Here is a 72,089-nt window from a genome sequence, read left to right on the forward strand (position 1 = left end):
ATTGGGGCACAATTCTAATAACCCTTAATAAATACTTGACCAAAATCTAACTCCATTTTTTTGTTAGTAGCTGCTCTTTTGTTAGTAGAAAAATCAAGTTCAGAAATTCTTTGTGCATCAGGAGGGAAGACTAAGCAAACTAAGCATGAGCAGTAACTTTTTCTTCTCGGTAGTATTTAAATACCCGATACTTCTTGGGATTTTTATTTATTAATTAGTCTAGTTCTCCAGGTAACATGAATAGGTGATATGATATGATATGATATGATATGATATGATGATATGATTGATATGATATTTATTATTACTGTGACTGTGTTCACAATATAATCTGTCTGATACTATGGTTACACAACAACTCACATATAAGTATCTGAAGTGCAACTTGAGTGTGGTAACTGGTAAATCAGTCTTGCACAACAAGATGAAAGACTGAGAACAGCAAGAAGTAGTAAACTTTTTGCCTTTGATGATGACAAAAAAAAAAATTAAAACTTCCATTCTTAATGTTTTAAAATATTCCCCAGCATATTTAATAACCACTTAGAAAATTTTCCACGATTTAAAGCTTTTTCAGTTAAGATCTGTTGATATAGAGGTTTGTTTCTAATGAAAAATACTTCAGAGAAATTTTGCTAAAAGAACAATGATCTGATATAATTGTCTTCTTAAGTTAAACAGTATCAATCCTTTTTTAAGGTTAGAGGCCTACTTACAAAGTTTCAGAATTACTGCGAATCCTAGCATTTCTGTGCAAAATATACACCAAATAATTGGCATTTATTACAGAATGAAGAAGCTTACCAACATAGCCATATAGGAAGTCGTATTTGTTCTCACCAGAGCAGGAACTGAAGTTCCATTGCTCAACATTTTCCCCATCCTCATCAGACACCCAAGGTCTGTGGAACAGCCTTGCTCCTGTGCCTGTCTTAGTGCCCAGGAAGGAGCTCAGTGCCTGCAAGGGCAGATTTGTGACAATCAGGGATGAGTGGTGAGTGCGCAGGGGAGAGGGGAGGCTGCTCTGTGCACCATGAGGTGTCTGGTTACTCTGGGTAGACATTTGAAGCAGAGCTTGTCCAGCACTGAAAATGAAGCAAACGCTCCAAAGGGTTTCTTTGCAGTTAATTTCTTCCAGGTGCAAAAAGCAAAGGAAACGCTGCTTTTCCCTTTTCAACAAAATCAACCTCTCGGATGCCTCCTTTCCAGTTCCTGTGTTTGTTAAGTACTGATACAAGTGGGTCCTCCCTCCAGGGGAGACCTGCTGACAGACTAGCAGCTACATTTAAAGGCTTTCTTCCACTCACCTGAATATTAAAGATTTCTCTACAAGTGCTGGCTTCAAGCCTGTCTGGTACCTCAGCTTTCCTGTCTCCTCCAGCTCATGAGGCCTTACACTTCTGTTTATTCACCTTCCTCCTTCTGAAGATAAAGTAGTTAATAAAGACTCCATAGTTCCTTCCTATTTTCAGTTCCCTCCACAAGTCCAGCACATAAGCCCAGCACTCTGAATTTATAGCAAAACTATGAAGCAGGCTCTTTCTCTGTTTTGATTTCCTCTGCCCATGTCACCTCCCTCCGTTCTAAGCACAGCAGTGACCCCATTAACTAGATCATCATCTTTTTATCAGTCCCACAGAGAGTACTTTCAGGTGATGAAAAAGTTGGATGTTGGTACCTGGTGACTCAATAAACTGTGGCATCTTTTAATTAAATCACGAGTCATTGTGACAGGAGGGTTGTCGAAATAATTTAGTATTTCTACCTAAATGCAAACAAAAAAGTAATGAGAAAGCACTTACTGCTTACCATAAAACACACAGGACCCATTCTCCCTTACTCAAAATATGAGACTTTTTTTGCTGTTGCCTCCTGTGCTGCGTCTGAGGAAGCTAAAAAGCTGTCATTGACCTAGAAGTAAGCAATCCTATGTGAAAGGGGAAAGCAGGGAATCCTTCCTGATTGCAGTGCACTAGTGGCTTGCTCAGAGCAGCATGAACTCTAGATGCCTTAAAATTAACAGATTGCTATTATATGGTGAGCTGTATATAAATCTCATGGCCTACCTATTTAATCTGTTTGGTTTTTTAAGTGGATCTTCATTACGGAGATGTTGAAATCTTGGTCACATCTGAAAATAATAGTACACTTTACATTGGAATAGATGGAGACAGAAGTTTAGCAGAACAATACATAGATGCCAACACCAGAAGACAGGCTTACCTGTAGCATTACAGTTTGCTGGCACTAGTAATGGATTACTGTCAGCAGAAATGTTAATTTGAGATAACCTGACAGCAAAACTGTTTATTGCAAAGAGGTAACACAGCAGGCAATCCAGCCTTCCCATCAGTTTTCCCTGCTAAAACCTTCTGCCTGGAGTACTTTTATTACTTTTTGAAAAAATCTGTTAAAAGAGCTATTGAGCATTCAGTGCTGGAACATTCCAGTACTATTTGTATTACATTTCACCAAGCACTAGCTGAGAAAAATAAGTAAAAGCCACCAGCATGGAAGATGCAAGGATCTAGGAGCCATCTGAGCCAGAGCTTTTCTACCTTTGCAATTTTTCATTGCTGAGGATGGCGTGGGCCAGATAAACCCAAAACATCAAGTGTTCAAACTGACTGTGGTTAAGGAAGGGCCAACGTAACAACAAGGCTCATTTATTTAATGCCTCCTGAAGACAGAAGCAGTTACTATGGCTTCTGCATCTCTCAGTACCAAAACTGAAATGCTGAACAGTGTTGGATGCTTTGAACACCCGAGGGGCAAACAAGGTCGGTCAGTGATTTAAATACAACTGTTTCTGACAAACTAACAGCACTGGTTTGTTGAGGAGTTGAAAAGAATAATTAAAAAAAACATAATCCTACCCTTACCAAACGGTTCAGACTGACTCATTTCTGACTGAGAAAGCATAGTCACTAATTATTGCAGGGGAATGTGCGTATGCACCTTCCAAAAATTGATATGGCTGCTGAATTTCACATCCTACTCATCATCTCCCAGCAGATTTCTCAGTACTTGCTTAAAAAAGAACATGAGTTGCATCTGAATGATGTAAGTGTTGTGTTAAGACAACTGAATATTTAAAACCAGAATGAGATTTAATTTAGCTGTCCTTTTTAAGGATGTCAAGAATTTTTGTGACCACCCTTAACAAGGCAGACAGACAAGAAAAAGTAGCTGTGGCTTAATAAGACTACACAGTAATTCATGCAGTCTGGAAATAATTTTGTTATCCTTCATATAGTAATGATCATCCTTTTTTCCCCCTATACTTCTTTCCATCTGGTTAGGGAAGGAAGGTTTTTTAAATAAGACCTTTGTGAGAGTCTAGATGCTTGGACCCCTGACCCCTCCCCTGCGTCTCCCAGCATTGTGTCCTAAACATTTAAGATAGTATTTTCAGAAACTTTTTTTTTTTAATATTTTGAGGAATATCAGAGATTTTATTTGTTCCAGAGCCTACACATCTCAAACAAATTATAGACTTCAGATGCTGTCTTATTGTTTCTCCCACATCTTGCTGTTCTTTCCCACTAATCCACTGGTGAATGGGGTTCTTTACTCTCTCCTCTCTTTCTTTTGGTACCAATTTCTCCTCCTTTTTAATGCTATTTCATTTTCATACTTAATTAAGTACCCTATCTCACCTTGGTAATGAGCACAGTAGTAGCACCATATATATAATTACACCTTTCTTGTTTTTTTTTTATCTTTCCTTTTTTAATACAGAGAAGATTCTTTTATTCATCTTATACCTTTCTTCAATTTGTTTAAATTGCATGTGTCTTAGTTTATAATTTCAAAGTTACAAAGGAAATGACCTGCCAAGTCTGGCAGGTGACCCTGTTCCGTGAGTCCTGACAAGGTGATACAATAGGAGGTGACACACTGAGATAGAAACATCTATTGAGAGCAAGCCATAAACTTCAAGCTAGATTCCCTGTGATTTAATCCAAAGCCCTTCACAGGTCCCAGAAGTGACTTTTAAGACTAAAATATGTATTGTAAGACATACCAGTTCCTTGGGAATGCTTCAGCCCTGCCATCTTTTCCAGTACATGTACTCAAAGCTATTTAAAGTGCATCTATGTGAACCACCTGTGCTGTGTGTGGAAACTGCCTGTGTGCCTGAGAATTTGAGAAGTCACCTCAGGTTCTGGCACTGCAGGAATAAAAACTGTATCCAGATAACACAGGGAAAAGCAGCCTGGCTGAAAATGGATCTGTGTGAACACAACACACAGGAGTTGCAGAAATCTGTATGGATATTCTCCTCCAGGAAGCTCTCCATGCATTTGACTTCTAGTACTTCAGCTCCTCTCTCAATTCTTGGAATTTTCACACACAAGTTGACAGCACATTAAAAATGAACACAGCTTTATTTGCTAGATTTAGATCTTATTAAATGTGCATATTAAATGTTAGCAGAATGTTTTAAAAAATTGTATTTATTCCAACATTAGTGTATCATACATATATATATATATATATATATCAGCAACATACTTAGCAGACAAAAAAATGCCACTCAGATTACAAGACAGTACAAGTCAAACAAGTGGTACATGTAGAACAGTTAGAAACTCCATCTATTTTCACTCCATTCTGTTGCCTCAAACTGACAGCATTACATTAAAAAGTAAAAGCATAGTAAAAAAAAACTTCCTAGAAAAAACAGCATAGTGTCTCATAGTAGCATTCTTCTTTTGCAGTCCTTTGCTTAGAACATACCACACTAAACCTTCCCAAGGTAAAAAAATCCCTAAATTTCAATTGAAAAAAAGAAATTAAAAAAAAAAATCCCTGATTGTATTACACCTGAAAGGTCAATTTTGTTGTGTGTAACGACTTCTAATGAGGCAATCTATTGTATCTTAAATTACAATAATTGCAACACAGAACTTAATTCACTTCGGTTAAAGGACACCTTTAGATACTGGATCACATAAAAATGAAATATTTCAACAGTAAGAATCAGCACATCTCCAGACTGACCAGACCTTCCTTACTTTTCAAGAACACTTCAGGAAACTTATGTGAATCATTATAAACCCAACCATACTGATATCTTCAGTTAAAATACTGCTTAATGGCAAGTAAACTATTATGTAAAAAGGTGTCAAGACTAATTTTTTTCTGTGATATTAGCTTTCAGTATAATAACAGATGCTCTTTTCAACAGTTTCTGTATGCAAAGAAGTAATGCTATGAAGTGCAATGACTTATTTTTAAGATGCATATATTTCTAAATAAGCAGATCCCGGGATTTTTTCCACTTTCTATTGTATGATACAACATATACAAAACATCAGTTTGTACTGCATTAAATAGCAAGTGATCTTAAAAAATAAGTTTGTATGAAGCACAAAGTAGGAGTTGAAACATCAATTTAAATTCAAAGTTCTGCATATCGATGCTGTTGTTTGTCCCAAACAAAAGTATTTCCTTATTTTCCTCCGTCTCGCTTTTAAATAGCATTTTTCATTCACAACACACCTACTCTGCTGATATCTTTTCAAGGGCAGCATATTAGGACACTTCATTACTTGAAGAAACTGATCTTCCATAAGTAGAAATAGTGCATCTAATGCTGAATTTCCAAATCTGTTTTCAGCTTCAGTCAGGTTGTACATTTTGCACAGAACCTTTTGTAACTCATTGTCTTTCTGTTTGAAGCATCTGTTTGCATTACAAACAGTAACAAACCCACAACATCTAAATTAAGCAGTTTAATTAACAGTATATGTGCAAGATGCAGCACAGTGCTTTCATTGTGCAAATTGTGGTGGTTTGATGTGTGATTACGACTGATGGCTGATACTCTTCTTTGGCTTACACATTAAGCAGCAGAGCTAATTTATTTACACATGCATACCTCCAACAGATCCATAACTTCAAATATATCTGAATATTCAAGAACATTATCAGTTCATCATGAACAGAAATTGCCAACATGCTTGATTGATCAAGCAACTTTAGAGAATGAAGGTGAATAACTTACAGTAATGAGAAATGTACATTGGCATCAGCTCCTTGACTGGCAGCCAAACTGTGTGATGTGTGCTCGAGGTAGGCACTTAATATTAATTCTTTTGCTAATAACAACAGCTCCACTCAGGACACTGAATTAAAACTGTTACAACATTAAGGTTACTCGCCTAGTACCCCAAGACACAGGCAGGGTTTGCTAAAATATAACACCCTAAGTTGTGGTACTAGTAAACAGTACATCACTCAGCTGATACAGAATACAAATCTCAATTCTTTTTATGTATACTTGCGAGGAAGTATAACTTTCAAAGTGCAAACAGAGCAAAATTTTCTAATCTTGTCTACCTTGTATATTCAGCATGAGAGAACTCAATAATCTGGTGTAAGAACTATCTGCAGTCTAGGCATGAACTGCTCTCCAACAGTCCACATGGCACTGAAAAAGAAGTGTGCCAAGGCAGGCATGGTTTGGTAACACTGAACAGTTCTGTCTGCAGGTTCACAGTATCCCAATGCACTCTTCTGGAAACAGGCACTGCCCTGCAGAGATCATTTTCACACCTCTTACCAAATTCAAAGAAACAAGGCACTAAGCATGGAAGCATTGATATGTTTTAAATATACAGCCATATTATAAAAAAGGCCTACCTGCTTTAAACTAGAAAATGAGGGCACATTCTTGAACAGCTGGAAGCTACTTTGCATAAACAGTTATATATTTATAAACTCAGTAACTTTGTAGAAAAGTCACCTAACAAAAAAAGAAAAAAAATCCTTCCCAAAGATTCAAAAGGGACAAAAAAAAAAACAAAAACAAAAAACAACCCAGAACAACCCCCAAGCCTAAGGATACTATGTATAAAGACAATAACAGCACTAACATAGATTATTCGGCATGCTTAAAATCTTTTGGATAAAAATCCAAGACCAAACCATTCGGTTAAATTGACTGGTATAGTGGTCCAGCTCCCAAACCACTGCCACGGAGTGCAGGCACACTCCCTAGTATGCATCAAGGACAGACACACAGCTTTAGCCCTTTGCTGGCATTCATTGAGAATCCAAACAAAGAAATAAATGAATGAGCAGCATGGCCAAAAACAATGTCAAGCAATCTTCCAATGATAGTTTTTAAGAAAGAGAAATTAAATAACTGTTATTCTCCAAATTGCACACATCTTTTCAAAACCCACTACAATTAGTTGATTCCACAATGTCTGCATTTAAAGAGTAAACTCTTCCATAAATTCTATCTTTAAGAACATAAATTATGGCTTTTTTTCCCTTCATTAAGCATGTATTAACTGAATTTTGTGCCTATAAATAATTCCCAGTGGAATTAAGCCAATATATCTTTAAAAATAAATTCCTTCTACAAAACATATAGAAGTTCAAACCAATGTTCCATAAGACATAGTGACTATAAAAAAAGCCCCAAACTTTACCATTTGTATCAGGAGTGTTCCATTTAAATTATCACATAATAAAAATAATAATTCTCAGCGTTTTCCACAGCAGAGGTCCTCTGTGGTATCCTTTTCAATCAGCTGGGATACAGCCTGGAATGTTGCAATTAGCAACAGAGTAAATGGTGGTAAATGACATAATCATGTCCTGTGAGCCCTTTGAGGTTAACAGTCCCTATACCAGGAGTCCGAATTCTAGGATTACAAGATTACATTTACTATTCCAAGTAATGTGTAAATAAAAACCAGTGTTGAAATCATACAGTTAAATAGATTTCCTAAACCTTGAAAGCTCAGTAAAACTTTTAAAGAAAATTCTGGAATCTTTGGACTGAAAGAGAAGGGTTGAACTCTCTTACAGCTTTCAACATGATGCATACTGAGCAAACCACAGATAAAAAAAGCTAAAACAAGCTAAATCCCAAACAGTTGGGTTTTTTGGCTACATTGCTCTGGATAGCTCCATTCTTCCTTCCGTGGCGATGAACTCTTTTTCTGTGGCTCCTTTATCACCTTGGCACAGTCTCTCCTTCAGTTTTTCAAGTTCATACTCATGCAGGATTTTTTGTGTTAAATATTTCTCACGTTTTATTTTGGCTTTCACATCTGCAGGAACATCAGGGATCATCCATGCTACAAAGAATTTTACGATGAATACAACATGCTAAAAAAAAAAAAAAAAGTAACAACTCATTACTAAATGAAACACCTCTGGTTTTCTCTGACACCAAATAGGCCACTTTTTGCTCACAGTAAAATACATTTCATTTGGCTGTCCTGGAACAATATGCACCAAATTAATGTGTATCTATGATATGCATGAAGATTAAAACGCTTCTTCTTATGCATAAATTTTAGTTCCAAACCATTAATGACTTAGCAAGCCCAAGAGGAAAGTGTCAGAGCCTGAACCCCAACCATCACTTTTTAACTCCTCTCTGTGGTTTGTTACCAAGTTCATACAGCTGTGCTGACACTTGGCTGTTGAGAGCTGATGAAACACAGCAGGAAAAGTGATGAGATGAGCACTTGAACTACTTACTCCCTTTTCTCTTCATAACTTGCAAAGCAGTGGCTTAAAACTGAAGTGCCAGTTATCCAAACTATAGATTTAGCTGTTTTTAACCAATATACATCACTGCAAAATGCTGCCTGGATTTTGAACACAGTCATGTCAGACACAGCTCTTTAATGAAAGCAAGAGGAGTGGAAGTGCTAGTCCTGGTGGTGTTCACCTCTGGCATTGGCATAAAGGCATTTTTATTTTGCTGATTATTCTGATCAACATTTGCAGTCTACTCAGCCATTTTCACTGTTCATACTCTGATGTCAGCTCACTTAAGTTAAAAAGGCACAGTAACAATAATCATTTAGGACATGAGTACTTGGTATTACCTAGGGAACAAATTATTTTATACTCCCAGCAATTCTATTTCCTGTAACATTAGTAACTATCTAGAGAAATCATAAGGTACCAATGTCAGAAGGAAATTTTGTAAGGAACATACCTCCATAATAATTATAAAGGCCAGTTTTGCAGCAAGAATGTGCCAGAACTGCATAGTGTGTAAGTATTTCCTCTCATGCTCTGGAGGATATCGATAGTCTCTGTACCTGTTGGAATGACAGACATGCAAAGGTGAAACGTCACATTCAGCCTGGCACAGACAACAAGCTTGGTGACACTTACAAGCAAGTACAACTGTCACTTAAGGAACCTTTTCTTGTTTTAAATGGTCTGTTTCCTTTCGCAGAAAAAGGTTGCCTCTCAATTTGTTTCCATCTTTGTATTTCCTTAAACACCCTCACACACACAGCAACAGAGCAGAGATGAGGATGCGTGATGTGAAATTTGGTACACAGGTTACCTGTTTTTTCAGGCAATGATCAAATAATACAGGTCAGGGTGATGGGTGATAATACAGGACAGGATGTGATACATCTGTATCACAGGGTAATGGACTCTGACTGAATAAATGTGACAGACATGAGTAGATCATGGACTGGATCTAAAGTAGATCATGGACTAGATCAAGGACTGTAGAGTAGATCATGGACTGGACAGATGCAGGATTTCCTGAAGGGACAGACTTGAATTCATGTTCTCCACCACCAAACAAATGTAGCTGGTTCTGAAAGTGCTGGGGTGGTCGGTTTGGGGGGGGGGGGGTTTGTTTGCTTTGACATTTTTTTCATTCAATCAATACTTTTATTTTACCATTTCCAAAGTGCTTTTGCAATTATTCTAGAATCTCCAATGCTCCTGCTAGCAAGAAATGACCACTTTTTAACTGAAAGCACGATAGGCCTGATTTTCCGTCCAATCAAGCAAAGTAAGGATTGATCTTAAATACCATATCTCATTTTCAGCTTTGAGGTTTAAATATCTCCTTCATTCTGCTTTCTTGTCCACTTATTCAGCCTAAAAATCTTTGAAAATATAGGCTTAAGTTTGCAAATTTAGGGATATAAATTTTCTTTCTTGCTCAAAAAATCAATAGTGTAATTAAGTAAACAAAAAATCCAATGAAGAAAAAGCAAAATGCAAGTTAGCAATGAGACTCTTAGTGGTGATTTTTTTTTTGATGTGACTGTTTTTGTTATTGGCTTGTTCTCTTAGCACCTCAAGCATTACCTTATCAATAGACTGAATATTACCTCTCACACTTTAGAATTACAAGAATGACATAATTTTTTTTCTAATGGACTACTTAGATCTGCATAGAATTTTTTAAGCTGTGTTCTATACAAAGTGATAAAATACTATTTCACCAACCTGCATATGACAAAGTTCTCTGGATTCTCTTTGGGTTCATTTCTCTCAGGAAAATCTGAGATCTGAAACACTGACAAACTGTTGTTTATATATCCAGACATTGGCGAGTCTTCATTTTCAGAATAAGCATAGTAGTAAACTAAACGAGGGATCATATCTGATGTGAATGCAACAATAAAAGCCTGAAAAGAAATTGGGAAAAGAAATAAGGAAAGTGGCACACAAAATCTGTGAGCAGATCTATAAAGGGGTAGTGGTTCTGTGACTCTGGCATTACTCAGAATCTTTTAAGAAGAGGTGAGAAGCAGGATTAGGGCACTTCACCTTGGTGAAAGATGCTAACTGCAGCCTCAGCATATTTTGCTTGGAAGCCTGAGATACTTAAGATGCTGAGATATTGTGCTAATTTGGCAGCGCCTGCAAGTGGGTTTGTTGCCTGAGACACATTAAAAAGAGGCATCTCTTGTGCTCAGTAGTCTGCTTTACAGTATGCTTCCACTGAAATACTGGCATAGCATTTAGCTACCTGTTTATAAGAAACACTTGGAGCCACTGCTCCCACAGGGGCATCCAGTAGCAGAGCACAGTTCTCACAGAACAGGCCTTACAGTGACAAGGACAGAAATGCATCTGACCCATAGAGTTCATCCACCCTCCCCTACAGCTCCTTCTGAGCAATCAGTGTGCTTCATAAGACTAAGCTTCATACTGGCTTATGCCCTTCCAAAGGGCTGAAAAACAAAGGAAACTGAATGAAAGGTTATGGCCAATAAAGTGTGGATTGGGAGCTGCACACTGTCAACATATGGACAAGCCAAACCACTTATTAAATGGTATCTTTGTAGGTTAACATGATACAGTGTTGATGAAGGAGAAAAAGCATCAGCTGGCTTTTAATTCTTCACATTTTAAATACATGGAAGAATCAGTGTTGATGTGGCACAGTGAACAAACATACTTACATTAGTGACAACAGACAGGATGGCCATTCCATTGAGGATTTCCTGCCACACCCCTATGCTATGTGCTTTTGCAGCCACAGGTCTTCTATACTGAGTGGTTAATTTCCAGGAGTCTACACGAATCTCCAGGATATTATTCATCAGAGCAAGAAGAGGAGCCAGGGGAAAGGATGCCACAAAGAGAGTAATGAAGCCAAACTGAATGACTGCAAGACAGAAAAACAAGTGTCAAAATCTGCCCTACTAGAAGTATCCTCAGAGTGAGGGGTCTACCACTAGCAGACAAATGGCAAACTTCTGCCAGGCTGCACAAGTCATCTTCAGCCCTGGCCTGAGCTAAGTGACAATCAGCCCCAGTCCCAAGACTGCTCCAGTCCCTTCAGGCTGCCATTCAGCAGCACACATAAGAATGGGCATTTGGGTCCTGCAAAATGATGCTGCCAGCAGTGCTGGATCCTTTCATGGTGCTGTAGCTCTCATATGAATGGTGGATAAATATAGGAACTATAGGAAACTAAACTATAGGGCAATTGAGATGTATTCATCCATCAAATTTCTCAAGTGTTATCAGGTCAATTTTGTTCTCTTCCAGTTTGTACCACCTTGTTCTTCTTTTACTTACCGACTTGCATGCCTCACAACCTTACCTCCACCTATTGTTACTGATTGTTACTGATTTAATCAGAACATTCTTAACAATTCTAGATGCAATAGTTCCACTGGGGAGTCCTGACACTAGTTTAAGAATTGCAAATAAAATATACCAACGATCCTTTCAGTGGTTACCAAATTTAAGTATCTGAGAATGCTATAATCTCAGTACAGAATGGGATAATCCTCAGAACACAGCCAACACTGCCACTGTATTTCAAATAAAGGGAACAGAACATTTTGTCTGGTTTAGGTAGGAGATAAAAATAAATTCTCATATACCAGTCATTCCTAATTTCAGGAATACACCAGTTCATCTTCCATGATTTCAGTGGTAAGATCTTCACCTCAGACAAGCAACAAAATTCCTACTACCTTAGCAGCCCTGGGACAAGGCTGGAGAATAGTTCTGATTCTGGAAGTGCAAGGACATGGCTGGCAACAGTGACTGTTCTGAGTGTATTAGCTTCACAAGACCACAGCCCTGTATCAAATTAAAGTGATAATAACACTACACATCTCTAGAACACATAAAACTGTTTCTGCAGAAATAAAACAATACAAAGGTTCACTTTTCAACAAAATGTATCCTTGTAATAGCCAAATATTAACGCCTTTAAAGTGTCCTTTAGATTTAGCTTGGCTTCAGTTTTAGTTTCAGTTTCTCAGGTTTTTTGAAGTACTGTTATATGCTGACATGGTCACGTTGCCTTTGAAGACTCATATCCCTTGCCCACACTCCCTCTGCTGGTCTAATGGACTGAAGTGAATCACTGATCAGTGCAAGACTAAAGCTGAAGGGATTCTCCTCTAGCCAAATTGTAGATCTCATGTCTGCAGTATCCATCCTTACAGTACATTTGGCATTCATCCCAAACTTAAAATTTCCACTGACATCAGCTAAGAACATGCTTTGGAACAAGAAAAGAACAGACACGGAGGCAGCTGGTTGCACGGAGAATATTGTTCCCCATTCAAATGAGGAAAACAGAAAGTCTTTGCAGTGCTTCTGTGAAATTCCCAGCAGTTCAAGATGCAAAGACAGCTTTTTTTCTTTTTTTTTTTTTTAAATTGGGCTGACCTATTTAATGATTTCCAGCAGTTAATTGTCCTGTAAATGCAGATGAAAGTGGTGGCATCGACCCACAACAACGAATTGAGAAAATTCATTCTTTTGCAAGTGTCAGTACAAAATGTCCTGTCTTCAATTCCAAATGTGTTAATTTTAAACTTACCCATTTCTAAATATTCATAGAACAGGCCTAAAGCTCCAAATGTCTGCAGATCATGGTCTTGCTCCCAGCGACTATATAAATTTTCAGGATTACTTCTGGCTTTCCGGCGACCCCACCAGTTACAAATCCAGCTGTATATGCAGAAAAAAGTTAACAATGAGAGAAGCAGATCAGATTGGCTCACTTGGTTAGAGCATGGTGCTAATAACACCAAGCTGGTGGATTTAGTCCCTGTACAGGCCATTCACCTAAGAGCTGGATCGATCCCTGTGGGTCCCTTCCAACTCAGAATATTCTGTCAAATCAGCACCACAGAATCACCAGGTTGGAAGAGATCTTCAAGATCAAGTCCAACCCATGCCCTAACACCTCAACTAAAACCTGGCACTGAGTGCCACATCCAGTCTTTATTTAAACATATTCAGGGATGATGACTCCACCACATCCCTGGGCAGACAAGTCCAGTATTTCATCACTCTTTCTGTAAAAAACCTTTTCCTAATATCCAACCTATATTTCCCTTGGCACAGCTTGAGACTGTGTCCTCTCATCCTGTCAGCTGTTGCCTGAAGAAAGAGACCAACCCCACCTGACTACAAACACCTTTCAGGAAGTTGTAGAGTGATAAAGTCATCTCTGAGTGTCCTTTATTCCTGTGCCCTCAAGATCTCTGTTTTGAAGCATGTCCACCTTTCCTGGACTCCTTTGTTTTTAAGGGCTGCTTCCCAAGGAACTCTTGAGTAAGTCTCCTAGATAGGCCAAAGGCTGCCCTCTGGAAGTCTAATGAAAAAGTCTTATTGATATTCTTCCTGATTTCACCAAATATCAAGAACTCTATAATCTCATGATCACTGTGCCCCAAGTGGCCTCCAACCACCACATCTCCCACCAGCCCATCTCTATTTGCAAACAACAGGTCTAATCTAGTCCCTCCCCTTATCTGAACAAACTCCTTAACACCACATGCTTTTTTTACAAGCATGGCTTTCACAAAAGAGGCTGAAAGCCTTTATGAAATAAGTGTCAGAATTTTTGCTTAATTTACAGAATTCTTCTTATCTTCCTCATATGGCAATCACACCTCCCAAGAATTTCCTCTGGCTGTAAGATGGGTACCTCAGTGTCAGAGAGAACTTACGGAACAATAGCCTCTTGGATGTTTCCCCAGATCTGCTTGCCAGCCATGACTATGGTGAGCTGTGTCGTCAGTTCTATCAAACAGCCTGCAGGATCACACTGGTGGAGACAAACTGAGTGTTAATGGACATCACCCACATAAACTACATTCTACTGCTGTAAAAATGCAAGAAAGGAGATCTTAAAACTTGTAAGGACAATACTTAATTTCCACACGGACTGCCAGCTAAGCCACTCTCTCAAGTAGGGTGTTACAGAAGGGCTTTAAGAGTTACAAGTGTGAGGGCTTTAAGTGTTTCGAGTGCGAGACATAACACACAGCAAAACATAACAACCATATGAAGACAGAGTAATTCAGAGATGCTTCAGCAGGACCTGTGTGCAGCACACATCCCTCAGCCCCAGCAAGGTGAATCTTTTGCACTCAGTGAGCTCTCAGCACCAGATTTTATTTTTTTAAGACCCATAGTAAGACCCACTGATATTTTCAGGAGAACCAGGACCAAGATAGGCTTTATGATTTTTCACTCTTGTGACTGACAGATTTTCACTGCTGGCGTTACCCTGACTAGCAAGAGCAGGAGAAGACATTGGAAGCCTGAGCATCAGCTTCAGAGCAGCCAGCTGAGGTCCAGCTCATTTCAGACCAAGCCTGCAGTTGGAAATCTATTACTATGAGGGTTGAAGGGAACAATCCACCTTAATTAAGAAAATCTTACCTCTTCATTTCGCCAGCGATTAAACATGTATGTGTAGGCACCTGGGTAACCAACAAACTTCCCTTTGAAGAAGGCCACGTAGAAGCAGGATGAATAGTAGTTGACAAACTGGAACAAAAACATTTTCATTGTGAGCCTGTTCTCATACTCCATGTGAGTTCTGGGGATCTCTGTGAAACCAGAAAACAATCATTTTATGTTCCTTTATTCCCCTTCAAAGGATACAGATTCACAAATAATCATCATGCACAGTGAACTTAAAGAAGAAAAAAAAGGAAAAGAACACCTACAAACACTTCAGCAGATGGAGTTCCTGTTTTCAGACATCCTACCCTTACTTTACAATGCAACGTTTGACACAGGAAGGCAAAGGAAATTAATATTTAAAACTTCTATAAAATTTAATTTCCCCTTCTTTGTCCTGTCCATTAGCACTTGTCCATCCCCAAATCTTACACTATTTTAGGAGAGCTGAGTTGAATGTCAAACAGTAACTAGAATGATCTCCTGTAGTATGAAGATTTCACAGCTGGCAACACACAATTAGTTTTCTTCTTTGTGGTAAAGAAGTATGTTACAATATTTCTTCCCAACATACTGTATGTGCATATCATTAAAATAAGCAGAAACTGCATGGCCCATGTGCCTCTGAAAGACAAGGTTCATAATGGACAGAAAAATAGGGGACAGTACAGGCATCTTGGAGCTACTGTACATGCCCAGACCATTGCTCAGGATTTTACTGCCTTTCGCTGCTCATTGTCTGTCACATTTATATTCTTGAAGGCAGCAGGAAGCCCTAAGCAAATCATCATCAAATGTCCTGTTAAATTATAACAAAACAAATTCAAGTTGGGAAGTAGCCTAAGAAAGTACACTGCAAACATTCAAGTCACCTGAATTGGTCAGGACCTTGCAGACAAATTGAACTCATCTGCCTTACTGTAAAGTTGTTTCATATAACTGAGTAAACTGATGTCCCAAGCTTGGTGTAAGTTTGCATGCCAGAAGAACATGAGGTATTTACTGGGAACCTGACATCAGAGTGTATGTAGGACAGAGGAGGCAGCACTCAGGTGAGGCAGTCTGACTAGCTTTCAGCTCCCCAAAATATTTTTATTTTCAGTGAGCTGTTAAATATTTATGTGAGGCACAAGCATTCAGAGCACCAGAGGCAGGTTATACCTGCTTGTCTGAACACCAAATCTGGCCTAACCATTTCAAGGAGTTCAAGAGTGAATAAAGTCTGGGCAGACACTGCTGACAGCCTGGGCCAGGTGCAGGAATGATACTTCCAGCATGCAAGCAGAAGTCCAACATAAAATACACTACAAAAGTAGTCACTCTTTCTGGGCCTCCAGCTCTGGAGCGAGGGTACTGCTATCAATGGCTACTGCCATAATAACACATCTTGGGCACAGCTTCTCATCCTGCTCAAACTCTGCCTTTCATCTTTGCAACTACAAATCTGTATGGCCAGAGCTAAAGGAAACAACATCCAGAAAAAAATGGAAAATGTACTGTCCCATCCCATCTTTTCGCCCAGACTGAAAGTCATGATTAAAAAATATTTAGTCTTTTTTTCTTGTAAAGATAGCTGTGATTCATTTTTCCAAATATATTTACAGGATTTCTAAACTGAAATACTGCTACTTCAAGACAGTCTAATCTTGCTTTGGTGACTCAAGATTATTTTTAACTATGTTCAGGTCTGTGATTGTCTCTGTAGAGTAGTTCTAATATAAACAAGCATTATATGAGGAGAAACTAGGCAATGAGAACTACTGAAATTCAAGGGAAATATTCAGTATGGCCTGGATACACCTGGGTCATTGCTGCAAGCTACTGCAAGCTACAGAGCTCCTACTGTACCTGAGCTGAGAACAACAGCATGGAACACCTTAATGGTGTTCAATGGAATCTCCAAGGATTCTTTCCAAGTTTTGCCTTCAAGGCATGCTTACCCATATCAGTAATCCAGATGGCTATTCTCTCATAGAAGAAATTCAGTATCATGATGATGACAAAATTGAGGCAGGAAGCTGTGACAGAAGTTGCCAGCTGAGGGGTCAGTAAGCCACTGATGGGCTGCAGTGTCTGAGTGTTTTCCATGAGGCTGGCAAAGGCAGCATACACTGCAAGGCGATACACAATCACAGCTATCATGCTGGCTATGATCAAGGACACCTAAGAAAAGGAGGGACATTTGAAATACACTTGCAGCTTAGCATAGCTATATACTACAGCTATATGCATGCTGCTTTAAAAACAAGATGTAAACCATCATGCTTTGTATTTTTAAAATTTTATTTTTTGTGGGTGTGAGTTCCACAGCATTGAAATGAAAAGTGGACAGGCAAAATACTTTATTATATTAAATTGTTTTGATGACATAAGAAAAGCTGACATTCTAATACTGGTATCTGAGAAAGTGCAGAAGAGTGCAGATAGGAGATGGAAAGGACAAGTTAGATTAAACTGTCTGCTCTGAAACTCGCTCTGTATTCATTGTCGTGAATTCCTTTTATTTGTTTGCCTTTACTACAATTTTTCTGGTACGTCTATTAACATCAAATAAGTCACAGAGGAAGTTATTCTCATGCTAAAATATCCAATCAAATTACTAATTAATGACAGATTTCCAGTGCCTTTAAAAAAATATATCAGCATTGAAGTGCACTTTGAATGACAGGATGAAATCTGCAGAACAGCAATAAAAGCATGTGTTAACATCATGATTAAAACCAGTTTGTTTTAACGTGATGATTAGTAATAATCAGCATCTCTGATATATGTTAAAATGATGATTCAAAAAGATGCTCACCCAGAACAACACTGTAGCTCCTGAGATGCAGAATCGCATAGCCTGGCTTGTTAAAGGCAAATAAGGCTCCATCTCCTGAAACAGTCAAGTACAGCTCATGTTATTCCAACATCAAGCAGCACACAGAGCTCTCACCAGCTGTGTGAAAATGCTCACATCTAGGGAAACCATCCAGAACCCTGCCTCTCTCAAATGGCAGACAGGACATAATTCTGAGTATGCTGTGAAGTGGAGCAGGGGGGTGCAGGGCCGGGCAAAAAGATCAGGACAGAAGCAGCCATAAAACTGCTACAAGTCAAGAAAGTACCTCGAAAGAATGGTTAAACTTTTCCAAACTCAATCAGTAGCTAAAGACAAAGACCAACTTCCTGAGATGAGTCAGGCCACAACTATAACTGTGATGCCAGGTTAGCTGTCAAACAGCTCTGAGTCCACAACTGGACTCAAGTTTTATAAATTCTTTCTGCCAAGATTCCTTAAAACTTGTCATTTGGGTGTGCCAGTTAGAGAGTGTTTTTCTTCACTCCTTCAATTTTATTTGTTTTTGTAGTTGAAGAAAATAGCTATGAATGTAGCTGCCAAGCTCTGCTGTAGCACCAGCCATGCCAGTACCCCCAGATGACACATGAACAATTTTCAATGTTTGTATTAAGTTTGTGCAACCAATCCTAGTTCCTCAAATATCAGAAAATATCATACTTTATGAAAGAATCTTCTCTTTAAAAACTAATGTCTGTGGAAGAAGATCTAGGGAAAAATAACCTGAATTTGATAAATCTGTGGGACAAGGCACTGTAGAGTGCCTAGACTCCTCTTGAGCTAAGTAGCACTGAGTACTACAGATGGCTACAATCCCAAATGTAATGTGCAATGACAGAGCCTAAGTTTGAATCTGTTATTTATGTAAAGTAGAATTCTACTGTCTTAGCAAGCCCAAATTTTAGCTATGATTTAGTTGGCCAGTTCAGCACCACGAACAAGTATGTTAATGATAGCCTCAAGATCAGCAATTTCAGTTTCAGAGCACTTAAAACTTTTAATCATGAATAATGATGAAATAATTTTCTGAGTGAAGCAAAACCAGCTGTGGGACACAAGAAAATCATAGTCCTGTACCCACATGACCTTATTGGTTACTGCAGAATTAACTTATTTGAAAGCACTGGCCTTTCACGAGTTCAGTATAGGACAAGCTCTAACAGAAAAATTACACTACTATTACCTGTACAAGTCAGCCTGTAATTGGGTACTGATAAGGATCACTGATAAACCCTGCTGCAAAAAAGCTTCTCAGAAAGTACTGAGATAGTAAATTGAAGTGTCATAAAATAAAGGCTTGTATAGTCATTGAATTTTTATCAAAATTGTTAATGCACACATAGAGTACAGAGGAGTGCAGTATCTCACACTGAGATAGGAGAAGCGTACCACAGTCTATTTCTACTTCCTAAATAAAGTTCACAGAACCCTATTTCACCTAAGGGATCTGAATTAATTTAGAGAGAGAACAATCGTCTCCCTCAGGACAGCTACACAAGCACACCTAAGCCTTTGGCTGTGCTCTGGTACAGCTGATTCACCTCACCAGGCTACAGGTTTTGGTCCATGCTGTACACAACCACTGCTAACCACTGCAACCACTACTGCCCTGCCCTAGCATGATCACCCTCTCTCGAAGAGCACACAAGGGCCAGCACCTGCCTGCTGGACAGAGCTCATCCCTCTCTCTCCCTAGGCTGCAGCACAACCACAGTCTGGAAGGGTTTGGGTGCTGTGCATCCATGGAACAGGGTGTGGTTTGAGCCTGAGGATAGACAGGGATGCAAACCAGCAAATAACACATAACTAGCAGGCACATGTTTTCAATCAGTAGAGCTAACTAATGAAAATTCATTTACCTGAACCTGTTTTCCTGCACATGCAGAAATTAATGCTTCAGCAGAGCTACACTCTTAAACATAGTGCACTGTTATCAAAGAGCCCTGTGCAAGGTACACTGCACTAGTTACAGCAGCAGAATTAATGCTGTGTATGTGGAAGGGAAAAATTCTCTCTCATGAGAAATAAGATTAGCATATGTATTTCCTAATGATTAAGGAGACAAGCCCTGAAAGACAGGGCTACTGTTTATAGAAAAAAGACTCTTCCCACATTCTGACTAAGCTTCTATTTCTTTTCTGAAGACTCTAAGCACACTTAGGACTAGTGACAATAGGCTATTTATATGCAATTCTATGAAAGGGAAAAGACAATTTAAAAATACATCAAATAGGTGTGGTAAATGTTGTGTTGAAAAGCAACCAGCTGATCCTGAAATTTGTCAAGTAACCCGTACCTAAAATAAATTTAAATTAACATTAAACATCTAATATTTATATGGAGTGTTTAACAGAGTTAAGTAGTAATAGTATCTCAATTACATTTCAGAGAAAGGACTTTGGCAACCTTCATCCCTCTGGTGCTCCCCAGACAAAGTGGTTATGTATCAGAAGCAAAAAATCACAGCTAGACCAACTTATCAGTTTAGATCACAGTGACTGCTTCTTCATATGTTGTGTAGGGACAAGAAAGAGAGGTTTTAAAGGGATGGAAGTTTCAGGGAGTGTTACCCTGAATTGTGAAAGACGCTGTAAAAGCCATACGCTTTATCTTTTTTTTTTTCCTCATTCAATATATCAATTTCCACGTTACAAAACTTTCAGCATACAACTGAATTTGCACATGTGCCAACGCAGCATGTTCATACCTGAGTTATGGGATTCCTCTTCTTTAGGGTACATTTTGCCTCGTACTCAGGCCTCAGCTGGAGCTGTTGCTGTTCTTCTTCAAAATCAACCAAATCCCATTCATATTTCAGTCTCGCCTGCCGCCTCTTCCAAAACTCCAAGAAAAGTGTAACTACAATTTGCAAATGTTAAAATAGAGTCAAGGAAGAAGTGAACAAGTTCAAGAACCAAGTAAAACACCTACACTGGCTTCTTTTCTGTGGTTTATTATTATCCTTACAGGGTGACTCACTGATTTTTACTGACTACCTACTATAGTTCATAGATAAGATCACAATACAAATCCAGTGATTTGTTAGCTAACTGAATTCCAGAAGTGGATGGCAAGGAAGATGCCAAAACAATATATGGGTGTTTCCATGGTTATGGTGACAATGTTCAATTAACTACTCTGTGTATTCAAAACGCAACATGGAATAAAGAAAATAACCTGATAATTCAATTAATTGCTGTGTATAAACCTATAACACATAAATAACTACTACAACAAATAAGCAAAACAGCTTTCAAGTATATGGTCAAACATTTCTGTTGCTTTTAGATGCTTATTTGTTATCATGGTGTTCTAGGGTGACTTCATGATGCTAAATTGTATCCCCATTCATATATTAAGCCCAGAAATAAGTTTTGTGCCTTTAAAACTAGATAGGGAGTGAAGGGGGGAGAAGGAGAAGCAGTGGAATGTCTGAGGCAGCTGTATTCAAAAACCCAGAGATGAGAGCTTTGGCATTCTCTCCCATGGACTGTGCTGTCTGCAGCATGGACAGAGAACACGAGAAAACTCTTGGCTTTTAGTTACTTTTTTCAGCTAGCTGATGCAGAAAAGTTCCCTGGACTGTGGCTTTTCTTTTTCTTGGAACTGATCAGCCTGCTGTGGACCAAAAACCCAGAAAAACACTGGGAGCTCACAGCTGTGGCCCAGCAGGGCTCAGGATGTGGCAATTTCCAGCACAGGAGGGACTGATAAGAGACGGAGGGAGCCGAGCTACACCCAGCCAAAAAGAACCCTCTCTCTCAATTTGCCATCTCTTCAGAACAATGAGCGGTTCCATTTTTCAATATTACTCATTTTTTGGTGCTCTTGAATACTTTGCTTGTTTAACAAACAGTTTTTTCCACTTTTCTCAAAGGAGATTTACGTGTCCTGAACTGGTGGGGGAAGGGGGCTGCTTGATGCTTTCTAGAGGGACCCCTTTGGAGGTTTCCTCCCAAATTTGCCCTAAACCAGGACACGTGGTCATTTTAAAGACAGTGGAAGTCTGATGATTTTCATATGATCAAGAGTTGGGCTGGCCTCAGAATTTTTTAAGACACTAGAGGGAACTGATTTAACATATCAACAACTATAAAATTTATAATACTATATAACATTTTAAAAGCCCTTTATTAGCTACTTTAAAATGTAAACATTTTGTAATCTGATTGTTCTTATTTGAACTGGGGACATTTTATGGTTAGACAAACAGAGGAAAGCTTATCTTCTGCAGTTCTAAACTCTTTGGCGGGTACTTCCTGAATGACTAATCCATGTGATGCAAATGCTAGTTCTTAGAAACCAAGAAAAGCTTAGTAAAACAGCCATACAACAAAAATCTTCTTAGAATTTTTTTTTTTTAAAGGAATGCAGGAATATGAAGGAAGGGAGTGGTTAGATCCTCCAATAAAAAAATACACAGGTTTTCTATTAGCACACAAGAATCTTTGTGAGTTAATGAAATATCTACATACAAGTTAAAAATTAAATTATGACATTTCATACAAACAGTATGAAATAAGATAATTGTATTTAGGGAAATAAGAAACAATAACTATACTATCCTGAATTGATAAACCTTCATACAGTTGAAGAAAAGAACATATTCAACACAATGTCCTTAGAAGTCTGAAGAAGTATCATTGGTGTGAAACTATGATTATAGAGACCAGAAATCCACCTATTTCTACATCATCAAAACATACTACAATGTATGAAGTTCACTGGAGTAGAACCCAATGGGTTTTCTCAACCCAAAAGTACAGCTAATACAGTGGCAGTGCACTAGTGGTGCTAGAGACCACCATCCATCCATCCAGTGAAAGGACACAAAGCTCCCCACACTCTCTCACTGGGACACTGATGATGTGCAGGGCTGAGCAGAGAGGACTCTTATATGGGCTGCATAAGATATGACCCCCTTGGTTACTAACAAAATAATCAAATGTTAGTAGCTAAGAGTACACAATTCTTATGATATTCTTATGGCATCCTGCTTGCATTTCTTTGCCTTAAGTCCTCTGTAACATTAAATTATTTTCACTTGTTTATCACTTCAGCATCTGAGGCAGGATACTAAGGAGAAGCAATTATTCCCCTTCTTCCCATTTCCAGCGTCCCTCAGCAGCTTGGCCAAGATCTCCTTATTGCTTGACATATAACTTATCAAAGGTACTCACCCCATATACCCATGAAAATGGCAAAAAAGAGAGTTGCCACGTTGTCAAACAAATGGGAATACTGCAACAGAATAGCCAGGAACAGGTCAGTACCAAGACAGTTTTCAGGAAGAACAGAATGGCTGCAGAACCAGACACAGACCTGTGAGGACTCGCAGGTGGTGTTTAGTCTCCAGTACTCGCAGTCTCGGTCACAAAGTGGGCACATGATGATCTCTCCTCCAATTGCAGGGTCACAGATTTCTTTGCTAAGGAGGAAAACATTGTAAGGTATCTGTTTCCACAACATCTTAAAAGCTGTTATATAAAACTCATTAAAAAAATAAAATAGGAGCTTCATTTGTTCATAGGTCAACATCTGCAGGCTGACAACAAAAATGCCACATCTTGCCACATTCATTGGTGCTAATCAGTGGCTGGTCAGGGTGAGCCAAGAATGAAACAGCTGCTACAAGGAGTAGAATGAACAATTCCCTTGATATGGGCTTTTGGCTCTACCAGCAATGAATCAGGAGTCTGTCAGGAGCTGTACTGCACACGCACTGCTTTCAGGCAAGATATAAACCATGTTATTTCTCATCAGGTTAGCAATGACATCAAAACACCTTTTCTAAAAGCAGAGGGACCACCTCAGCTTTGATATCTGCAGTAAAATTTGCTACGTCAATTTAATGACAGTGGGTAAAATTTAGAATCCCATGATAGTTCTTTGGCATCCAGAGAAATCTCAATACGTGTAACAGTATTCCCAGATGAATTCTTAACTTAGCTAAAATACAAGTCTCAAAATCACATTATTCAACACAATAGATGAGAATTTAAACTTCTAGTCATCTTTTATGGTTAAACTCAAAATTTTATGGAGGCCTTCTTACAGAAAATAGCGAGCAATGAAAAGTCAACCCACTTTTCTTCTCCCCACACCCAACCCCTGAATACAATATATCTTTGGACTTCTGATAAAACAAATACTATACTTATTAAAAAAAACCCACACCCAACTGTGGCTTCTAAGATACTGGATCCCTCTTTGATGAGAGAATACTGCTGATGTGTTTTACTCATGGTTTTGGTTAGTCCAAATGATGACCTACACAAAAAGGTCTGACTGCTCTGCAAGATAGATTAAATAGATGAGCTTAAGGCAACAATAAACACTTAAACAATTTTGAGAGATCTAACAGGTACTCTTAGGACTTAATATATTGCAGTTTCTCCAATACAGAAAGCTATGGCAAACAAAATATTGCTTTTCACCTACAAGCTGTCTTACTAATTGACAGTCACAAGTTCTGCATTAGTGGTCCACCACCTTTTCAGTCAATAAAGACAGCTGAAGAACAAAATTTGTCTGCTCTGACAAGCTTTAAAAGCTTGTTACCTGCTGAGTAACAACAAGTGTAATTTTTTTTTTTTTCAAGAATAAAATTTTCACCTTGCTTAGCTTTTGCCCAGGAGATTTTCAACATTATACTTACCTGCTCATATTTTCATCCATTGTAAACAAGCCATAAAGAAAACAGATTAAGCCAACAACTGCTGCAAGGAATAACATCTCGGTGTAAAATCCTAGCCAGGCAAAATAGATTCCAATCTTCTCACCATAGTATTTTCTGAATAAAAAAAAATTGCAATTAACAGGAACACAAAGTAAAATTTAAAACTGTGATAGAGCAAACTGGCCAGAGTAAAACTGAAATACTTGGCAAAATCCTTTTTTAACAGAAGAGTAAATGCATTGAAGTATTGGGGAAAATGTGGTCTGAAGCTGGCCATGAGAAAGTCACCCAAGCTGCATGAGTGAGGGGAATGATCAGGTTACATGGCATCTTTTGTCCCTTTTTTCCTCCTAGCAGAAACCAACATTAAAATCACTCCTTTCTCTTTTCCACAGCATAGTGTGACAATTTACTTTCTGATTTTTCCAAGGAGTTACACAAATGAAACAGCACAACAGTTCTGACCCTATGGTTAAAACAAATAGGTAATCCACAGAAATACAACCACTAGTGCTACAAACAAGGAACTGTAACCTGTGAACAAAACAATATTCTGTTGTATCACAACAGCTGAATCTCAGAGATCTTAAGTGAGTTTAAATTTGGGGTTAGAACTAAGAATCAATCTTCAAAACTGATTTCGTCAGTATTTTTTTCAAGTCTGCGCTGAAATTTCAACATTTCAAATAATTATTAAACCTTTTTTTTTTCAGAGATATTCTATGTATGTGCTTCTTTACAGCTAAATTATCTGTACTATACCTGACCCCAGCAAGACTGTCTAGACAGAACGAGGCTCAATTTGAGATAATTTTTCCACTTCTTGGACATAACGCCCAATTAATATCCAGCTCTCACCGGATCTTAAGAGTGGCAAAGATTTCCTAGCAGGATGGAGTTACATACACCGTATTAAAGTGAAAGCCAAGGGAACATGAGAACCCCCAGGCAGTATTTCACCTGATCAGGTCCAAAGGCTGCTCTTTGTAGAAGCGCAGGAAGCGAGCCCATTCCATGTAGAGCGTGTACCTTTCACTGTCACAGTTTGGGTCACTCGCCTTTTTCCAGTACTGGCACTGCGAGCAAATCAGAGTAAGGGGAAAACACCTCATCGACAGGCTCAAATACTACATTGAAAGAGACAAACAGGAATGGTGATGCACCCCTCTGAAGACTGTGGAGTTAGTCATTATCAGGTATTTTCACTGTCAAATACTAAGAAAATACTGGAATGTCGCCGCTTTCCCAGAAATTAAGCAACGGAAAATAGCCACAGTTTCTCTGACAGCTTTTGTAATTTAATTTTGCGCCACAGAACTCTACTAGAAATATTTGGCTATGTCAATTATTCATTTTGTGACCCTGATTTTCCTTTTTTCTGAATGTCCCTCAATCACAAAGAAGAGAATGAAAATTGATTTCTAAATAGGAAGCAACCAACAGAAGTTTAAGCAACCTAAAGTTTGCACTTTTGAAAATATTCTGAAAGATTAAATAATTACTTTTTAGACAACGATTTTTGAGTCTGTCTCACAAGTTTTAGATTCTCTTTTGTAAGATTTCTCAGCATTTAAAGTTGGTTGTAGTTGCACAGAAGAGATTCTTGCTTTTTACTGTCTGTGATTTTGGTAGTCCCAACAGTATAAAGTATTTCCCAGCCTAGACTAGCATTCTAGATCCTAATCAGCCAAACTTTTCTCCTGCAAACCTAAGGAATTCACTCCTTTATTTTTATTTTCTAAGGAAAATAAAATATTTTCAAACATTTAAAATATAAACCTATATACAGTATTTAAAAATGTGGCAGAGTTCAGATATATTAAAAAAATAAACTTAAGTTCACTAAAGCATAGTGACATCTGAAATAGCCATTAAAAACACCGAGAGAATTTAAGATTTATGCAAAAAAATTAAACACAACATTTAGGAGGAAAAAATTTTGAAGTGAAGAAGACCATGTAAAACACTGTAACCTATCTCTCTCTTGTTTTCTCCATGGAATTTCAGGGCTAAATCCACATGTGTCATATTAAAAAGTGATCTTACAGCAAAACTAAACACAGTATTTACTATCCTTATCACATTTCCAGTATTACAGTATTTGTACCCCAGAGCTCGCTGGTTTATGGACAAGTCACCATTCCACTTCTACTGAACTGCAGGGTGCAGGCAACTCATGTGACTTCAGTTCCAAAATGGTATGACCCCAAGAGTTTTTCTCTAGCTGCAGGTAGTGTGCACTACTGTGTAACTACAGAGGGTGTGTGTACACACCCTATACACACACACTGCTGAGTGTATGCTGCAGCAGTAGGTATTCATTCATTCCTTGCTGCAATCTAAGGTACTACTGCGTGGTTTGTGTCATCAGCATTACAGGAATATGATGAAGTAAGTCTCTAAAGAAACTGACTGACATATTCTAAAAACGCATCCACAGGAGAGAAACATTTCAGCACATAAAAGCCAAATGGTAGAGCTGACAGGTATGTCTTATGTATTATAAAACAGAATCAATTACTGGGACAAATTGAAAGGTTTGAGTCTATTTTCTTATCTCCTGGAACAGCAAATGTCACAGTAGGTAAAAGAGTGCAAACACTGGGAAATGCTCAAGGGAGCAGAAAGCTGAAATACTTACATCATGAAGAGGATATGCAGCTGTATAGGTGCCATTGTTTAGCAGCCTCTTAATCCCAAATTTCTTCTTCCCTTCTTCTGTTCCATATGGGCAACGTGTAAGAATATAATTAACCTGAGATTTAAAGACAAGAATTTCAGACCTTTCCTATTTTAAGGCCATTTAAAAGAAATCTATAATGAATGTGCACTGTGTACAATCTGCAGGAACAACATGCAAAAGCAGAAAGTATTTCTTCAGAAGGCCTTATACCATATAAGAACACTGGGGGCACAACTGCCTTGTAGACATCCAGATCACTTCCAATAATTATTCTACATTTCTAAGCAAGATGCACAGGTACCCAGGCCTCTCTGTATTTACCTCAGTTGCCACGGTTCCTATAATCCCTCCTTCCTTACCTGAATATTCTGATGATGTGCAAATCCACATGCAAACATAAGTAGGCAAATTCACATACGTACTATTCTGTTTCTCATGGATGGTGAGAAGAAAGTGCTCTCATCATTAATGAGGTACAGCTCCTGCTTGTCCTTGCTGAAGGGTGCTGTGAAATAATCCGGTTCAGGGTGCATCACCTTCTCGGGCAGCCTGAGTGGGAAAAGCACACAGTCCAGGGGGTTCTCCACCATGGGGGGAATGTCATTTTCCTTGATGGGAACTTTAATGTTCAGCACTTCCGCATATGTGATCAGAACCTCCCACGGCGCATGGATCTTCACAAAAAAAATCTTGCCATCTTCAGATTCCTGCTCCAGAAAAGTTAAATCAGACATCAGACTAAACTGTGTTTTATTGAAAGATTTATGGGAATATTTTTCATATAAAAATGCACTGCCTTTTACATATTTTTAAAGGATTTCAAAACAAAGGAGGAGGGGGAATAGAAAGACTTTCTCTGTGTGTATGTATATATATATTTACTGAAAAGCTTGTCTGTGTGGTTGGCTGCTCATAAAAATAATCTTTGCAGTACTAAAAGCTCACAAAGGCTTTTCAAACTATATTAATCTCATACACTGAAGCCTGAAAATTCTCATTACACTGGAAACATGAAGAATAATCTTGTCATAGGCCTCACAAAACATGTATGTTTTTGTAGCGGTGCTCTGCATTCATAGTAGAAGTTGGCAATCAGAAGCACTTTTAATATTGCTCAATGAATTCCCTACCTATGGATGTTACACAGCCTGAACTTCATTGAGAGTTACTTTACTCAGCCTTTGGCATGCTGACTGCATCAGTCAAAATCGCATATTCTCCAGTTATTACATCAAACAGCACCACTAATCAAAAATCCTCAAGTTGTTACAGGGTCCTTCCTCATAATTACAACAACCAATGGGCATAACTAATCCATTCATTACCTTCCAAAACCTGTAACTAATTGTTGGGTGGGATTAAAAGCAGCTGTAAGTATACTTCCCATTTATGAGGATTTAAATCAAATCACAGATACTTTGCTTTCTTGTTATGAAAGCAAAGGCTTTGTTTTCATTATGAAAACAAAAGCTTCCTCTTGAAACAAAATTATTCTGCTTCCATAATTCTTATCAATGTATCTGGAAAAAGCATTCAAATAAACATATTAACCTTATTTCTCCTCAAGTAGTCACACTCCACTGAAATACATGAGCATAACTTACAATTTTTCTCAAAGAAAGAAAGTGGTTTAAGCATTTCCAGGTCTATTCTTTTAGTCCTAATTTTTCTTTTTTTTTTACCTTCTTGTCTTCTGTTTCTAGCTCCAAACCAGCCTTCTGCAGGTTGCTCTCAAATTCTTTTCTCCTTTCCTGAAGAGAAACACAGACACTTTAGTAACTGATGAAGTTAACAACTGAAGTATCACTCACTGATGACTCATTGTGATTCACTTCTCCCAACTGCCCTGATGACAATCCCCTAACCTTCTTTAATGTGACCACCTCAAAGCAAGCAGACAAAAAACAGCTGAGCAAGGGCCAGCTTTGTGATGGGAACCCACCAGAAACTGTACTGACTAGCCACAGGGCACCCATGGGGTAGGAAAAGGCCTGTTCTGTGCTATCTGGGTCCTCAGAGAAGCAACTGATGTCTTGTGTCTTCAGCACTTCTGACTTCAGGAGGCTGGTGTGGGGGGTGTGTTCAAGTTGAGCTGTATTTCCAAGAGAAAGATGAAAAGAAAAATTCTGGAAGCACGTGGAAAACTGATTGCTTACAGCCTCATCTATTTATTTTGTGTATTTAGTTATGCAATTATGCCCAATACAGATACTCAAGTACTGATTACAGACAATTCAAACAGCATTTCACGAATATCACTGATAAGACCAACAAGTCACCCCATGTGCTTAGCTTGCACAAAGTTAGCATGGACTTCATGCAGAGATAACAAACCTCCCTGGGGCAGTGTGTGGTGACTGCATGACCTGAGTGAGCTTTATACCCTTCTTGAACTCTTTTTTTTGCAAATTCCTAAGTGGTATCTTCAGGTAAGAACATTTTCTTCCTCTCCTTCTCTGTATAAGTTTTGCTCCTATTGAGAGACTGTATTGATTTCCTCTTAATTATATAAAATTTGCTGAAGAAATGTCAGAATAACAATAAATTAAGCCAAATATTGAGCCCTACCCTCTTTAAAATGAACAAGCTAGACCACAAACTTATTTCTGGCTAAACCCTGCCACACTTTCTAATGTTTCTTCTATTGGAAAGTCTTAAATGACAGCTTTCAAACATACTTTAAAAACCCAAAACACTGTAGCTTTCAGCCAGCTTTCTTTTCCTGCATGTCTGTGAGGAGGAGACTGCCATATTTGCATTTCAGTTTGCATAACCTACTCAAACGAATGCAGACTGAAGAACAGCTTTCGTAGCCCTCAAACATTTTCCTGTGTTAGTGGCCTCTCATTTTTATGTGTCACAAGTGATTTTGACAAATATTACTAGATATTAAATTAGACACAGGACTCTATAATCTTGTGAATATGATAACTCCTGAGTTCTAGCACATGCTGGGGTGAAAAACAGTAGCATGCACTGTTTTTCCTACAAACCCGCCTAAAAGCACCTGTATAAACATGTCATAGAACTCTGGTTTACTGACATGACAATCAGAGAACACAACTAAAAGGTGATTTAAGAATGTAAGGTATGTTTTAATTGTGTAACAATTAAGGCATGTTAAGATGCTATAGCAAAGCTGACATTCAAGCCTAGTATCCAAAGCTATATGCTACTCTGGATTACTTTTTCTCCTTACAAAGAATTCTGGTGTGCATTTTTTCTCCAGCAAACACTGGAAGAGGGCCAAGCAAGTCAGCTCAGAGGGTTCTCTGCTACCAGACACCAGCCAGCTTCTCTCCAGCTTTGCAGCTCAGGAACAGACAGAGCCAAAGAGTCTGGCCCCATCTTACTTATCTTTCTTCACAGTACACTTAGTGCGATGAACTGCAGTTTCTATTTCTAATAGAAATTATGCTCTTTTTACCACACTGCTCTTCTCCTATAAGCCCCCTCCTCAAACGCATGCAATGTACTGTACTTTCCAGTTAATGAGAAAAACATTTTAAAAGGAAATCAATCTTCCACAACAACAACAAAAATTCCTCCCCCTTTTCTTGCCAAATACTGGATTCCTTCATGTCACTGTCAAAATGGACAAAATGTATCCCTGGACCAGAGCTGGGTGTTTTTAATGTGTACTTGTTAGAATTTTAAGCTTACTGCCCCAAACCTAGTAAACTATACCTGGTGCATATATTTCTGACTCTGCTACAGATGCCACTCTGCAGTCAAAGAGGCACAAGGGAAGCTCTGTAAGTCATCATCCGCACCACATAATGTGGGATAAGCACAGACTAACTTATCATCTAACACATGCTGGGTTGTAAAGAACCATCCCACTAAGATTAACAAAGCAAGATTCAAAGTCCAGCAGTACTGTTATGCCCAATGCAAATGCAACACTGCGTAATCAGGTACCCACGGAAGAGAGATAACCTCTACAAACCTGATTGTGGTAACAATTCTGCTACAATAAAGGGTAACAGTGCAGGTACAACTCCTGGTTGGTCCCTTCTGCCTCAGTATATTCTGTGATTCTCCAATTCTGTGAACTCCTGGTCCTGTACAGGACACTCCAAGAGCCACACCATCTGCCTGAAGCGTTGTCCAAATGCTTCTTGAACTCTGGCAGGCTTGGAGCTGTGACCACTGCCCTAGGGAGCCTATTCTAGTGCCCAGCCACCCTCTGGCTAAAAAAACTTGTAGTTCCTAATACCCAACCTAAACCTCCCCTGACTCAGCTTCATGCCATTCCTTTGAGTCCTGTCACTCACGGGTCTCAGAGAAAAGAGGTTAGTACTTCTCCCTCCCCTTCCCCTCACAATAACATTGCACACTGTGATGAGGTTTCCCCTCAGTCTCCCCCAGGCTGAACAAACCAAGTGCCCTCAGCTCTTTCTCATAAGGCTTCACCTCAAGGCCCCTCACCAGCCCCATGGCCCTCTTTTGGACAGTCTCTCAACCTCTGTGTTTTTTTATATTGCGGTGCCCAAAATCGCACACAGAACTCAAGGTGAGGCTGCCCCAGCTCTGAGCAGAGCAGGACAAATGCCCTCCCTTGCCTGGCTGGTGATGCTCTGCCTGATGCCCCCCTAGAACAGGGTTGGCCCCCTGGCAGCCAGGGCACTGCTGACTCATTGGACTTGATTGTTGTGGGTCCCTTCCAATGCTTTGACTTTTTCTGCAACTACCAGCCAAACTTCTGCAAAACTGCATGGAGAGGTCCCAGTTCAGACTGAGCCCAGCTTTCAACCACTCCTGCACATCTGGGGCGCAGCTGCTAAAGGGCTAACAGCAGCAACAAGCAGCTGATACTTGCTGCCCATGGCTCCCTATCTCTGGTCTAGCTGGTACCTCTAAGAAAGCACAGGTTTCTGTCTGAGATGATGAAGACCAGGAAGGGAACTAGATAAAATTTCCTTTTGTATCTCTGTACCCAGCTGGGGTCAGAGGGACTTTGCTTCCAGTCAACACAGGAGTGAGTTACTTTGCAAAGAGATCTGTGAGTCCCAATGCTCTCTAGTTCTTGTGAATAAATATATTTATGGACAATAAAGACTATGTCCTGGTCATACATCAATACTTTGTTACATGTTTTTATACATTTTATTTATTTTTTCATGTTCACATGCATGTCATATGGTGGTAAAATATTTCCACGTGTGCTGGAGGTTTTAAGGAATAATATTAAATATTGTCTCAAAAAACTGTAATCCTAATTTTTGTTCAGAGACCTCTGTGGTTTGATCTATTCATGTAGCTTACAGAAGGCAAGTTTAAAATAGCATTGAAGCTGGAATGTATCTGGGAATATCAAAAAAGTTAAAAGTTGTTCTGCATGAAGCTAAGGGAAAAGATGAACAGACTGCCTCTTACAGCTGTATCAGGGCTATACTGAAACACACAAAGAAGTTATTTATCTCATTCTTAGAAATGCAGAATAAAGCTGTTTCCTTGAGACTAGGAAACAAAACCGTTTGTCACAACTGTTATTCTCCTGGTATGAACACTTCTATTCTTAGCTGCTCCATTTTACTGTATCATTGTACCACCATGAAAGAAACATTTCTTTCTACGATAACTGTACAATAGCAAGCACAGTGTACGTCACACAAATTTCAGAGGCTGCAGTTCATCAATATTTAAATCTTGTTACCACAAAGACAACAGCACAGTACTTGTATGCTAAGAAGTCTAATTTATGGATGTACTAATTGTATAAAGATCTGTGCTGAATGTAATTATAGGGCAAATGCAGATGCTCCAGGAACTGTGTAAAAAAAATTAGTATCTCCATTTTTGTTTGTCCAGTGACCACAGAGCTAATCTACAGGGCCACTGACCTTCCTCCACAGGGCCATAAACTCCTTTGCAAGGAACAGACATACACAGAATTAAATCTCACAAGACTTAGTGTGGACGTTTAGGCCATTTGAAAAACAGATGCTTCCCCTAGGGAGTGCATTTGTAACTCAAAGAGAAAGGACAATATTGGCTACTAACTCTTGGGTTTTTTCCCACTTGACTGGTTCAGTCAATAATGACATCCATGGACAAGGACTCTGGTCTGGCAAAGATTCCAACTAGCCCCTAATGACCCACAAAGCAATGAGAAGGAAATTTCTGCACACAATATGAGGGAGTGACTAAACTGACCGTCTGACTCCTTTTCCTTCCCACCTGAAACATTACCTAAATAGTATTAATTTATTTCCTAATTTTAAATAATTCAAGTATGACTAATGGGTTTAAGACTTGCTTTAGCAAATTTTGCATGGTTATCTCTCTTCTCTCTACACTGAGTGGTCTTCTCTTCCTTCTTTTTCAAATGCACTTTGCTTCAAGGGAGAAGAAAGCATCTAACTAGGAGTACAGCCTGACAAAAAGTCAGGGTGAGTTGGAAAAAGTATGCTTGCATATAAACCTATGGTATCATAGCTATCAAATATCCTGGTCTCCCAAGAAAATCTATGGAATATGGCCAGCTGAGCAAAGCTAACTGAGATGCTTAATCTGGGAAAAGCGTTAAGAGACATGACAAAGGTTTGGATTTTTTAAAGTAATAAGATGTGTTCTACACTTGTATTTGGATGCAAGGACAGGCAGCAGAAGTTCTTAATGAAAACAGTATTTTCTTCATAAAAGAATGAAAGTTATATGTGATTTTTTTTTAACAGTCCAATCTCGAGAGTATTTTTCCAACGGAAATTTGAATTTTTAATTACAAAATACCTCAATATGACAAGATACAGATTGTAACCATTCTTTGCTTGAAAGACCAATAGTTTTGATCATGATTTTGTCATAAGCATTGGTATAATTACGGTTTTTTTTTTTCAGATACCCTTATCTTTCAGAATAATATGATTACTTGAGAATGTAGTTTATTTTTTATCTCCTTTTTACAATTTTTTTGATCATGAATAAACTTTGGAGTTCCATATTGGAGAAACTAGTTTGTAAATGTAAGCTCTCCTGACTCTGAAAGAAGGCAGCAAATACAGAGAAAAAAACCAAAATCCTTGGTTTTTTTTAAAATATTGTGCTTCATATAAAATTTGTTGCCTTGCCTGCATCTCATCATACTGGATTTTTATACAGCTTGAATTTCTGCTAGCCAAGTTAGACTCATGTGTCAGTGTGAGCAGGTAACAAACAGGTGTCATTAACTGATTCCATCTGACCTATTATTACCAATCAGGCAACTGTGTCTTGCTGGCAAGCTCAGCAAGAATCACTAAGTGGCATTTTAGAGAAAGTTTGTTCTTGTGCTCTGTTACATAGGAGGGCTCTCATAAAAGCCACTTTAAATATTCTTCTAGAAGAATGAGTACACATATGTAGACAGTAAGTCAACCACAGGGAAAAGCTTCAGGAGGACATGCTGTGTTTGTGCTTCTCAGAGTATATTTTAAGAAAAAAGCATTAATGGAAAACTGCATTGAGTCTTGGGCCTGTTTTTCCTCCTACTGCAGTCAAAGGGTGTGAAAAAATAGTCATTGTTAAATCTTGCTTGGATGATCTTTGCTTATTTAGAAGAATCCTCCTTCATTGGAAAGTATGTACAGGTACAAGTATTTAAAAATATTTCTCCAAAGTCTCAGCTAGACTGTTAAATGAAGAAGCAAAATAATTTGAATTACTTTGCTCCATTATCTAATATATTGCTCAGCCTAAGTAATGAAGAGTGATCAATTCAATAAATATAGACAGAAAAACCTAATAAAATTGGGTCCTGACAAACAACAGTAAATTACACAGAAATTTCCATACACGGAATTGCTTTTCAGATGGCTACAGATTTTTAACTAACTTCTATTACAGATGAGTCTAGTGATCTGAAAGGGTTAGTAACTGATATCCATCTTATTATAAATAAAAATTAAGAGGACTTCAAAAAGACAAACTTACCAACTTTTTTTCCCATTCCTTATTAAGATCATCCACATAGGAGAGAACAAAATCAATTCTCCTGACACCATCCCTGAAGAAAATAGAATCTTTGCTTTGATGTCTTTTATCAATCTGTAGAAGATACAGGCATACAAAGAAAAAAGCAAGCATTACTATTTTTTAAAATACAACAGAACGCAAAGAAGTTTCTCCCCATATTGCCACAGTTCTTCAGTTTCTTTACAGCTGAAGATATATTTGGGCAAGTTTTAACAAGGGCTACATCTAGTTTAAATAATTTCAAAATTAACAACCTATGTCCACAAGCACTACATGTAAATAACAGGTAAAGGAAAAATAAATATATGTATGCATATATATGTTAGTGTAGCAATACTTGTGAATACTCAAAGCAGGTAGCAAAATGTAAATTCCATGCATTTTCCTCTACATAACAACATTCACTAAATCAAACCACCAGAAAGACGTATGTCCCAGCAATGACCACATCTCACAAAAATACAGGGGTGATGTTTCAACATTGACTATTTACTTTCACGGGAAAAAATATACCTAATAAAATATATCAATGTAACAGAGTAATTAGTATTCCAACTGATCTATTAAAGGCCATATTTTAATTTACCAACATGCCAGAATGTCTTAGTAACAACATCCACCTTTTTCACTATCAGGCCACAGTAGTTAATGTTAGGCAAATTAAAGACTGTAACCTCACTCTCCTAGGGAAGTTAACTCATTAGGTAATGTTATTTATTATCACATCAACATTCAGCTCTATCAAATCACATACAGCAAAGTGCTTTCCACAGAAGCAAACATTCTGGTTTAGATGTAAATGTGCTGAGGAAGGTTGGTGTTATTTTTTCAACCATACCTATCAGCAAAAGTGTATTTGTATAGGGCTGAATTGGGGTTTTATTTTATTAGAGTAGGAACAGAAGAGATTATTATGTCCCGTCTTTTCCCTTTCATACCATGCAAGGATGCATGTGCTCCCTGGCAAAGCATAGAATATGTATTTGTAACTGTGAACCTTGCTCCCAGTTAACAAAAGGCATCACACAGTGAAGCATGTTATTACTGCAGCATCCAAGCCACTTGCAATAGCATTCATCACTGCTTTACCCTGAGACGTCGCTTCAGGAACAGATTATACTTCCTTCCACTCTGCTGGAATAACCAACAAGTAGTTAGCAGACCCACTGTTTCTCTCCAAGAACCAGCTGCTTCAAGCATATACAGCTCAACTACAGCAAGCAAGAAATCCACGTCCTTTAAAGCTAGGAAAAGCCACCAACCATCAGAAAAACACAAGTGCCCACAAATAATATGATTATCATGTCTTTTTTATTAAAGACAAAGCTGGGCTGGAATCTGTTTGGACAGTGAAAAATATGTTTTAAGATTATGACTCCTATAATACTACTTGCCATCGTTTGGATACTTAAGCAGATTTTAAAAAGAGCAGTAAGAAAGTGGTTTTGAGTGTAGAGTAAAGGCACCAAAACACTGGCTTGTGCATAGTGCATGCATGTTTCTGCTATACTTGTGTTTGGTCAGACCCACTGGGACACAAAAAGACAAATGGCAACTATACAATTCCAGAGCTGACAAAACCACAAGTAATAATATACACGTAATTCATGTGTTTATCTTTAGCTAAGCTGAAATTAAATAAAAATAATTGAAAATCCTATTGTTCCATAGTGCTGCACAACTTTATGCATCTTCACTAGACACACTGGTAGCCACTGAAATCAGACACTTGAAGCAGCCATGCGTTAGGAGAATTCCCGCGTTCCTATCTTAGCCCTTGGGGAGCTACAAAATACTGTTGCAACTCAATGCAGAACAAAAAAAAAAGCTAAAATAAATTACTTCCTGAAAATGCTGCTATCCAGTCTTTGCCTTTCCTCTTCAGCAATTCTGTTAAGGTTTTTTGCTGTTTATCTTACTGAGAAATATTTTCAGCAGATCAGTAAGATTACTTTGTATGGCTGAAATCTGGACAGCTACCTCAGAAATGCTTTTGCTTCCAAATGTGGTACACCATCTCGCATGATTAAAAGGCTCACAAAAATCAAGGCATCCAATAGCAGAAAAGAAAAAAGCATTTCTCTGTTCTATTTTGTACTTACAGGTTTAGGTCTTTCTTTGCAAAAAAAATTGTGACTACATACAAACTGCAAGTTCAGATACCATGTAATCAAGTTAAAACAGTGCATGCATGTTTTAACCACACTAACATCTGTACAGAATCAACAGTACTGTAATTATTCAGCATTACAGTAAGTGAACCCCAAAGTGCATTCTAGCAACTTACGTTAGCAATTGCCCCAACCACAGATTTAAAAACCAGTGACTTCATGAGCACAGAAATTGTTCTAGTGTACTAAATTAATGTACACAAAGAAGAAATAAAACAATAAGCAATACTTACTTCAAAAAAAAGCTCCTGCTGAAGGAGTACCCCACATTGATTTGGTTGCATAGTTATAATTAGATTATTCAATACAATTGAAGAAGCATTTTATCTTTATTGCCTTCAAAATTTGGTCGTTTTCTAAGATGCATCACAATCCTCAGCAATTAAAGTTCTAACTATCAATTTAAGAAGATGCAGAAGACATTGTCAGAGCTGCTTTTAGAAGGGGAATACTTATCACTTCCTTCTCCTTCTATACACAGGATTATTCACTGCAGATAGTGACAGGCCTGCTTATTAAATCCATAAATTTTTGCCTTCCATTTTGCTGCATTTGGATTTCACAAGGAGAACAAGATCAGTCTTGCTTGTTCATAAAGGTTTATACAAGTTCGACGTATTTAAAAAGTTTATAATTTGCATTGATTCTATCAGTGGATCATTAAACATTGTGGATTTATACATCTTATTTCTTAACAGCTGTTTCCAGAACTGCATGAATGCAGTTAATGATCCTCAACAACCTGCAGTTATTAAATGAAGTTATACCTCATCACAGAAAATATTCTGAAATGTGTTCCTCCTGCAATACAAGTAACCGAATTAAAAATTCCCAACACAGTACAGACAGCAAGCTGAAGCTTTTTAGTAATTAAGTTACACCCAATGAGGAACTAAAGAAGAGATGGAGCCCTAAGGCATATGGTGAAAGCTCAAGAAGCAACAACCACAAGTCACAACAGGAAAAATTCCTTCTGGATGTGTGTTGGTTGAGTGGGAATGGGCACAACAGATTGCCCAGAGTGACTGCATAATCTTCATCCTCAGAGATCACACAGCCTGATTAAAATAGGCCAGGACTGATCTGCACTCACTGTGCAACCTGATCTACATTTGAAGCCAGTCCTGCCTTGAGTAGGTCCATCTGGAGGTCCCTTCCAATCTAATTTCGCTGTAGCATTCTATGAAATCACGTTACTGCAAACAGTGAGCATTTACCAGGGCTTTCAAAAAGTTGAATAAATCCATCAACTACAAAGCAAATTACAAATCCCACCTGTTCAAAACACAAGTAATGCCCTCGTGTTACCCTGTAATAGCTTTCCAGCCTCATTAGTCTAGTTACCCAAGAACTGTGACCACTCAGCTTGCAGACAGATGTCCTAACTGAATGCTGTAATGGTATAACACGAAGAGAGAAATTTTCTTTTTGCGTGGCATAAGTGCAAGCTTACAGGTTTCATATGGTATTGTATCAATAGTTTCAGTTATCCTGTATTTCATGGTTTCTCTCTAGATAGCCAGCAGAGGCTGGGGTATTGGACCATGTCCAGCCAAACAACCCTCCAAGCACCTAGGCTTGCAGTCCTCACCTCAGACACAATCCAAAACCCTGCAGCAGGTAGCACACACTCAACAGGACAGGTGACAGGAGAGACGAGGATTTCAGTAAGGAAACAAAGCACAGCTCAAGACGCAGTAAGGCTGTAAGAGCCCCTGGTCTGTTCTGTTCTGTTCTGCTCTGCCCAGCCTGCTTCGGGCGTGTAAACACTGGCCGGCAGCCCCACGCAAGATCCAGCTCCACCCAGACTCGCCGTTCAGCACTGCTGAACGCTCGCTCAGGAGTCCTGGGCTGCCTCACCTCACGGGTGCCTCTGAGACACTGCTGCAGGGCCAAGGCAAACAGCAGGGCACAGGGAGCCGAGAGGGTAAAGCAGCTGCTGGAAGAGGCAGCAACCACCAACACCGGCACCGGGAGCGCTTGAGAGGGACGCGGTGGGCTGGAGCCGAGGCACGGGCGCTGTGCCGAGCGTCTCTGCGGCCTCAGGTGCCCGGCACACGGACAGCGTGGCCAGCCACCCCCGACGGGTGAGCGGCATCGCAGCACCCAAAAGGCAAACGTTTTGCAGATTGTACCTGAATATTCGTCTGGCTTGGTTTTATGGGACTCTCAGGGATTTCTGTTTCTGGTTATCCTTCCGACAGGAAATGTATCCTTACAGGTTACTTAGCACAACTCTCACCTTGTAGGCATGGAGCTTCCTCCAAATACACCCTGCTACTAAATATCCCAGCCCTCTCTATGTCCACGCTTCAAACACAGGGAAACTTATCCTAGAGCAGTACTTTCCAGATTATTATTCAGTCAGAAAACTGCAAGTTCCTTAAGAGCCTATGTTCAGAAACATCCTTCTCAAATTCACTACCTCAGACCTCAAGCTTTCCCCAAATGTCCAACCCCACAGAGCAGGGACTGCCGGTTCAGATCTTAGCCCCCTTCTCCTTCTGCATCTTGTATAGATTTTTTTTTTTTTTTTTTTTTTGGTAAGGTGGTTTGGAGCAGCATTTTCAGTAACAAAGCAGCAACCAATACCAAGCAGAGGTGAAGGAACCCATCAGCTTCATTAGTTACAGCACAGGGAAGCACCTCTAGCTGTGACTAACTAGAATGACAAGAGGTTACATTAATACCATGGAATGGTTTTTATGATCCCCCATCAGCATATCAAGGAAATACATTATCATAGTCCTACATTTCCAGGCAAAAAAAAAAAAACAAACAAAAAAAACAACCTGAAACTACAACATTAAATTGACTTGTAACATTTTGCTGGCTTAAAAGATACAGTCTACAAACAAAATATTTATTTTATTAACTGCATACCTTTGGTAATCACACAGCAAGTTAGACATAAAACAGACAGTACAAAATCCCCAAAGAACTACATTAAAATGCAACTAGGTAATTTATGAATTAGCAATCTATGGCAGAAAAACTTTCAGAATACAAAAATGGACAAAAATATAAAGTTTGAAAGCTGAATCACAATACAAGAAAAGTCTCCATAACTGAAGGGTAGGAAACATTCCACAGCTTTAAAATAAAGTTACCACCTTCACTTAGATCCCCAGTTTGCATGGAATACTTATATACTCCTCTTTTTCACTGAATTAAAACATGCTACAGGAAAAACACATGGCTATAAGTGCTGCTATGCTAAATATATATATATATATACACATTTATACATATATATGAACTCAAACATAACTTTATAAATGCATTTCTAAATTATATAAATGTATTTCCAAAAGTAAAATGCTCCTGGAAATACATTTACAGAACATATATAAATACACAGGTATTTTCCTGAAAATGAAAATGTGTATTTCTGGTTTATGCACTCAGTTCCTGTTTTACCAGTCCCTTGCCATGAAGTTCTTGTCATTATTCTTCCTTGAAAGAATCCACCCAACTGAAGACACTTTAAAGGTGTGTACTCTTAACACCAGCCATCCCTATTTCCAGTTACACTTCATGCAGGCTATAAGGTTGCATACAAAACTATAACCTTTCCCATTCAAAGAAACACAAAATCCCATGTATTTCCTGTAGCTAAAACTTGCAAAAACTGCTTCTTTCACCTTAGCCCATGTTTCAGTTCTGAACCACATTAAAATCTGAAAGCTTGAAAACATGCATTTCAAAGCAGGTTAAGACACCAAGATATTTGCACTGAAATATAAATGCACATAAAAAGCCTCTCTGGATAAAAGAATACATTAAACAAGAACAGAACGAAGAAAAATAAAAAGTAAGATAGGAGAGCGTATGTGTTAGACACCAGAAGACAAAAGTAAGCAAGGAAGACACCAGAGCTCAAAGTAAGCAAGCAGACAGTTTTAACACACCTCAGCATGTACTTCTTCTGTTATTTTAAACGACTTTTTATACTTTTTCTCCATAAAACAATAATGATTAAGTTTTTCGATATATTTGAGAATTTATATAGTTATCTTGTTTGGGAATTTCAGTAAGTGGCTATTCTGAGCCTTTCCTTATTATTTACTACAATTAAAAAAAAATAAAAGAGAGGCAACATATTTCAAATTATGTCAACATTTGTTTCTTGCTCTTTAAAACATTTTAAAGTATCATGCTGACTCACAGAGCCCTCAGGCCATCATGATAAAAAGGAATCCCACATTTGTTAATAACACCAGAGTAGAATACATCCTATATCCCATCAAACCAAAACAATGATAAAAAAGTAAACTTTCCAGTTTTCTCCACCAATCTCAACATCTCAATTTTGTCTATTATCCTTTTGATTTATTCAATTTATCTTTTAAGTCATCTCCAGGAATAAAGGCAAAACCACATTAATTTTTTATTAACTAGAAAAAATTGTTTTCACAAGGATGGCATTCTTGAAACTGGAAAATTTTCTGGTGAGGGATATTTTGGCATACTGTCGTAGAAGACGCCACACAAATTCATGCAAGAAAGCATGAATACTTCTTACTGCTTACCACTTGATGTTCAGGGATGAGTAAAGTAGTCTCAGTGCTGTTTAGGCCCTGCCAGTGGCATCACGGGAAAAACACAATTTTTTTATTAGCGATGATGCAAAGGCTAATTCAGAATTAAAATTAAAGGCTAATTCAGAAGAAACAACGTAGATCTTGGTTTTAAGTTGCTGAAAAGCTCTTCTGAGTGATAGGTGGATTTTCAATTGAGATAGTCAGAGTTTAAACTAACCTCTACTTCCTCAGAGGAGCTTGGTCTCTAGCCTACACTATCAACTTTTACATGGTCCATACCAATTTTTAAGCATCAATAATTACAATTTTTGGTAAGAGTTAAACAGTATGCATTTTTTATAAGAACTAAACATTTCCATTAGAAAAAATACAGTCTGAACAAGTTGGTACAGATTGCCATTTATAAACTGGTGAAGAACAACCGTTTATAGTACTCTTATTTATTTTGATACCCAAGAGAGAAAATGTACACAGCATAGGTGACTGTGCATTCGGAAAAAATGTGCTGCCCCTTACCTGGTTATTTTTTAACTACAAACTGAAATTATACAGCGTACACTGAATGAAAACAAATGCAAGGAGACAAATCCTTAACCTCACAGTGTAGACAAGGGAAATCGGTACCAGTAATTGCAGTTACATCTAATGAGACTAGTGACAGCTTCCCAGTTTCCAGCTCTGATCCACACCCAGCGAGGCCCTACCCTGATGTTAATTGTACAAGATCTGGGTGCTCCCTGTTTTCCTGTACGTTGGTGTGGAGGCTGCTGCAACATCCTCAGGCCAGACTCCACACAGGTATGACAGGAACACCAAGAGCAGAGGATTCTGCAGAGCACAAGCATCCTACACACGTGGCCACCGTGGCCCTGCAGCAGCAATAGGTTTTGAGTTCAGGTGCTGCTATTGGAATGAATAACGTTTCTCAGTATCTAATTAGTAAATATCATCACACTTTAGTTTTGTCTTGCTTCTGTGTGGTTTGAACACAAACCACAGACAGATTAAAACAGTGCAACCAGTCAGTGCAAGTCCATTATGAAAACACAATAGCTCTCAGTGGAATTAAATTAACTTTCAATAGAAGCAGAATATTAACAGCATTTTATTATTATACTATCATTTACTGATTTAGAGTAGCAGAATTTCAGAAAGTTTATTACCCCAAATCCAATTTTCATAAAGTAATGTTTTTTATTTTTTTTAAATAACATTTTTCACTTTCATTACAATTCTTCTTGAGAGAAATCACTAAGGTCCATTCCTGTCCTGGTTGCACACCAGGTAATACATACACACATCTTTACATTCTTTTTTAATGATGTCATGTCTGGGTATTTGCTTATCTAAGTAAATAAAAAATGTCCTTTTCAGAATGCAATAAAATAAACAGAAAGATCGATCTGGTTTTTGGTAAGGAATACCCCTGAAAAACAATGGAAATATAAACAGCTGCACTGTGCTCCTACCATAAGATAGTCTGAACTGAGTTTGGAGGTCTAATACTCCTGTCACTGATGCTACTGGAAAAACTTGCACTTTCAGTAGAGGAATAAGAACTGAGACACTTAAGTGGAAAGTTTTTCTCCAATTATACACTGTAAATACTTGCCATGGAAAGCACTGTTCCAACTGAACACCAGTGAAAGCAGTGTCTTGCTTTTTTCAAGGCTCCTGACCTCTTCATTGCACACATTCCCCCCCATCCACACTGGTACCCTTCCATCTGCTTTTATCCAGCCTCTCCATCCCATAGTCCTCCCACCCACTGCTCACCACCTCCTCCATGGTTAGATGCAAATACAGGTTTTAGCCACCCACTGGTGTCACTGCCCACACTGCTTCACCCAGGGATAATATTCGATTACATTTAGTGAAACACAAAGCTGTGATGCACAGCTAGCAGAGGCCTTTGTACATTCCTATGCATTCTGTTAAATGCTTCCCTGTTAGTCATGAGATCTTACTCTGTTCAGTATAACTGTCAGAAATTAATTAGCTCAAGTCATTAGGATTAGCTATTTTTAAACTGGCACTCACCTTCTCCTGCACATTTCATGTACTCTGATAGGAACACACTGCTTTTTCAGATATGCCAAAGTCTGTGCAGCACAAAGGGGCTCCAACATTGGTAACACATGACATGCAAAACAAGAATCAACTCAATCCAGCTTTGTTGAGATGAAAACCAAGGAGGCTGGCAGAGGTAGCAGCAGTGTTGGGCTGCTCCCTTTTAGTCTCTTTAGCCTTTAATGCACTCTGGATCTCCAAAAAACAGCCCTCGTGCTTTTGTTAAGACTTCTTCCAAGTCTTTTTGTACTTCTTTCTAGATTTTGAAACTATTTTTTTCCATCTTTGCAATATTAACAATGATATTTTACGTTTCTCTACTTGAAGATCCACTCGTCTGAACTGAAAAATGAACAAGCATGAAAAGTAATGCACAGCATGATGGTGTTCCTTCAGAAAAAAACCCTAACCAATTAAGTTGAAACAACTGCAATACCTGCTGCTCTGAAAAAAAGAAAATAACCTATGAATCAAGCGTTAATTGTGGTAAAATGCATTGCTTTAATAAATTTGCCAATTTAATTCTGCTAACCTGGTTTAAATAAAGACAGCTTGTTCACAGATTTTCTTATGATGAAGTTACATTATGGAAAATTCTGATTAGCAGGAGCTTTTAGTAAGCATTTCACTGGTGTGAAATTAACAGAAAGGTCAAAATTTAATGTATAACTGTGCAAAATCAATTCCTACCTCATTACAGGTAGAATAGGGCACAGTTCCTGCAGTCTTACTCAGACAGTAGTGCATTCACCTGCCTTTTATGAGGTGGAGTCCGCATACTAAGCAAACATTTCAAATTACTTTGTGCCTCTTAACTGGAATTAAAAATAGTCCTCTGTACAGCTGGACCTCCACAGATCTTGATAAACTGGTGATTCAATTTTGCACAAAAGCTGTACTAATTTTACATTTATCTCATCTGAATGGCCTAAACTCTTATTATCAGAAAATGTAAAACAAATTCAATTTTTTAACCTTTCCTCCAATCTTGAAATAACTGAGTGATCTCCTTTCCTGTTAGGCATAGGAACTCTATTTTGTCAGTGTGTTTCATCTTCATTTACTTAGTAACCTGAACAACTAATTACAATCCCTGAGCAGACACGCCATTGCATATTTCTCTGGTGTGCTCTCTGCACAGATAGAAAACACAGAGGAAAAAAACATTCTCAGGTTTTATTTAATTCATTTTCCAATGTGCTTGAAAGGACTTCCAGAGGAATTTATGTATTTCTTGGAACAAGAGCTCCATAAAGACTGATTCAGGTAGATTCTACACAGGGGTTTACTTAAGTCAGTTGCCCATCCCTAAGAGAAGTGACTGTCTGTGCATTACTGATTTAATAAGGCCATAATTAGAAGCAGTCCCCCACTGCAGCACTTATTTGAAAATACCCCCATTATATCCTTTTTTCTCCCCCTGCTCCAGTCTGCTGTTTGTGGAAAACATCTCCTTGCCTCCCTGCATGACAAAGCATCTAGAAATTACTTATGCTATAAGTCTTGGAACATGAAAAGCTGATGAAGGCCAAGTCCAAGATCTTACTTCTTTTGTTCCTGTGGAAGATTAAAGAATAAGGAACATAGGGAGACTCAAGAAGAAGTTAAAAAAACAAAACACAAAAAAAATCCAGGGTGAAATACACAAGAATGCAAAATCATGAAGGACCAAATGCACCACTGGTTGGTGCTCCAATGCTTTTTGAGTCCTGGACTTCATCCAACTTTTGTATACATGCTGGCAGGCTCACTACAGAGTGTTCTTCACTTTCTGTTTTACTTGCATCATTCCTTATATCCAAATCACATATTCCTTTGCAGATTACAAAAGAAAAAAACCCCACAAGCTCCCACTGAATTATGGATGGGTAACATTTCTGCTCTCCATATTAAATCTAGATTTGTTCTTTCCCTCCTCTGTTGCTAAATCAACAGTAAGGCCTTAGCTTTTTCTCTGTGCTGCTGAAGAGAAGCATCCTGTTGAGGGATGTTATGTTTTTTCTCTTCCAAAAGAACAGACAGCCTGAGCAAAATGAAGCAGTGACCTGAATGTAAGTTCATTTAACTCTTTCCCAGTGGTTTTTTTTAATTAATTCCCCTTCTGTCTTAAAATTACTTGACTTAAATTGATTTAGAAATTCTAAATGTTCATATTTTTTAACTTCAGAAACATTATTAAGTGACAAAAAAAAATTACCAACCTCTTATGGAGGTAAAAATCATTTAATAGAGAAATGTGCTACCTGTCAAAACAAGAACAAAGCATATTGACTTGAGCTCAGAAAGGCCTTGGTGAAAAGAGGAGAAACCATGCTGGGATAGAAGATCCTGCTGAATTCCTACAGGAATGCATCAAAGATGTTAAGGCAGCCTAGCAAAGAACTGAGAGGGAAGAAATTCTTCCAGTTTATACAGAAGACAATTGAAGATGTGACAGCACATGAAGACAAAAGATTAGCATTATATGAAAAGAATCCCATAAATAGTAGGGGCTATCTTACTATTGCAATTAATTAATAGAAAAACTTTTAAATATAGCCTTAAACTGAATTCTAGAACATTAATCATCAAGAACTAAGCCTGTCATGGCTGATAAGAGTGTGAAACTGGACAAGAAGATCAAGAGTATCTCTGCAACTTTATGTCTGGCTAATGCACAGAAAGCAAAAATCAGATAAATGACAATGTGTTGGGGTTCATTGGGTAGGACAGGGCAAAGCAGAGAAAAATACTAACTTAAATGTAAGCAAACATCAGATAACCACCTGATCTGCAGAAAGAAACTAAGGCCAAACAAGTTGTCTCAGAGGGAGCAATGAAAACAACAATACAAGACCCCCAAGTTACCAACTACTTACTGATATTGCTTATATGACAATACTTTGTGATATTTAATAACAAAGTAAAAGAAAAATACTTATGCAAGGAAACATGTAAGTAGAGAATAAGAGAAAAGGCTTCATGAAGTTACCAAGGAGAGATTTTTGAGAGGATAACCAGATGTATTTTTCCCAGACATGAATGTGCTGAAGATAAAAGCCTCCTCCTTTCCCACCCCATCATGAATCCTTCAAACAAGGTTCAATTCCTATTTCTCTCTATATATATGACACACATTGCACTCTTTCTCCTATGCTTCCTGCCTTTTCATGTGTCCTAATTCAAGTAGTGACTTCTTCCAAGTTTTGGTGAAACTGGTCATCTCCATCCATTCAGCGACTCTGGTAAGTAGCACAGAATCAGCTTATCATGATATGATGGCCATTGTTCAGTGAAGCATTTGATATGGCTGTTCACTGAAAATTTTCCTGGAGAAAAAGATGATTACAACTCCTACTACAGATTCAGAAGGGAATAAATAGGATGAACATAGGAACAAGTTTTAAAATGGAACTGGTAAATTTATGAAAACATTGGGATGATATGGCTGCATGCTCTAAGAAGACAAAGATCTGTAACCTGGGAAGTCCTTCCGAGTTCTGTCTTTGTGTGACCCTCTCCAGATTTGGCTCTCAGAAGATGCTGAGGACATATTTTACTATTAAGAAGCTCAGCAGAACGGCTGCAGCTTTTCAACACTCAATTCAACAATTTCTGATCAGTGCTTATGGCCAGTATTAGACCCTATTTTGACAGAACTGTTGTTTCTTTTCCTATAACTTTCCATCTTCCTCTAAGCACATAACAACAATAAACAATAAAACAATACAATAAAATACCAATGTGAAGATCACATATTTTCAATACTCATTTTGGACCAGTTTCTCAACTGAATACTGGCCACACACTGCTACCTCTTCAAGACATTTTGTACTGTACATACTAAGCAATGAGGTACTGTGAAAAAATGTACAGCGATGAAGCTTTGCATGTGGCACATAATGTGGTACTCTAGTAACTCAAATCTTCATCTGCTTTCTCATGAATCTTGCTGCACTGTCACAAGGCTCCTAGAGCAGTGGAACTCTTGATTTCCCAGCAAGCCAGCAATATGATACACAGCACAAAACAAAGTGTTTGGTTTGTGCAGAAAACAGTATATTTTTCCAATTGTCAAAACATTTAAAGATCATGTGATTGTCATTTCAAGACTGATACAGGAAATACCATTAAGCTCATACTGTTTTCTACCACTACTGACTACTGTGTTGTAGCACTAGCACTGCTAAGTCTCTCCTGAGACACAGTGAGTGTCATGTCATATTCATGGCTTTGCTCTTTCAAAACTATACAGGAAGAAAATTTTTACATGGATAAGAAGGAGGTTTAAGACAATCTACAAGAAATACTAGTTCTGAAAACTAATTATCTTTTTCACAACAACCATTCTTCTTTTTTCCTACCAAGTAGTACCTTAACTAACATCATTCATACTGTACCTTACCTCAGAGCTGCTTGGGATTTCTGATCCTGCAGTTGAAATAGTTTCAGGTCCATTGCATTCTTCCCCTGCAGAATACAGAAAAAGAGATTCATATAAATAAATCCCATTTTTTAAAATACTGTTGCAGCTGAAAATTACGTGGACCTTGAAGGCATGGAACTATGAACAAGTAAAGGATAGAAAATAATACTCATAATAGGCATAATACATAAAGTCTTCAAGAATGGTTCTTCAGAAGGGAAGAAATACTGTTACACAAAATATACTCCGTCTGTACTACCTTGGTGTAACCTTGCATTCAAAGAAACGTTTTTTTTAACTGTGAGAGAAAAAAAACAAACAACTCATGTCATCACTTAGCTTTCTTGTCTCAAATATCTGCTAGGTCTAAGAGGGTTTCATACTCAGAGCTTTGCTGCCTTGGTTATGGAAGTTCAATTACCTCTGGAAGTGTGTGCTAGAAATCAAACTGGGGTATGATTTTTTGCTAAGAAGTCAGTGATGCATAATCTCAAGACTACAAATACCCATGTAATGGAGATATGACAACAGAATCAAGAATAGTAATATGAACTTAATTACTTAGCTTCTTGTACAAAAAGCAAGCAAACAAACACCCCCTCCCCCCCAAAAAAACCAGCTCCAAAACAGCAACAATAAACCAAACAAAAAAAAGCCTTCATTTTAACAACAGTTGTGAACTCCAACATGACTTTCCCACAAATAGTCATTTCACCAAAGACACTGTTAATGTTAAATGTTAAAGGGAAAATCCTATTTAATACCTTCATAATCTTAAACTGGATCGAGCTAGTGGCTGGGTTTGTGCCTCTGAATTTATACTGTCACCAGTTTCCTCTGTAGAGCAATTCTGAAGCCCCCAACCTAGGTTCCTGCTCCAAGAAGATTTTTGTAAACAACCATCTCTCTCTGCTGATTAGGCAGATCAGTCTCTTCAATCAGGCATCTAAATCACTCCACCACCAATGGAAAAGAATAAGCAGTTTTGAAAATACATGATCAAAATCCAGACCATGCACCTAAAAATCGTGTCTCTTTATTTCAGAAAAGAGAATTCATCTTACTTCTTTCTCCATTAAGGAAGCATTGCTGAGTATAGCTTAGACTGGACAGACTTACACTGGACCACTGTCAAGACAGCCAAAGTTGGACTGTTTCTGCCAATGAAACAAGTGCACTCTTCCTTTTGTGCAAATATTTCATGTCAAAATTGCATCCAAGATATAAAGTGGAGCAGGATATAAAGTGGAGCTTCAAAAATACATAATAATCTACTTAAGTATAGCTGGAGAGCATTTTGTTTCCTACAATTTTTTTCTCTAAATTCACTTACAGAAAATCTGTAATTTATAACATTTAAAATCTGTAATTTATATACATATGATACGATGGGAAACCAGGCAATGATATGTAAAATACAATAAAAAAAGTTTCTGAATGGCAAGACATTTAACACTGTTGCATGCTATTCTGCTAAAGCAAACTACACCTAGGAAATCTGCATTAGTAGATATAATCTGAGCACCAGGATAAAGAATGGGAGCATCCCTACCACGCTGTGCTACCTGTGCTGCCTAAAGCCCCAGGAAGCAGGTGGCTACTGCAGACTTGGCCAAAAGTACCAGCCCAGGGCCCAAGAGCAGAAAGCCCAAACATTTTGTCACACAACTCTCCCATTCCAGGCCAGGAACAGTGGGCACCTTGTCCTTGCAGCACAGACATTCTATTTCCTATACTGATGAGGGAACTTGAACTGATTCAATGGCCTATAACTGCTTTTGTAAGGTTTTTTTTTTTCCTGGATGTTATCCTCTCTCTAATTGTGAAAGTCTAACCTCAGAACAAATATAATTCAGAGTTCCACATTTTAAATGCTTTCCCAGTGCCATAGCTGATTACTTATGCAACTTGTGGAAGGAAATCCTCTTGATACCTCTGTTCCACTGGAATACACCTGAAAAACTCTAGAGCAGCACATGAGAAGGTAAAAAGAGAAGGGAAAACATGTATTAACTGAAAAGTACAACATACTCAGTATGTTCACTCCTTGAAAAACATGTAATCTGATTCCTGAACATAAGCAGCACAAGCAAAGCACACCCAAATCATGTAGGAAGGTGTAAGGAGGCCCCATCCCAGAAATGCACCAAGCACCATGAATGTAAATACACAATTAGATCTTAACCAGGAGAGCTGCCAACAGACAGACAACAATTGACTTGCAAATCCCATTGCAAAAGGCCTGGCTCACACTCGATACCAATGACTCACATTAAATGAAGTCTGATTTCCAAGAGGCTCCCAGCAGAAAAAAAAAAAAAAAAAAAAGAAAAAGAAAGGACAGAGGAAACAAACAAAAGGGAGGAAGGTAAAACATGAGTTAGTACAGTACCTTCTGACTGTGATGGCTTGAACTTGGTGAGAATTGCAATGTCATCTTTAAAAGGAAAAAACACTTCAGTAAGAACCAGAAGTATAATTCACTTTAACATGAACCCATTTCATAATTCTCCTCTATCTTTTACAATACAGCTGCTATATAAAGCAAAAGAATAAGCCCTGGTTACCAGAGGCTGTGACCTAAACAGAAAGCATGGCACAGACTCCTCTTGGAACACCAACATTCACCTTTTTGTCCAGACACCTTATTCAGCAACACAAACAAGGATGCCACTTTTCCTTAGCAGCAGCAGGGAGGACCATAATAGTTTCTACTAGCCAAGAAAATGCTTTAAAAATTCTTCATTTAATTACTGCTTCATATCTAAAGATGGGAGTAAAACAATAATATTCTGATAAAATTCCGTATTTAAGGGTATGTCCTTGTTCTCCAACACTACATGCTTTTGCCTATATAAACAGATCTAGAAATATCTCCATGCCAAGAACAACAAATAAGGACACTTACTAAATTAAGTGGCCCTTTATCATAAAATTTGTTTGTATAAATTGCAGAAACTCTTTGAAATGTTTTTTTGTTCAAAATTAACTGCAGTACAACTCTATGACTATTAAAGCTCACTAAATTATTTCAGAAATTTACCATTTTAGTATTTGTTCAAATCATTTGCCTTCATGGGAGTACACATATCCTAGCTGAAAGAAATGCCTCTTTCCCAATGTAACTGGTGTCTTCAACAGCCTTAGAATTCTTCACACAGCTGTTTGTAACTCCTTGAACACATGTGCCTTGGCAGCGTACATGTTACTGTAAATAAGCAAGCCTTTTATGGCCTATAATTCTGCAGTATAAGACAACATATGCAGTCCCAAACTACACCCAACCACAGGGCAACTAACTTAGAAACTTTTGGTATGCCACCCCTAAGAATGATAGACCATTTCTACTTCAATTACAGACCCAAATGATGGGAACAACAGTAGCCCACAACACAAATTAACATTCAGTACTGAAGACTGAAAATATAATCAAGATTGATTTAATCTCTTAAAATACAAAGTTTTGAGTTTACTCACAAAAAAGGTACTTCAATTATTGTAATCTTATGATTTCTGTAACTAGCATAAAAAATGGCTTCTCATGTAATTGGACAACCACAAATTCTACAATGGTTCAAATTTGTTTTGTAATTTTGTTTTTCTTCGTGGCAAAACTGATGAGCTAGGAAAAGGTTAAAAAGTACATGTGTTCAGTGCTGCTGCAAAAAAGTAAGGATGGCATTGTAAATGAAGGCCTCCCATTGACCCTGTTTTCTGATAACAGCTGCAGCAAGCCAAGTGGCATCACAAAAAGGAACTGCACATTCTCTGAGAGAAATGCAACCTGTCACAGGTCATGTCCTGGCCACAGCAGTGGTGCCTCACCTAGCCAAGTAAAAGCCCAGGACAGACCTAACCACAGGACTTCTCACTCAACTATTAGTGCTCTTTGAAGAATGGCTTCAGCTTCCAGCACTCTCCTAGATGGAGAAGTACACTCTGGAGGACACTGCAGTCTGGTCTTCAAAACAGTTTGGAGAAGTCTACCTCGCTAGGGAGAGAAGGGATTTTAGCCACACAGGTGTGGTTGGACTGTGCTACTCATCTTTGAAAGCCAATGAAAAAGATCCTTGGCTTTTTTAATTACTAGCATAAACACAGCCACGGATTCTCTAGCCCCTTTAACTGTACCTAATCTGCAACTTCCCTGGAAGATGACAATCCTTTTACTTCAGCACCCTCAGTAAATCCAAGTCTGCTGGGAGACAGCAAAGAAAAAAGCTTGGCTGAATTATGCTGCACTTGAGGTACAGCTGGGCATGGTGCAGCTGGTGTACAGATGCTGCAGTCTGGCACAGTTCAGAGCAACTCTGCATCAGAACACAGACTAAGAGAAGGCGTTTCTCTTTTTTCCCCAACTTCCATAACTGAGTCATCTCCATCGAGCACAAACTGACAGATTGTTTACACCATGAAAAACATTTACGTATTAAATGCTTCCAAAATCAGGTGGCAGATGAAGAGACAATTTTAGGGATCAAAATTTTGTTTTGCTACTAAAACTATAAAATCATCTACATTTGCACACCTAAGACCTCCATGGAAAAGCCACAGACAGGATTCTCATGCAGGTGTTAACAACATTGTTTAGCAGCAGTAAAGACAGTAATACTACTGATTCTGCTATTTCAATATTGTTTCCAAAATACTGCTTTCAATTATTTCCACAATTTTCTTAGACACAACAACAGCATCCTTTTCAGCCAACAAAATCAAGCAAGGAGCTTGCAGGCCGTTGACAGTGTTCTACATAGTCTGACACACTGGCAGATTAGTTAACACACATGTTTATCCCTAGAGCAAAATTTCAGTGGTCCAGGCAAAACAAAAACAAACAAACCAGCAAAATCCTAACAAATCCTGAAACTTATACTGCAGTTGTTATGAAGTAGCTACTTCGTACTAAGGAGCAAATTCCCGATATTCACCTTTAACATGCTGTGAAAGAAAATGTTATATTCCTAGATGTCCTGAAGATACCACCTCAATAAACCCCCGACATTATTCGATCACTTGGCCTGGCCAACACGAAAGAGAAATCCACTCCTTCCAAGTAAGCATCATAATGACTATTGCAAGTGCTTCCATATCTAAGGAAAGCAGTTTTACAATGACTTACCAACCAACCTTATGCACATACTAATCATATATCCTCCAATGCTAGATGGAGCTGCCACTGGGAACTGGAGACCCACCTAGCTGACTTGTGAAAAAGCAAAATAAGGCTGCTACTCCAGCTGGCATTGTCTGACAAGTAATCCCTGTGCTCCTGAGCCAAAGGTTCAATCTTAAAATGATGTCTGAAGTGGTAATTCATGCACACACAGAGATGCTTCTAAAAATTTAAAACTATTTAACAATGAAAATATTCTCAGTGAATCCAAGCACATCTACTGGGAATACTTTAAAATATTTTATTAGTCCATTAAAAATAAGAAGATTGCATTCAAGTATAGGAGGCTTCACTGACATATTAATTTTCTTCACATGTTTTATTATTAAAGAAGTACTTCCAGAGAACAGGTATTTATCAACACATCAGAAAAATAACTCTTTTACATAGGCCTAAGTATTTGGAAATCTGTTCCTACCAGTAAGAAAATATCATTCAGCATTTGGAAAAGACACACAGTCCTAGTCCAAATCTCTAGTATAGTAACTGGGTATTTTAAATCAGAACAGGACTTTTACCCTCAGCTGTCTCCCTTTTAAAGAACCACAAAACCACCTCTCCTTTTGATTAAAAGCCACCAGGATAGCAAAAAAGGGAATACATTACATAAAAAGAGAAGTTGTGCAAATCTGGTTTTAGCAAAAAAACCCATTAGCATAGTGTTGCAACACGGAACTTGAACAGCATTTTAAAGCAATTCAAGCAACAGCCATCACTGTATTTTATGTACCAGCACAGGCAAGACTCAAAGCATGCTGTGAGCCTTTAGAGCTTCCAAGTATCACTGTTCCACAGAATGATACACATCAACTGATTAACAGGTTCAAATGCAATCAAAAAATAAAGCCCAGACTAGGAATAGTTGGACAAAGGTATTTTTCAACTGTACAGCATTTACAATCATGCAAGTAAGAGGAACTAGAATGACAAATAAATCTCAGCAGAACAGGGTGGTAGAAACACCAGACTGCAGGAGTTGTGACAACTCATGAAGCACTAGTGCTGTGCTTCTGTGACCTTACGAGTATTTATATATTGGGGGCCAGGTTTTATCAGCACCATCTGACTGCAGTGCTATTGCCCCTCCTTCAAGGTAAGATGAAGAAAGAGGAACTGGGAATGTTTTTCATCACAGCCCAACGGAACCACCAACCATGAGCACTTCAAGAAGTGCGAGGCACAGACTTGCTTTCCTGCTGTGCCCAGAGATACACCCACCAGCTCACAGCATCATTCATTAATGTATAGATTCTCCAACTTCCAGTGAAACCCTTAGGCAACGGAGTTTCCAATTTCTTTCCATGTTTGCAATACACAAGTGTCCAAAAGCAGTGGAGAGCCTAATGCACTGTTCATTCTGTGCACACACATTACATTCCTACCCTTGCATGAGAAATTTTCTATAGATGCTGTAAATGAAAAGGGATACATAAACTGGGAAACTAATGATGCAAATACAGCAATTTTTTTTTTAATTCACCTCAAATTTACTGCCTTCTGGTGGTATTCTTCAGTTTCATGTTATCCAGACATTTAATTTCACATGGCAAATTTAATCTCCAAATTTTTCTTCCTTCTGGTTCCTGATGCACTACCTCACTCAATACTTTTTTGGTTATGTTTCCAATGAAATGCATAATTGGAAATTTTGCTACTATTCACAAAGTACTTAATTTTCTTACATTAAACAACATAAAAAACATACCAGTCTAGGAAGACATTTTATAAACAAATGCAAAACTTGCAAGATTTACAAGAATTGCAAGAATTAGTGTTTTTGTCTGAATTACTTTAAAAATGATGGAACAACTTTGGAATTCCTATGCTGATCCCAAATAGAAACTGTTCCTATCAATCAAAAAAATTATATGGGCAATGGGCCATGGCTTCCATTGCCTAAATTTTTTTATGTAAGCACCAGTCAATTAAAAGAATGGAAGTAGGCAAAGTGGTTTGAAGAATCAAGTGGTCTGAAAACCACATCTGCTAACCATTACTTGTTGGCATGGTATATTTCTAGCACACTATAAATTGTGTAAACATAGACTTTCTGATTTCCTACCCAACAGTTAAGACAACTCCTCTGAATAACAAACCAGAGGACCCTCTCTAATTTACAGCTAGTACAGAAAATGAAAGGCCAACCATCTGCATCATGAGTCCTACCCACATAGTTTGCTGGGGTTCCTGCTATCTTGCCAAAGGCCTCAAATTTCATATTTACCCATGTGAGCTGAGTAAAGAAGATGAGAATCCCTTGAGATTTCCTGTTAGAAGACTGCCCTTCATGCAAAGGCATACTTCCTAAAAAGTCGTGTTTGGAACTTCACTACATCTACTGGTCCTCACTGGGTGAATAAAGGAATGAACACCACAGCTTTAAAAGCTTTAGGTTTCAATGAAAAACATACATTTATATAGTAAAATCCAAGTAAACAAATCCCAATCCTCCCCTACAGTATTTAACACAAAATACTATAGATGTTACAACAAAATACACAATATTACACAATGTGTAACTACACACACAATGTTTAATCCATAAATAATTCCTGAAATGTTATTCAGCTCTAGCACATAACTGTAAACAACTAACTGTATAATAAATAACTGTAAATCCTTCCATAACTATGTCATAATTGCAAGAATTATCCCTAGCAATACAACACAAGAACCTTCCTTCCCCTTTGTGCATTTATACACATATGCACGTGGAAAGCTATCACCAAATACAACAAAATTACTATTAAGAAAGAAAATCTTATCTCCTACTAGATAAGAAAATACAACTGGCAATTACACTGCTTTTTGGTTCAATCCCCAGATCACAATAAAAACTAGTGCAAAAGTTCACTGCATTATTACCTTGCCTCTTAACATTTAATCATGTTTTTACACTACCTATAGCTTCCTGATGACATGTTTAAGTTAGATGACTGTTTGTCTCCTCCATGTGCATATGCAACTCATTGCTTTAAAGATACTAAATATGAAGACAATGGTATTTGGTTGCTTGGTGGTTTTGCTTGTTTGTTTGGGTTTTTTTACAAATTATATTGCAACAGTTCTCAAGGACGATTTAAAAAGGACATTTTCATCAGTGCCCTTTTATCTTATCCTAGTATTTCCTTGTATCACAGTAATTATTAAGTCTTTGTACATACAAGTTAAAGTGCACTTTCATTTTATGATACAGTTATCTGTTTATTTCTATAGAGAGCACCTCAGAACAGCACAGCACACCAGGCAATGCCTTAGTGACAAACTGATGGAGAGGGAATCACTCTGCATTACACACCGGGAGAGATGCTGGTGGCTTTCTTGGTGTTTATTTGGCATTCACAATCCAGAACCTATGCCCCTCAGCTGAGCCAAGCCATTCCTCCAGGAACTGTTGTGAGGGAGAGACAGCTGCAGAACATTTTCTTTCATATCCTGAGCAAGAGGGTGAAATTGTAGGCTGTTTGTCACAAAGGGCCTAAAATGCTTTCACCTGTGGCGGCAGGACCATCACCCAGTTCTGCACCTGAAGGACCTCAAAGGTCTTTCTCAACCTTAATGATTCTGTGAACCCAGCTGTATTTCCCGGCTTCCCAAAATGTGGCCTGAAAATCTCACATAATTGCTACTGGATTTAAATAGCATGCAGGGGACTTAATCTTTCCTTTGCCACTCACTGAACTGCAGACACTAAGTTTAATCTCATATGCAGGGCTCTCACCTAAAATGAAAATGCTGTCCAAGAGCAATTTTTTTTTTTTAACTGACACAATCTTTGGAGAAAAATCCATATTTAACACCTGCAGTGGAATGGGCTTGATGTTTTCATTTTTTACACTAAAAATGCAAAAATATCACAGCTATACAGTGATATGATACAAATTGTTGGGATGAGTTCCAAAAGCAGGTTTTCCTACTACTAACAGGAGTATTCTGTTACAAAGTGCTTTAACTTCCAATACCCAACCTGTATTTATACTGTGTCACTGCAGTAATGCATGGCAGCCAGTAAAGAAATTCCACTCAGAAATCAGACATTGGCTGGGCTAAGACAGTATTTTCTCCCCTGCTTTTTATATTATGAACTATGTCTAAATTTCATGGAGCTTTTATTTCATTACCTTAGGAATAAACTTTCAAACAGCTTTCCTCTTAACAAACCCCTTGGTTTAGCCGCTGGGAACACGATATCCAATTCAACATTTCCACAAATAGATCAGAAATTACTACATACACTGCGACAGTAATTAGAGACAGATGTAGTTTTGAACAGAGGCCTGTATTTTATGTTACTGGCATGGAATATGACCAAATAAGTGCAGTATCATTTTATTAAATGACAGCAGGACTTGGCCCTGAAGGCTGAGGTACTGCAAGATGGCAACACACTGGCACAAGCACCATTTGCAAGTCACGCCGCTGGCTTTCCCAGATATTTTTCCACCTTTCTCAGAGGGAAACAAGCAAGATGGCAACCAACCTAAGTAAGCATTTGAATTGAGATCACTTAGAGCATTTTGACCACAAACCAGGCTCCTGGAAGTTCTGGAAGAGGAGTCATGTGTACAAAGGCAGCATACTTCAAACCACGGCACGGAGCCAACTGCAAGCTTCCAGAAAACTGGCAGGCTTGGGATATATCCCACAACACAGCTACCGTAGCATTAACATGCTGGGGACAAAAAAAGTTACTGGAAGTGAATGTACACATAAATAATCCTAGCAACATATTGCAGCCTTCTTCCTCTGATATTTACATTCCAATTTTGCAAGTTCAGTTTTCTTAGACTTAACTATTTGGGGTAAATAACACACACCTTCCAACAGAAAGTAGTACCACACACACAAAAATGGGATTTTTTACCTCACACAGATGTAGTTCAGCAGGAAGCTTCCTTCAAGGTAAAAGTTTTGGCACACAGGCTCTAAACAGGCAAGTTATTTCTGCTGCTGGTATACATTTTTGCCTCCCCATAACCTGTTCCCCAGCATTCAAGTTTAATGAAAAGCAGTAGTAAACTAGAATTCAATACTCACATACTCTCCAAATACAAACATGTCTTTAAAGAAAATAAGTAGCAGATTTTTTTCTCTCCTGCCTTATTCCTACTGACTTACACAGGCCCTGCCTGTACATATAGATATCTAGAGCCTTAGGAGGCCTTTCCTTAAAATCACAAAGATCTGTAAGAAGTGTATAGACCTGTGTTAACATAAACTTTAAAAAGCCTACTTACTTCATCCCATATTCAATTTGTTTCTGTTTTCTAAATGTGGTTCATTAAAAAAATTGAACTGAATTAGAACATGATTTTGTATGGAGAGTTACGTGCTGCTGTATAGAAAATCCTCCTTAACATCCTTGGACACTGAAACCCCTCAAATCTCCTTATATTCACTACTTATGACTATAAAAACCCCACAAGGCTCATGGGAAAACTGAATACTGAGGAATGAAGTTTACAAATCTGACTTCATAGAATCATTCCCTAACTGGGAACATTTTGTGTGTTCTGTAAATATTTTTTAGTCTCAAGGTACTTCAGAAGAACAACCCATGGAGAGAGCAGCTCAGTCCCAGCCATTTCATTACTCCCAGGCAGCGGAGCGGGCGATGACTCAGGTCTCTCACATCCCCTTTGGAACAGGATTACTGGCCAGGAGGCTGTAATATCCATCTGCTCGTGTTCCTAAGAAGCCTGCCAGCTCTACCAGGCCATCCCAGAGGGGGCAAACCTTTGTCTGACACTTGCAGGGGATGCCTGCATCCCCACAACTGGACACCCCTCCTGTTGTCACTATGAAGAGCTTCTTTTGGATAATTTCACAGTGAGTATTGCCATCATACCTCTCTGAAACAAGACTGCCAAATATTTTGAAAATCATGATTTGACACTAGTGCTCGAGCTGTTTAAAGTGGCACTATATATGTTTTTTCAAGAGACAGTGTAGTCAAGCTTTGAAAGACAACAGATAACCCGAGACAACACAAGGACTTAGTGGCTCTTTGCTGCTTTAAAATTTTCACTTCCAGGACTGATGGCAAAGCATTATTCCCAAAACAGAAATTTTTTTAGGTCAGCATTTTCCTTTTTTTAAAAAAACAACAATACAGTCTCATTCTGAAAATATCAATGTGCTCTCTTAACATCTGACTGTTGATTCATGTTGCCAGGTGAGGTGCTGATAAACACACAATTGCGTCATGTTATTTTACAAAATCCTAATACGACCACATTTATTACAAGTAATGACATACCATACCGGCACGAAATGGAAACTGTAACGTGGCAATAGCAAAAAAGCAAGGCCCTGACACAAATCACATCCCCTGGCTGCAGGGTCTATCCAAAGCTGAGGAGTGCCAGCAGATCTGGGATGGGGCGAAAAGGGGAAGGGGAAGAAGGCTGCTCACACCTTCCGCAGTGAGGTGAGCCGGTCTGCTCCGAGCCTTCTCGTAAGGGCAACCTCAGCGGCCTTTCCCCAGGAACCAGCGCCCCATCCCAGCGGCTGCTCCGGGGACGCTCAAGTTCGTTTCTCCGGCAGAGCCGCCTTTGTATCCGCTGTGTCTTGTCAGACTAAAATCTAGCGGAGTCTCCGGTTTTTGTTCTTGGCAGGGCGGTGATATGAGAACCTTCGTTTAAAAGGTTTATTTGGGGATTATAAAGACCTTATCGCAGCTGGATCATGCTCATGGAAAAGTGGCTTCTGCTCTTCTCAAGTGGAAGCCGAAGGATTAAAAGCTCGATGCAGGAGGAGTCGGGATTCAACCCGGGATCAGCCCCGTGTCAGAGAGACCGGCCTGCAGACCCTGGGGAGGAACCAGAGCCCCCCAGACCTCCCAGAGCACGCTCGCCTCCGCTGCCGCCCACCCGCGCCGCTCCCACGGGGCCCGGAGCCAGCGCCGAGCAGGAAGCGCTACCGTCCCCCCGGGGGCACGGGCGGATCACAGCGGCCATCCCCCCTCCCCGCCCTCTCCTACCGTCCGCCGACAGAGCCATCTCGATGAGGGTCTCGTTCGCTTTCTTCCCCAAGCGGTTCATGGTGGCCGGGGAGCGGTGACTCGGGTCGGATCGGATCGGGTCGGGTCGGAGCGGAGCGGTGACTCAGAGGCGCGGCCCCTCATGCATGCGCACTGCCCGCGGAGGCGGAGCGGCCGCGCCGGGGCGGGGGAGCCGCGGCAGCGGGGCCGGGCCCCGGGGGAAGGGCGGCGGACCCGGGGGGAGTCCTGCCCTGCACGGGACAACCCCGCGAACTGGGCGGTGTGCTTGAGAGCGGGGGGCTGTGATATGTGTGATACGGGCTCAGCTGTCCCGGCCGTGTCCTTTCCCAAGCTGCTTGTGCGCGCACAGGAGCAGAACGGACCTGGACTGCTTGCTCAGCGATATCTGAAACAGCCCTCTGTTATCAACGCTGTTCTTAGCACAAACTCAAAACCTAGACCCGTAAAAGCTGCTGTGAAGAAATTTAACTCAACTCGTGAGGCTCCGTTCGCAGCTGTTGTCCTTGCTCCTGGAGCTACTACCATTGCCATGTCTCTCTCATTACCACTTTATTCATCTTCTGCTACCTGAATAACCATTTCATGCACCAAACTGACAGGGAGTTTTGTTACCTAGGCAACTGCAGAACAACAGTGCTCTCATGACCAACAAGAATTCATGGAATTCTTAAAAATTAATCAAGTCAGTCAGATGAGTCGCTGGGCTTGTTTTCAGATCTATATACAGTAGTAAGTCTTTATTTGTGCAACATAACTGTTTCAAGAAGTATATTTTTAGTCAGGAATAAGACCTAAAAATGTATTTGGTTGCCCTCCAAAGCCTAAAATGTTTAGTATGGGTTTTAATGTCCCAAAGCAGGATGGTGGGAACAAAGAGGATGGGCTTGGCACACCGAAAGGTGCCCTGGAACAGCTTGTGACTGCACACAGTGCACCAGGTCATAAGGCTCCGTTTAAGAACTGTACTTCTAAGCCTTTAATTTCTTCCTAGCACTACATATCTTGGATAAATGCTTTTATGCCTACAGAAGATGCAATTAGAGTTGCTATTTAACAAGAGCCAGAAGCAGCAAGAACTGCCTCGGTTGTTGTTCAGTCGTCCTCCTAATTGCATGCTTGCTGTTCCCAGCTCCACCCAGCAGCAACCCCACCATACCTAAAGCTGTGTAAATACCTCAGCCAGAATGCCAAAGAAGATTTTAATGACCCCTGTCATTGCACAGGGTGATAGTGTGTCGAGGCACACTGACTTTGTGCAAATTGCACAGTGCTCTGTGGTAGGGATGGGACAGAAGCGTGCTCTTCCAGAATGAGGTATCTGTGGAGGTGCAATGGTCTGTGCAATACTCAGCGTTGAATTTACTTGCAGATTCAGATTTGAACCAGCCATTATCTGAGTCGGTGGTTTCACAGTTTGCCCACACTTCCTTCCAAGGGCACACACCTTTTTTCCCTCCCACCATCCAGTTTCGCTCTGAATAGGAAATGCTGATAAGGTGATACATGACTTAATGTCAACCTATTAACCCAAATGATCATGTTGCTGGTTTGGGGGTTTTGGGGGCTTTCAGTTCCACAAATCACTGCAAGCAACAGGTAAGGCCAAAATAAAGGAAAAGATGGTGAACCACACAATGGAAGGACCATTTTATTCCTAAAATATTAATACAGTAGCCAGGTACACCATAATATTTCTGGTTTTGGAGTTCAAACACTATTTCTAAAAGAGTGCATCCATAAACCAAAAGTAATAAAATACCTAGAAGGCTGTGGGTAAAGGTAGCAAGCATCACCAAAATTGCTTGCAGTGAATATACTCAGTATATTCAGTGGCAAAGGGTAATCCTTCATTTGTGCTAAAGGAGAGCAGATGGTTTGTATCTCTTATAAAGTCTTCCTTTCCCTTAACTGGCCTTTTCCAAACCACGCAATGAATTTTTAGGCCTTCTATATTTAAAAAAATATATATATTATTTAAACACAGAAAATTGGTGGGGTTGGAGAACAAGATTTCAAAGATATCTCAGTGCCTATTGTTGTCTCAGGTAGATTCTCCAAGGCTGTTCAAAAGAAATCCTAATATACAACCAGAGATGCCAACTTTAAAAATTCCACTTAGAGCATTATCTAAAACTTTTGGCGCTGAAGCATCTTTGAAAATATAACCCAAGTTTTCTGTGAGAGGCAGCAGAATTGATGCCCACATTCTCTGCCAAGAAACTATCATGGTTTGACACTGACCAAATGCCAGGCACCCACAAAAGTTGCTTGCTCACCCTCCTGTGCCACAGCTGGGCAGAGGAGAGAAAAAAATTTATTAAAGGCTTAATGAATTAAGGACCAGGATAAAACACCCCAAGTGCAAAACAGCCTCAACTTAGAGGTACAAAGTGAATTTATTACTAACAAAACAGGAGGATAATGAGAAATCAGCCATTAAAACACCTTTTTTTTTCCCCCCCATCTCCCTCCTTCCCACCAACAGTGCAGGGAGACAGGGTGTGAGGGTTTGGATCAGTTCATCACCATAATTTTGTTCCACTGCTCTGGGAAAGGAGTCCTTCTACTGTGAGACCATGGAGTCCTTCCCACAGGAGACAGTTCTCTGTGAACTTCTCCTATGCAGCTCCATTCTCGAGCAGCAGCCCTGCTGCACCTGCTGCAATGTGAATTCCATCCACGGGCACACAGCCCTCCCAAAACTGCTGCAACATGGATCTCTTTTTCCATGGGCTGCAATCCTCCAAGGACAGGCTGCTCCAGTCTGGAAGCAGGGTCCCCTACTCCCACTGGATCACAGCCTCCTCCAGGTATCCACCTGCTCCAGCATGGGCACCTCCCCCATGGGCTGCAGGTGGATCTCTCCATCCCCCATGGATCCCCATGGGCTGCAGGTGGATCTCTGCATCCCCCATGGATCCCCATGGGCTGTGCGTGGATCTCTGCATTCCCCATGGATCCCCATGGGCTGCAGGTGAATCTCTGCATCCCCCATGGATCCCCATGGGCTGCAGGTGGATCTCTGCATTCCCCATGGATCCCCATGGGCTGTGCATGGATCTCTGCATTCCCCATGGATCCCCATGGGCTGTGGGTGGATCTCTGCATTCCCCATGGATCCCCATGGGCTGCAGGAGCACAGCTGCGTTACCATGGCCTGCAGAGGAATCTTGGCTCTGGCACCTGGAGCACCTCCTGCCCTTCCCTTCTCCACTGACCTTGGCGTTGCCATATTGTTTTCCCTCACATGTTCTCACCTTCTCCTCTTCTCTGGCTAGAAAAAAACCTGTGTGTCTTTTGTTTTGATTTTCTTCTTAAGTATGTTATCACAGAAGCATTACCAGCCTCTCTAATTATCCCAGTTTTGGCCAGCAGCATGTCCATCATCAGAGCCATCAGGGATTGGCTCTACTGGACATGGTGGGATCTGCCAGCAGCTCCTTGCAGAAGCCACCTCTATGCCCCCCCCCCCCCCCCCCCCCCCCACCGTGCTACCAAAAGCCAGGCTGTGTGCGAACCAACACACTTAGGCAATAACATCTGTTAAAGTTTCAACACGTCCGAAGTGTGGGAGATCACAGGACAGCTGCTGTGAGTGGAGGGGATCATCCTCTCCTGATGTGGGGAGGGAGCAATCAGTTAGGCAGGAGGAAGGGATGGATGAGGTTCTGTGTGCTCCCCCGCGGAGCTGGCCACTGCAAAGAATGTAATAGCCACTGTCGAAGGGAAATCGCAGCTTTGTCAGTGTTTGTGCTCCACGAACTCTTCCTGCACATTACTTAGTAGCTGTTTGAGATCTGACTCTTGCTTTCCCTTACACACAGCTCCTCAGAGAAACCCAGCTGCCTAAACTCCATGGTCAGGGGCTCGGAAATTCAGCAAAGCTTCCCGACGGGCGTATGAATTTGTGTGTAGAGAGACAGCTGATTCCTTGTGCCCGCTGCAACACAGCCCTATATCCATCAGGAAACGGAAAGGGAGTGTCATAAAGAGCTGTGGTGAGAGGAGGCAGTGTGCCAACGCTTGGCAGAGGAAGTAAAAAGTTTTACAAAGTATGCAGAAAGTTCATCATTAGTCACTGGTTCTTTTTTCTACGTCATCACTTTTCAGTCAGCTGAAATTGCAGAATGCAGTGCAGACAGTCATAAACACCTACAATATCTAAACAAACAGATGACTTTACAGATAACATGTTTTTCTTGGCCAGAGTTACCACACGTTGACAATAGCAGAACTAAAACCCAGTACTCGCTTTGCAGTGTCCCCAGGCGAAGGAAAGCGCTCGGGCGTGGTCCCAGCCCATCCGTCCCACCGCGCTGACCACGGGAGGAGCGAAGGCTGAGCCGCGGGCACGGAGCGAGCAGCAGCGCCTGGGGAGGGAGAGGGGGCTGCTGGGGCTCGAGGAAACCTTAAGGGCAGCCTGGATCCCCTCTGGGGAACCGACAAACGTTTTAGTTCTGTAATCTCGCAGTTACAGTCCTTTGACTGGATTGCCCAGTTTACAGCTGCCATCAAAGCCTTCTTAAAGCGACAATTCAAAGAAACCTCCCCCAAAAACCCCCCATCACCCCGAACACTCCCCCCACCCCCACCCCTCAAGGCTCCCCGCAACAAAAACAAAAAAACCCAAATCAAACCAAACAAAAAACAAACAAACAAACAAAAACAAACCCCAACCCTATGAGAAAAAAATTACGTTTATGTATTTTGGGGAGTGGGGAGAATTCTCTCTTGCTGGTAGAGATTTTCTTAAGGATGGTTGAATATGTACAAAATCTTCTCTCTAACAAAGTGTGAGGCTTGATACTTTGCTCTAGTCATGTCGCCGTGGACACAGTTCCACTGATTTTGCTAAACTGCTCCTTAACAACGCGAGTGAAGTTCGTGTTTAATTGTGATGGGTTGTGCACTGATGTAGGTACACTCACAGAACAGATTACCGAATAGGGTGAGGTTGGGAAAAGGCCACTCCATCAGTTCTGGCTCTTAAATTGCTATGTTAAGATAAGAAATTGCATCATCTTACTAAATTTCCGTGTCGTTCTGGTGAAATCACCAATATTTTCGCTTTTATAGTCTATTTGGTTTCTCAGGGTTATGTGCCCTCTTGTGGTGACAGTCTCTTCTCCTGTGACAATAAGGGATGCTGGCACCTAATGCGTCATTTTGGTTACCTGTTGTCTATTGATTATCCCAACGTGGTAACTAGTTTCAATAAAGTCAAATCACATTATTTTTTAAAACAGAGGATTGTAGAGTGAGTCACTGAGTCCAACGTGTGAAAGTCAGAGCATTGAAATGATGCAGGGAACTCAGTAGCTGTAGAAAAATGCTAACAAAATCAGTTCAATTCAGTTCAGTGTGCATTAATACCTTAGACAGTAAAGCAGAACTGAATGACAAAGATTCCATAAAAGTACAAGACAAAGAAAAACCTACAGTTACATATGAGATAGCACACAAAGATTCTGTCATCACAAGTAAATTTTTAACAACTGTTTCTTATATGCAGCTTTTAATGACTTGTATTATATCTCTCATAAATGCCCATTTTAAACTGTCCTTGATTACATATTTCATTACAAAGTGTATTAAATGATATAAGGAGAACAGGCTTTTTTTTGGTAAAAAATTCTAGAAAAAGGTAAACTCCTCAGGATGCATATTAGTAAATTACTTTTTGCAATATTCAAGCACAACTTATGTAGCTGGCAGGTTGGTAATAATAATAGAAATAATGGTACAAGTGATTGTCTATTCATAAGGACAGTATTGAGTGACCCTCTTCTTCTCTGCTGTTTATAACATTCTCCATGAGGAGACAACAGTTATAGCAACAGTTATAATTATGAGCTTTAAGAAAATATTTCACATTTGCTGTTATAAATGACTGTTAAATTCTGTATATTTGATAGACCTATATTTGGTTTTCAAAGCTTCCATTCATTGCAGTGCACATATATAGCAGTCCTATAAACAACATAAAAGAAGGAAGCATCCCTTCCATGTTGGATTCTTGGATATCAAATTATCAAGCTACATAGCTCTTTTCTGCTCGTCTTTTTGAGTAGACTCTGCAGTTTAGCTCCACTGCCTTTGCTGAAAATTTTCATCCTTTAAAACCTCATGCAGCTTCCAATTTTGACCTTTTCTGCCATCAGTCCTATTCCTTGTCCTGTGCAAGAGCAGAGAGATGAAGCTGCAAAGGCTTCTATCTTGCAGAGTGGTCTAGGCATAGGTTTGCAGGTAGCACTTCTAATCAGAAATTAGTGAAGATAGATGGGCCAGGGGAAAAAAAAAAACAACAATTTTCTATGGAGATTAGAGACAAGGAGAAAAATAGCATTTCTAAGAGCAAGCAAGATAAAGGTGTGTAGGGCTGTCTGTCTCAAGGAACCCCTGTTTAATGGTCATAGGGAAAAAGGAGGGTGACTAAGATGTTTCTGCAGCTATCAACCCTACCCAAACACACAAGCTTTCCCAGCTTCCTGGGGCTGTGCAGTGGCTGATACCATCTCCCAACACAGCTTCGTGCTTCAAGGTGTTGTTGTTTGGCCTGTGCTGGCGTGTACCCTAGTGGATGTTGAAATGTGGATGTTGAAATGCTGGTATATGCTGGAAGGCAGCACAGGAGGTAAATCAAATAGTGGATGATGTCAGCCTTGATCCTGTACTACTCAATACAGTCTCGTTGCTAGTTCTAATAAAACTGAAGCGTGGAAGCTCTTGGTTTTTGCAGCCCTTCGGTTTCCTTCTCGTTTTCACAATGTCTCCACGCAACTGTGTGAGCTGCAGTGACTGTATGGTTTCCAGCCTTTCCCCAGTCCCTAGCCATGGCTGATCCCCATCCCAGGTCCTGTCTGAGTAGTGCAGCACTTATTTCCACATCCAGGGGAACATTTTAGGCAGAGTTGTCAGGGCTGCCTCAGCTGGCCTGTCCATCCTGTACAGAGTTCAGCCTGGACATACAGACCAGCTGTGTGGGCTCTGCAAACATGCTAAGTATCCAGGAGTAGCAGGACTCATTAAACACACAGGCCACATCAGCCACATCAAACAAAATTGTAAGTATTGAGCAAAAATGTGAGGTGACAAATTGAAAAAAATTATCTAAAAATCAGTACTTTAAGATCAGAAGTATGAATAGTAGGATGAAATCAATATAATCTATTAATTTATGTACAGACTCTAAACAGAAAAAAAGCAGAGTCTGTGAGAAACAGAGTGAAAAAGAATAGAAGCAATAAATAAGAAAATTGTAATATTAAATTAAAATGTTACTTGGCTGGGAAATATATTTAGAATTTCAGGGGAATACCAAAAAGCCCACAAGATGCAAGGTGATTCATCTCCTTTCTAAGAGGCCTACCACTACCATCAATAAAATTTCTTTTTTTGCTGTTTACCTCTGACTTCACGTAGAAGTGCAACAAAGTGTAACACAAAGAGGCCAACATACAATTCTGTAATATCTGTAGAGCAAATTTGCCATTTGAACATTTTTTTCAGTGGCTGCCTCTCAGAATCTTTTCATTTCCTGTCAATTGGCTGAATACATTACAGGAATCATGTATCTCTAATAAGACTTATATCTTTTTTTCTTGAGATCATTGCTGTCCATAATACAGTTCTTTTCATGAACTGTAAATTGTATTGTTTAGCAGAAGACAAACTAGTTGGGTCTTCTAACTGTTCCCTCTTGGATATCCATTCAATTGCTAACATATGAGGAAGACAAATATCATTTGTCATTTTTTGTGTCTCTCATTTTAAAAGTTCTACTGTTTCACACCAGTTCAAATGTGAAAAGAGTCAAAAAGATACCATGGCAGTTACTAATTGCATAATTTCTGAAACTCTGAAATCTGCAAGTCTTGCTGTGTTAATTGTTGAAGGTTTTTCCTGATTGCTGAATTCACTACTTATCCTGTACTTCTGAATGGTTTCCTTCGGGTTCCATCTTCAGGTAAATCAGTCTGCTAAAACAGCTGGTATTGGTGTACCTGTCAAATGCTTGATGTTACTGGGATTATCCTTAACTTCAAACATAAATGATGAACAGACAGGTACTTTTTGATCACCCAATGTATTGTAAAGGAGAGAAAGGGATATTGGTGTAACTTGGTAAACAAACTGGTACTGCAAGTACGTTAGTAGGTCTATTTTTCAAGAACTCCTGTTGGTTTTATTCCCAAGCTAGACCTTTAAGTCTAGTCTTCATTTTCTTAGATCAAACCTCAATTTTCTCACTGTTCTCCAGCACAATCATGTGCAGCTTCTCAGAGACATAGTCTGGGCTTCACAATTTTAAACTGTGCAGGGATCAAGAAATGAGCTAGTTATCCTGGGTTATATTACACTAGTTTGTTTATACATGAGTATAAAACAGACGGCACTTTTTAGCTGGGCTTTTAAAACCAGTCAGTTGCACAAGGAGTCAGTGATCATATTTTCCTCCATGCTCTTCTGTGGGTTACTGAAGAAGCTACTGTATCAAGATTTGCTAGTGTAGTGGGCTGATTCTGGGTCTGAATTTACTCATCCCTTGCCCCATCTTCATGTTCCAAAGGGTGCATTAGAGGAGTCAATGTACCATTACATAGGAGGGGTAACACAGGCTTTCCTGAACCATTACTACGTCAATTAAGGCAAATTATACTACTTCGTTTTCCAGTTCAAAGCACATCTGCATGTTTTGATAAAAGTCTTGAATTATATGGATATTCAAGACCATTTGTATTTTGATTTCCAAGCAATCTTTGGAAATAGAAGCAAAGCCTTGCATCTCTTAGTGTCTCTAAGTACAACAGCTCTTAGCCCACTTTTGCCTCATGTTCCCCTAAAGCTTGTCTGACTCAAGTTAATGGAGTAGGCTTATTTAATCTCTTCACTAAAACTTTTGAGGAAAAGTTTCATAAAAATTGACTTTTCAGTAATAAGTCTGTGGCTTCTGACGTGATTTAATTTTCCAGAGTCTGACACATTGAGAACTAAAATGGAATGACATTTTTCAGAACTGTCAGTAATTGCTGCTGTTATCAATCATTAGCCAGTGAGGCACCATCTGCATCAGCTAACTTTGCCTTGGCCTGCCTAATTTTGCATTTTTTTTTCTTCATTTCCTTTGTACTTTCACAAAGTAATGACGTTCTTAAACTTCATCCCTCTGCTTCTATTTGTAAAATTGATATCTTCCCCACACATTTCCTGTCATGCTCAAATGAAAGCTGAAGCAGGCAGAGCGTTTCTCTTTTACCTTGTATTTATGAACATCCATGTTATTTTTAAAATAATAATTCTGACAGTGTTTTACTATCTCCCTACTACAGCCCTTCGTAAATGCTAATGGTCTGAGTCCATGATTGTTTTTCAATCTGCATGCCCCAGAACTCATGTTTAAAATCTTTTATTTCTTCTTCTGCTATAATGCTTTTTGCAGACATCTGATAATCTTTGTTCTGAATCAGTTTTCAAGATCCTGCTTTGTTGCTAGATTTGGGCTCATATTCTCTAATACAGTGCAACTGCCTATGTTTTCAGAGTTAACAGCAGTTGCAGTATGTGCTTTAATCAATCTTTCTTAACACTGATCCTTTTAGTGGTCTTATTGGATAGTGGAGAATTGATTATTAGCATTGTTTTATTGTGGTACATCTTACTAAACCACACGAGAGCTTCCTTCTCCAAAGACCAGCAACTTTAATACAGTCCTTTCCTGAAGCATTATCAATCTCCTACGCTGCTTCGTGGGCACTTTTTTACATTTTGAGAAATCCATTTCACATGTCTCCTGTATTCTTCCACTAATTCTTTTTCTTGTTAGTGTCATTCATTGTTTTTAGAGCTTGGGATTTTGTAATTCTTTCTATTGCTTTCCTCACACAAGAAACTCTTGACAAACAGTTATGTTCCTCACTGTGATAATGTGGTGGTATCAAATGCAGTGACCATGACAGCATGCTGCATGAACATCTGGTTTTGAAACTTTACCTGTGTGTGGATTCCTAACATTGGCCGTTTTTAAAACAGATAAAAAACCAGGCCCAGACAGTGATAGGATAAGCATTGTCATCAACTACACTTCAGGAACATTTCCCCTTGTCAATATTCATAATTAATTTGATTGAAACAATCCAGTGATAATCTATCAATTCAAGTTTCAATGATAAAATTACGAACAACAGGACTATTACTCTGTGTTTTTACACTATACACGTCAGCAATTGCTCATCTAGCAGACAAGGACTGTGTCAGGAAATAGAGTCTGGGGTGAGTTCCATAAAAAATGTGCAAAGACTGTCGTCAATTTTATTACATGTTGTGAATTTGGCCAAGTGAGCTTGGCTTTGTGCAACAAATTATTTGCAGGGATATGTTTCAAGATGCTGTCAATTTGCCAGTGAAATAAGTTGGTTCAGCAGGATGTAGACATATTTGAGCCAAATCCAAACAAACGGCCTGGCCAGGGTCCTGTTTTGCTGTTTCACAATGCAAAATAAGCAGCAGGAACCATGAAGAGGAAGGGGATAACAACTGCCTTAATGTTACAGTCCATAATGGTGATGTATTTAACTCCAGTCAGAGTAACCTGACCTTAACTTAGTTTTTCCTTCCTACCTACATTTGTACTTTCTTATCCCAAAACCTGAACTACCTCATGTACAATTTAATGTCACCAGATATAAAAACCTAACCTGTTCTCCTGCTAATTCTCTAGTTTTTCACTCTTATCAATTCAAAAGGCACTGCTTTGATGTGGTCTAGTCAACATTGGTCTTTAGCAGCTTTGCTTCTAAACTACCTTCTAGTTGTTGACATGACCAGAAGTAAGATTTTCTTCTGATTGCAAGAGGTTTAAATAAAAATATCTTCTAGTACAGAACCTGAAAGAGACTTAGATACCAGAGCTGGCAGGGCAGTGATTCTTATATGTCATGGACACACTCAATAGCTAGGACTTGTTAGACACATACATCTAAAATGCACATTTAGATGTTGAAAGTGTACTTAGAACAAGGAAAAGTGACAGTAAAGACAGAACAAGATATTAATCCAAAAGTTTTCTTTAATTGAGGCTTCTTTTTTAAAAAATTGTTTTTCTTAATATTTCAGAATATATAATGTAAAAATATGATCTGAGAAAAACAAGTTGTCTCTCTGCTTTCCTTCATACTTCACAGCTTTTATTTTGTCCATTTCCTGTTACAGTTTCACATTTCTACATTGTCCTGGTTTGAAAGACAGGTGTTTGCTAAGGAAATGATCCTTCCTTCCTACAGATTATTATGATTCTGAAATTAAGGGAGCTCTCAGGCACAGATACGGGGATAGGAATAACAGTTCTGTACTAGTATATCTAACAAGACAAACAAGAACAACAGCAGCTATGAAATTAGCCACAAACAGAACAGTAACTCAGTGCCAGTCCCTTTCTGGCTGCAGGCCCCTTTTCCCTGAGCTGCAGTTCCCGGTGCTGGGGGCGGGCAGGTCCCGCAGAGCTGCAGGAGGGCTGGGGGTGATGGCAGAGCTGTCCCAGGGGGAGAGAGAGATGGAGAGAGAGCCCTCCGCTCACGGTGTGGGTCCCAGTGCTCAG

The 72,089-nt window shown here is 39.2% G+C and overlaps 1 protein-coding gene across 1 annotated transcript; it reads right to left on the reverse strand.

The window, feature by feature from the left end:
* Positions 1 to 4,386: 4,386 nt before the first annotated feature.
* On the reverse strand, positions 4,387 to 60,589 carry ANO5 (anoctamin 5). The gene is made up of 23 exons (XM_062495945.1): positions 60,476 to 60,589; positions 50,713 to 50,757; positions 48,300 to 48,364; positions 41,834 to 41,881; positions 36,220 to 36,264; positions 35,089 to 35,202; positions 28,857 to 28,925; positions 27,597 to 27,881; positions 27,133 to 27,246; positions 25,452 to 25,567; positions 24,471 to 24,605; positions 23,135 to 23,240; positions 22,993 to 23,053; positions 20,520 to 20,671; positions 17,774 to 17,848; positions 16,914 to 17,136; positions 14,950 to 15,119; positions 14,232 to 14,329; positions 13,094 to 13,224; positions 11,208 to 11,413; positions 10,246 to 10,427; positions 8,978 to 9,083; positions 4,387 to 8,133 (listed from the first exon to the last, which is right to left on the reverse strand). The coding sequence occupies exons 1-23, from the start codon at positions 60,534 to 60,536 to the stop codon at positions 7,912 to 7,914; spliced, it is 2,829 nt and encodes a 942-aa protein (XP_062351929.1). The 5' UTR covers positions 60,537 to 60,589; the 3' UTR covers positions 4,387 to 7,911.
* Between the last annotated feature and the right edge of the window lie 11,500 nt (positions 60,590 to 72,089).

The sequence above is a fragment of the Cinclus cinclus genome, chromosome 6 (genome assembly GCF_963662255.1).
Source record: "Cinclus cinclus chromosome 6, bCinCin1.1, whole genome shotgun sequence".
In the NCBI taxonomy this organism is placed as follows: Eukaryota; Metazoa; Chordata; class Aves; order Passeriformes; family Cinclidae; genus Cinclus; species Cinclus cinclus.

What these genes read in the sequence shown, in the direction of transcription:
- ANO5 (XM_062495945.1), bottom strand. Translation starts at nt 60,536, where the DNA reads ATGAACCGCTTGGGGAAGAAAGCGAACGAGACCCTCATCGAGATGGCT. An exon ending in AGAGGAATCCCATAACTCAG is followed by an intron (nt 17,849 to 20,519) that starts GTATGAACATGC and finishes TGACTGTTTCAG; the next exon opens with GAGATGGAGCCTTATTTGCC. An exon ending in ATCCAAGAGGCTATTGTTCC is followed by an intron (nt 13,225 to 14,231) that starts GTAAGTTCTCTC and finishes CTGCATATACAG; the next exon opens with CTGGATTTGTAACTGGTGGG.